The sequence below is a fragment of the Cricetulus griseus genome, chromosome 2, assembly GCF_003668045.3.
Source record: "Cricetulus griseus strain 17A/GY chromosome 2, alternate assembly CriGri-PICRH-1.0, whole genome shotgun sequence".
Lineage (NCBI taxonomy): Eukaryota > Metazoa > Chordata > Mammalia > Rodentia > Cricetidae > Cricetulus > Cricetulus griseus.
Window position 1 is genome coordinate 257444046 of NC_048595.1, and position 60948 is coordinate 257504993.

A 60948-nucleotide genomic window follows, 5' to 3' on the forward strand; every position below is an offset into this window, starting at 1 on the left:
TGAATTCTGAGTATGGTGAGAATGATTCATCTACTAGTTAGTCTCCGAAAGATGAAATTCAAAAACTCTTGTTGCCGTGGAGACTGAAAATTCTAGAGATTGAAGAGAATTTTGAATAAAATGGATGATGCATTTTGTATTTACTGACTGTGTTATTAGAAGGGATAAAACCTGCATGGCCTTCCACATTCTGTATTTACTAACTGGTATCAGAGGGGAACTAAAACCTGCATGGCTTACACAACATATGTCATCTTTGTTTTCAAAATTGCTTTTGCAACATTGTATCATTAATGAGTACCCAGTAGATAAAGCAGAGTTAGCTTTCCCAGGACCCCTGAAAGAAGCCACTCTTAACACTCTTTCAAAAGAATACCAGTAGATGTTTTTAGAGAACTCCAAAGATTCAACTTGGTGAAGAAGCAACACAAGTCTCTTATCATTCCAGAAAATTCTATAGACATTAATTAACCTGTATAACAAGAAGCATAAACATTTTATCAGGTTAGGAAGGGACTTCAACAGTTCATTTGGTTCACCCCCTTGCCTTCCAGAAGAAAGGGTAACATTATCCCGTCTTTATAAATGAGTTAGGCCCCCAGTGAGATGGTCAGACTTTGGTAAGGTTGATGGTGGTTGATAGTGAGGACAAAGCAGTCTCCTGACCTAGCACAGTGTTGTACTCAGTTAATTCTACTGGGGAAACTCCTGAAGAGGTTTTGTTTTCTCAAAAATTCTTTCTTACTTGCTTCTGTCAAGCCAAAGTACCCAGAATTTGACACAAAACATAATCCTCCATAATTGTACACAGAATTATTACTAAGAAATTGGTGGCATTTCAAATAACCCAGTTATATGATCTCCCTGAAAGTCAAGTTGACCATCAGCAGTTGGCTCTCTGGAATCTAATATCATTTGGCTAAAGAAGCGAATAAACAAAAACTTTCAGATCTCTCTGTGGTCCAATGAGCCATTCTTAATTGAACTCGGCAGAAATCAGGTTTGAGGCAAATCTAATCAAGGTCCATCAGAAGCTGTCAGATGTTAGAGGTTGTATTTAGCAAAGCCTGGCAGGGAAAAGCCAGTGCCCTCCCCCAGGGTTCTATTTCTCTATTTTTAAAAGTGTGGTGTGTGTGTGTGTGTGTGTGTGTGTGTGTGTGTGTGTGTGTGTGTGTGTGTGTGGCTATGGTCCTGTGACGAAGTTATGGAGGGCAGAGGCATTAAATACCTGAATCTGGAATTTCAGGCAGTGTGAGCCATCTGACACAGGTACAGAGAACCAAACTGAGGTCGTCGATGGAGCAGTATTTGCTCTTACCCAGCAAGCCATCTTTCCAGCTCCATCCCCACCCCCACAGCTTTGGGTTCTAGAAACAACTAGAAGTTGTACTTCATGCTTTAGTTCTTTAAATATATTTTGAGCATAAAGGGAAAATTTGACAAGGAAAGGGCGCACAGAAGGGAAGCTTCTAGGATAAACTTTGTAAGAAGTTGTCTTAAAGACACCCCGACTGTGATGTTGAGGACGTGATGACGTGATGATGTGTCATCTCCCCTGAACACGGGACGCCACTCAAAACCTCCCTCACCGCTACCACTTCAGAAACGCCATTTTATTCTGCCTTTCCCTCTAGTGGGCTACAGATTCAGACCTGAGGAAAGAGGAGAAGGTAATAAAAACGTGTCATTTAAATGAAGATGTGGAGAAAACCAAAAATGAGAATGAGGAATGACAATGACAGAAGACACAATTCGGAGAGAAAGGGGGAAAGTGATGCTGGTTTGCGTTCATTGAATGAAAAGCATAGTGGTAAGCATTCCTGACCTTCTCAACAGCTCTCTGAGGTAGCTAATATGGGCGAATGACAAAATAGCACTCAGAAATACTGATTTTCACACAGATACCCACTAACAGAACAATGCCAATTTGACATGGCTTAAAATTCTGTACCCATTTCAAATGGACCAACATGACACAATAGTCATTATGAACACAGGATGACACTTCGTAAGTATGGGGAGGTTGTCTGTCTACAAAATGATTTTGGAAATAAGATTTTGGATGGACTTCTGTAAATAAGTGTCAGAGTGATAGAAGGAGGAGAGATTGCAGGAAATCAAGCACCCTGAACTTGGAAAGGTACAGCTGTCAAGGTTTCAATTCAATACCTTCTTGTCTCTCTTCTTCATTTTCCTCAACCACCCTGTCTCCCAGGAAGCTATAGGGACCCTGTGAGGTGTCACCCACGCATAGAATATTGGGTATGGAAATATCTCTCCAGTCCTGGCATGAGGGAATACGAATGTGTTTGATGTCTTCACTCCCAGGAAGGAAGCCAAAGACTTTCTTGATGCGATGTCTGATGAGAAGTCGAGAGTGCTCCTCTGCAGCTTGTTCAAAGAGAGCTCTCTCACTCTGGAGGTGGTTGGTCCAGTAGTGATGCTGCATGGAGGTGAGGGGAGAGCAGCATCGTGCCAGACAGTTGGAGATCAGAAGAGCAATGGTTGCCAAAATGATCAAAATCCAGGCCAGCATCTACACATGTTAATAGGAATATAATTAGTAGGCACAGGCATCAATCAATACGGCAAATATTCAAGAAGCAGTTATGGTAAGAGGGAGTCCTTCAACCCTCAGAGCTAAGATGTGGGTCTTTGCTTCTGGTTCCTGATGTATAATATACCATGATGATCATTTGATGTGGAAATAGCTGCGATGGGAGGACAGGTCAAGCCATTTCAGTGCAGCCTTCATATTACAAAGGAATTTGACCTGTTCATGTGGGATGGAGTCTAAGTACTGTCCTTGAAGTGATAGACGCTATGAACCACCAATTAACCTTGTATAAAATGCTAAAACCTTGTCCTTTGCTTATAACCCAATTTTGCTTCTCAATCATTAGGTACAGACCCATGCGTTTGTTGGGGGCTTAATTAATATTTGATAATGATGCTGTCATAGACACTAATGGCAGCCTCCCAAGATGTCTTCAACGACCTGCTACCAAGTACTCATAGACATATCTTCCTGCATTCCTCTTATCTTTTGCAACCAAAGAAGTCAGCAAACAACTGCAGGGTATACCTTGAAGTTCCTTATTGTTTTCATTTTTTTTAAAGATAAATTAGCTTTATTTATGACTACTAGGTACCTGCTTTATAAACACTAACCCTCTCTCTCTCTCTCTCTCTCTCTCTCTCTCTCTCTCTCTCTCTCTCCCCCGTTCTTTCTGTCTTAGAATCTTTTTGTTCCCTTCTGTATCATTTTTTAAAAAACCTTTAGCAACTGGCAGGTAAAGTAAAGAAGACAAGCTTTTAGGAATGCTAACAGTAGATAGTCAGAGATGGGCATTGCAAATGTCCTCTGCATCTGGCCTTTCTCCTACAAACTTTCCCAAGCTCCTCTGACTGAGCTGGTTTTGTGACTGGTCAAAACAAATAACAACAACAAAGAAAACCTAAAAAAAAATTGTGACAAAATATATCTTAATAGAAAATTTCTGACTTTTCTTCAGTGGAGTATTATTGTAGCATTTCAGGATTCTGCTTCTTGATTGTAATTTTTCTAACAGAACAGTATCTAAATAACTGAAAGATAGCATTGAGTCAAAAGCCATGGAAAACATTGTAATTAGTATTTTAAGATCGAAGACGCTTTTATGATTCTTCAGTGCTTTGAAAGTATGTTTTAACTCACTCCTTAGAGAAAGTGATGGCTTTTTCTTGCCAAAGTGAAAAATTGCCCTTCTGCAATTTAACCTAAAAGCATTGCAGGCTCATGTCTTCCTCCTATCCCATCCCACTCTCTGCCATTCATTCATCCATAAACATTATATTTAGAGCCACCATTGGAGATTTTAAAACATAATTGAGCTTCCTGTAATTGCGAAGAGATTTTAATATAGAAGAACACAAATATGAAAACACAAAGAAAAAAAATGAGATTTGTTAATGTAGCACTATTCTGATAAACTTATGATAATATTTATAATAATACTAAAATTTATTATTTTAACAGAGTCTGGGCACAGAGCTGTTTAAATGTATTAGTTTTTTCATTCACAATCATTTAGGTGACAGTTTCTATTATTATCTTCCTTTCACAGCTGAGGAAAGTGAAGCATGAAGAATTGTACAACTTAATAAAACAACTTGTCAGTCACTAAGTGGTAAAGTAACAGGAGTGAACGAAGCCTAAGGACTCCCAGCATCCTAACTAAGTGCATGCAGCTGTCTAGTAGAATTCTTTTGGATGTATGGGATCTAACTTGTGCTCTGGAAGAAAATACTATGAGAAACAGCAGATGTATAATATACTCGTAGGAACCGTAGTACGTTTGGAATAGTACGACAGAGAAAAGGTCATGAACTTACTTGTGACTGGTATCTGTGTAGAAGAGCCACTTCATCTCTTACTGGAATGACATCAGAAGGAGCTGACGTGTAGCATGGAAATCCAGCTAGGATTTCTTCCCGTTTGCTGGCAGTGACATTAGCAAACATGGGGTACTGGTCCACAGAGGCAAACTCACTTGCTGCACATTCATAGTAGGTGCCCGTCATCAGGGTCACTGTCAGCCATGTCAACGGAGCAACCAGTGCCCTCCCAGTGATGTTGAAGAACATCAGGCAGGCTAGCCTTCTCTCCAGAGGGCTGCTTCTCCGGTAGGGAGGGGTGCAGCTGCAGCAGCAGTATTCGCTGACAGTGGTCCACATTTGGCCTCTTAAAGCATAGCCAGCAATCAGGAGGATCAAGGCAGGAACCACAAGAAAAGCTGAACCATAATAGAAATTTTTTCCGACTTGACATGGACAACTGAATGTATAAGAGGAGAACAGTTGCTGCCCACAAATAGTCAAAATCGCAATCAAAGAATTGGTGCAGGTTCCACTTCTCTGCAGAGATGAGAGAAGACAATTGAGAGTTGGGCTCATCGTGGAAGCTCTGACCCAGCCAGCTGGTGGCCCTTTCTGATCTCTAGACTCCACCAGGTCTGACCATTTTATAGGATTGCACTGGTTTAACTGGTCGTGTCAAGTGACCCAACATCCTTGCATGTTTAAAGGATCCTAGACTCGTCTCATGTGCTTTGTGAATCTTGAGCTAATAAATTCACACCAGGTAGTAGCTGGGAGAAAGGGAAGGGATCTTAGTTTTGTCTGAAAAGAGAACTTTTCAATGCCCCATCTTAGACAACCATAGCACACTTGCTAGGCAGACACCCTCCATCTTGCTATGCACCACTTTGTACAACATGGAATGTTAAGCACCAGCCATCATAGTCTCAGAAGCAAAACAGAGACACTCTCACCTCAGTGACAAACAGATTCTACAGCCAAAGCATTGAAAAACACAGAGAAATGGAAACTATCAAATATTAGAGGAATCCAAAATTTCTAGGAAGTCCCAAAATGTTTTCTAAAAGAGAGGGGGCCAGGAACATCAAAGCCACATCAAAACAAAGATGTTTGTCAACAGAATATTGCTATGTGTTGATTTAAAAATTAAATTGCAAATTTATTTTCATGATATTCCTCGGTTATATGAAAATGTGTTTATTTGTAATAGTTGTATAGTTTTAAATAAGAATGAAGTGATCAAACATGTAAGCTGTTTGTGCTATATAATTAGGAAATATTTACCATACAATTTCTATGCACAGGTATTATACAGGGGTTGGTTGGGTTTATAAATCTTTTTTCTAAGATTCTAGAGTGGGTGCAGTGAAGTACATCATTAGTGAATTGATACAGTGTACTGAGAAATTCATCCAAAGGGCAACACAAGAAAGACAAAAAATATAGTTCAAAAAGCACAGAGAACACAGAAGATAGACAAGGCCAATCCCAGTGTGTAACAGGAATTCCAAGGGGGGTGGGGGAAAGCTAGGCAGAGAAGTAATACTTGAAGAAAAAATAGGACCAAAGTTCTCACATAGAAGAAGGTTGGTATAAATTAGTATAAAGATAAACTCATTATCTGGACTCATCAGAGTGAAGTTATAGAACGTGAAGACAGACATATTCCTAAAAGGTACCAGACAGAAAAAGTAGACATTGCACAAAAATGACAATAAATCTAGAGCAGAATTCACATCAGTGCAATAGAGAGTAGAATACAATGTATCTTCAGGGGGATTAGTAGCCACAAGGCATGATTCTAGACAGAGCAAAACAGATAAAAATGAAGAGAATTTGTTCATTAAGAGGATTACAAAAGGGCGTATTTCAGCAAGAGGTAGATGAACTCTGAGAACAGACCTCAGATCATAGATAATGATGAGCCCAGAATACTCAACAATTCTCTGTTAGGTATTGAAGCTATTATTTTTATTTTAAAAATAGGACTATATGTTATTATATATTAATATTAGGTTACCATATAACAACATGTTATTATAACATGGTATCCCTACTTATCTACCAAAATACTGAAGATTAACCAGCCAGATGTTGCTGAGGGATGCACAGTAGCTGGAGTTCTCACACACTGGTGGCAGGAATGTCAAGTGAGACAACTCCTTTTGGAAAATTGTGGTTTTCTTAAAAGTGTATCTATCCCCACCATGTAATGGTCACATCTCCTAATTATTTGTAACAGATAAAGGAAAGCATATGTGTCTGTGAATATTTACACCTGAATATCCATAGAAACTTCCCTCATAAGAGCTGTAAACTAAAATAACTCAAATATCCATTACCATATGACTGAATTAACAAGCTGGCTTATAGCTGGTATCACTGCTCTCAGCAGAATCAAGATAAAAAAAAAAAGCTCATATGTATAACAACATGAATGAATGAAGACAAATTTTCTAGATGAAATAATTGAAAAATAAATATGTGTGATAATCTTTATACAAAACTCTAGAAATATAACCAGGTATGAGGCACAAGCCTTGAATTCCAGTACTCAGAAGGCAGAGGCAGGCAGATATCTTCGAGATCAAAGCCAGCCTGGTCTGTGTAGTGAGTTCCAGGACAGCCAGGGCTACATGGAGAGACCCTGTCTCAAAACAACAAGAAAATAAACTGTAGAAATATCAATGTATGCCGGGCATTGGTGGCACACACCTTTGATCCCAGCACTCGGGAGACAGAGGCAGGCGGATCGCTGTGAGTCCAAGGCCAGCCTGGTCTCCAGAGCGAGTGCCAGGATAGGCTCCAAAGCTACACAGAGAAACCCTGTCTCGAAAAACTATACACACACACACACACACACACACACACACACACACACACACACACACACATATATATATATATATATCAGAACAGATGTATAATAACAGAAAGTAGATCTGTGCTTGCTGAGAGAGTAGGGAAGGAGGGAGAGGAAGAGCTGTGAAGAGCCATGAGGAAACCTTTTGGAGTTATACATTTCAGCGCAAGTGGTTGGATTTGTGGAAAAAACGCCAACACTATGCAAAGATGTATTCTTTTTTTTTTCCCAGGAAACTAGGTCAGGGAATGCCAAGCAAGGTCACACCAGGAAGCATCAACCTGGGTCAGAAGGTGGGAGAAGGAAGAGAAAGCCTAGACCAGAACCTTTCCTGGGCTATCTGTGGGGAAGATAAGACAGGGCAAGGGAACCGTAAGATTGGCTTTAAACAAATCCAGTGGGTTTGGGGGCAAAGAGATTATCCCTATATGTCTGCAACTTGGTAAGGATTGATTTAACTCAGTGGGTGAGCATTCGATAAGGAGGTAGCTCCGGCATTTGACCTCTAGCTCACAGGGGAAATACAAATAGCTTATTATTTGGGCCTGTAATTAATGGCTACCAAGTAGATAAACATAGAACAGGGTGATAGCAAGGTTAATTACATTGATTAAAAGCTTGATCTATATACTTACCAAACTCTGTATCAAATATGTCTTGATAAACCATAAACATTTTAAGTATGATCTCTGAAAGACTAGATATGCCATCCATAGATCATTTAAAACATACCCAAGAATGATAAAGAGAAAAGACAAAACCACACCATAAATGAGACTAGACACATCAATAGTAACAGTAAGATATTTTAAATAACTACCGATGGCTGCTTACTATCCGCTAGCAATTGTGTTAAGAACATTGAATCTCCCCAATAAGCCAGTCTTGAGATTCGACAAGATTAAAGAACTTGCCTAGCCACACAGAGATGAATGGAGGAGTCAAGACAAGACCCAGGTAGCCTGGTACACATCTTTAACCCCATACCAGGGCTAGTTTAAACCTGCCCATGCAGCGCTTTAAAAACAGCCATGCTGCTTACAAGTGACACCCCCAAAAGTATACCACAAACAAAGTTTGAAACAAAGATGTGGAAGCATGGATCGGTGGGAATAATAGTATTAGGAGACTGGCTATGGGGAAAGAAGTAAAGGGCTAACTGCACACTCCATCTTAATAAAAACAACGCACTACAAAGACATGAAGGCGTCCATTTGTACATCCATGATCACATAACTTTAAAATATATAAAAGGAAGATCTGGCCAAATAATAAGGAAGAAGTCTTTCACAGAGAGATTTTTAATGTAACACTAACAAGTGAGTTGAACAAATGAACAAAAGTAGATAAAAGATTGAAAAGAATAAATTTAGCAAGTTTTGCCTAAGTCAGATTGCTAGTGATACATGACATTCTATGACCTAAAAATAGAGGATAAACAAATAATTTCCCACTAAATTGTGTGGGTGATACAGATGATCACCAAGGAAATCTCAGTAGCAGCATCCAACAACAAGGACATGGATTCAGAAGCCATGATAATGGTATACTATAGTAGTGGGGTCAGTAAAATATGATGTAGGAGCCAAATTGGCTTATTTATTTATTTATTTATTTATTTATTTATTTATTTATTTGTCTGCGTTAGGGGTTAAGAATGACTTTTTCATTTTAAAATTGTTGAAAAAATCTAATATGTGTCATGAAAATTAAATTAACTTCAAATGTCAGTGTTTATTAATAAAGTTTTATTGGAAAACAGCCATTTCTGTGTGAGGATGGTTGCTTTTCTGTTGACAGCAGGATGGAGTTATTATACAGAATCTGTATGGCTTCAAAACCTAACTTACTATCTGGTCATTTAAAGAAAGTTATCCTGACCCGATGTTAATCTGTATCAATACATTATCTACCTTGAGGGAAAAGTTCTGGCATGAGGTGTGAGCTGTATGGCACCACTGTAATAGAAAGTCACAAGTACTATTACATATTCTGTATGGGTAGTACCGTATGTGAAACTTTAAAACCCACAGAAAGAAGGAACATGCTTGTCCTTCTAAACCTGAGTGTCCTCCCTTATAATACATTCCAGTCCCATGTGTTCTTCTGTAAATTTCTTAATTGTAGTTTTCTATATTGTTTACTTCGATAAACTGAATCCCACAAATTAGTGTGCTTTGTCTGTCCCTCGTGTAGTTTTCACATGTAGACTACTCAGAGGGATCCGTTTCATAGTCTCTCTCATTGAGCACCATCAAGAGTGACAGGGAAAATCCTATCTGAGCATTATAGCTATCAGGGGGCGGGGGGGGGGCTCACAGAACAGATCGTACATTAATTTTTATATAAGGGAATTAGGTTAAAATAAACAAGAAGATCAGCTTAAAGCAGAAAGGAGTGGTGTGTGTGTGTGTGTGTGTGTGTGTGTGTGTGTGTGTGTGAGAGAGAGAGAGAGAGAGAGAGAGAGAGAGAGAGAGAGAGAGAGAGAGAGAGAGCACATGTGCATGTATTCGTGCACATACATGTGGAGGCCAGGCAAAGTCATTGGTGTCTTCCTTTATCATTTCTTACTTTTTTTAAAAAAATTTTATTTATTTATTTCTTATGTATACAATATTCTGCTTCCATGTATATCTGCACACCAGAAGAGGACACCAGATCTCATAACGGATAGTTGTGAACCACCATGTGGTTGCTGGGAATTGAACTCAGGACCTCTGGAAGAGCAGTCGTGTTCTTAACCTCCGAGCCATCTCTCCAGCCCTATCATTTCTTAGTTTTCCTGAGCCAGATTTCATTGGTTCAGCTGGGCTGACTGATGAGCTTGCAGAATCAGTCTCAGCCTGCCAATTTTGGGGTTATAGACATATGTAGCTACGCCTGCCTTTTTAGGGGATGCTGGGGATTTGAACTCAAGTCCTCTTGCTTTTACATGTTACCCACTGAACCAGGTCCCTAGATCCCAGTAAAGATGTATAAGAAGCGAGACTCTGTACAGTACTTTGGTAGCTGGGGGTCACTGTTGTCTTCTCTTAGGACCTTCCAAGTCTTCACTCAGTTGCCCAGGCTACCTCCCAAAGGACCGGGGAAGTGGTGGGTAGAGGTATGGTCCAAGGCACTATTAATTTGTGGTGGCTGACAGCTGGCAAATTTGACAAGACTGAAGAGTGTTTCTTTCCTCAATCCTGACTCCAGATTCTATTCTAGCCAGCTTAACAATCATTAGTAAAAGTAGAAACACAACCCTTGGGCATTATTTTGAACCAATTCTCCTCCCTGCTCTAGTTCCAGGGCAAACATTGGTCACTTACGTTTGGAAGTACCAAACTATGTTTTTTCCTGTTTAAAAGTGGGATGTTTTTACATAAAAAAGATGGGGCCTGGGAGGCACAAGGTGTACTCCAATGATAAAAAGTATTGAAGGATGCTGAGTTTCATAGTCTAAAAATGAGCAAACCAGTGTCCAAGTGACAATGGCCATGGCTGTGTTTGCCCATGATGTGTTCAGTGTAACTGTCAGGCACTTAGTTCCTTCCTCAGTCATGTCCTGGGGCTGATCTGGAAGGCTGATGGCAAGTAAACAACCTTGTCAATCTGGAGCAAAGAGTCAACTTTACAAAGGTACCTATGACATCTTGAAGCTGTGTATCGGCCTTGATATGACCATGACACAGCCGTGGCATTGTATCCGTTGATTATAGCCCCATCTTTCCCTCATTACAAGTACATAGACCTTTCCTGTTCCTCTTGGGGGTCTCTTACCTTGAAGCCCAAATTATCCCCTAAATTGGCAATATGCTGTCAATTGCACATTCATAGTTGTTTAGTGTCTACGTCTAAATTTTTTATCAACTATGTTAGAATGCATACAATAGATACGGGGGGGGGTATTTGGAATCTGAAAACAGTTTTTTTCCCTACTATTGAGATCAGATTGAAGGGCTTTGTTAGTCTTTTTATTTTTATATTCCTATCCTATAAAATGGCAACGAGTCATACTGACTACTTCAGTGACTATAGTTGAATTAAAATAATATAGACCCTGAAAACCATGTTGTAAGCTGTGAAGTTGTAAATATGTTATCAGTCCGCCCTTAAGAAAACTGTCAAATTCTCCAAAGAAAGTATTACCGATTTCCCTGAGACCATGGTATCACAGAACAAACAGAACTACTTCACATGGTATAGAATTCCATCCCATGTATCCACCTGTAAGAAGAGCCTGCAGTAATTAATTTTTATACAGTGCATTATAATGTGTTTTACAGTGCATATCATCTCTTTGATAGTCAAATTATTCTGTGAGGCAGGTATTACTATTGCCATTTCACAGATGTGGAAACTGAGCCACAGAGCAATAAAGTGGCTTGTCCAAGGCCACACAGCCAGTAATCAGGAGAATTGCAACTAATTCGGGGCCTTGCCAGACATCCTAGGCTCTTTCAACTGTGCCACACTGTGCTTCAAAGTGCTCGCCTGTCTTCACTTTGCAGGAAGAGTGTACCAGAACCAATAGGACTAATTGTCTCAAGATGTAAGAAGTGGAAGATTGCTCCTCCACCGAATCTTCCATGTCTATTTCTGGAACAGCTTTGCACTACTGCACCCTGCATTTGTCACGATGTGACTTCTTTGTTTGAACTTTAAATATATGTGCTTTTGCATAAATAAAGAGTGCCTCCAATAGCTCGGGAACCATCGAAAGAAAGCTAAGGGCTTCTTCCCTCTGCCAGAATCATTATACATTATTAAACTGTAGAGCATCCATTCTGAGCAACAGCTCTGTAAGGAAATTATGGCTCCTTAAAATTGCTGATTGTCATTGTGAAAAGTTCTCTTTCCAAAACAAGATGCTACATCTGTCCTGATACTGTAAAGACGCACGACAGGGGCAGGAAGTATTCTGCGGACAATGTGAAACTCATTTGTTGATCAGGTTTAAATGCAAGATTCAGTGGCCGAAGACTGCTGATTCCTTCTCTGTAATTCATAGAACAATCAATACGGGAGTGAATAATGCTAACATTTAGATCTGTCTTAGATTGCAAAGGTTTTCTGTTTGTGATTTTAAAACAATACCTTGGCATCTGAACAAAACACCACTCATCAACTCCCTAGGGCTAGAGAGGTTTTAGTGTCTTGGTGCTTTGGGTCTGACTTCACACACACTGTGAGCTTTTACAGGCCTGGATTACAAGGGAGGCTGTTCCTTGTTCAGTAGCAGGTTACAAAAGTACAAGACAGAGCTGCTGTTCATGTATTTTGGTGGGGTTTTGTTTGTTTGTTTTTTCCTCTTCCATTCAGCAAAGAGCAAAGGCAGCAGAGAACCCTCCTGCATCAAAGCAAGGAGGAACTTGCTAAGACAAAAGGCAAGAGGACTACTGACTGAAGAAAAGAACTGAAAATTGTGCTTCACCTATCAGGAGAGATGTCTCGCCCTGCACACAAAAGGCCAGAATATCACAAAATAGTAAGACCGTTTTTTTCAAATAGCCTTACTTCTACCTCCCTGAAGGCTGTTTTGTGTATTTGGGGAAATAATGCTACAAGTAGAAGGTTTCAGTGAAGCAAAGGTGATGTTGAGTGAATGACCCTTCTGGGAGTAGTTACAAGTATCTTTTAATAGTGTAGGGGAATAATCAATTCTTTATAGAGATTTTTAGGATGTCCTTTTCTAATGCATGACTTGAATACAGGTATCAATTATTCCTTTTGTCTCTAAGATAAAAGTATGAAAACATCAATCAATTCTTTGTATTTCATGTTATATTAAATAGCAAATGAAATGTGTAGTCAATTATGTATAAAATTAAATAGGAAAAGATCATCAAAACACTAGGAATAAAAATATTGTCATTAAAAATACATTCCCTAGTCGTAAATGTGTTTGTATTTGGTGTGTGCTATTGTCCTTACTACACACATCTTCCAAATTTGCTTATTTCTACAACATTTTGTTTTGGCTCATTTAATTTGAGGTAATACTCTTTTATAAAAAATTTCCTCATTATAGCTTTAGTAATTCAGATAGTACAGGCAGGAAAACTTGTTGTTGTGTTTAATGCTGTTTTAATTGTTTCAGGACTGGTGGGCCTTTGGTGTAATTAGGTCATTTCAACCCTGTGCTCTCAAGGCTGCATTGACTAACTGGTGTGCATCACAGACGGAAATGCCTACAAATACTTCATCTGGCATTTTGGAATCTTAAACCATTTGTCTGTTGAACTACCAAATGACAAAAATGTATAGCACTTGATCCAAATTGTGCCTAAATCACCACACACACACACACACACACACACACACACACACACACACACACATACACCAGTTTAAACCTTTGTATACTAGTGTACCCCAAACCACTGGGAAAAATTACTGGAGTTCTAATTTTCATATGAAAGTGGTTGATTTTATTGTTTTGAAAACCAGAAAGAAATTCCTGTTGATATTTTTGGGGGTCTGCAGTATGGAGTTGAGACCTACAAAGATAGGCTAGTTAAGCCATTCACAGCATAATCTCTGGTCATGAAACAAGATGAAGAAATGGACCTTTATGGACAATGTACTTGAAACTCAGGTGGAAGCTAACATGTTTCAGTATATCCTGTGGGGATGGAGAGAGGGGAGAGGAAGGGAGGAAGGGAGGAAGGGGGAGGGAATAAGGGGGGAGAGAAGGGGGAGAGGGAGGGAGAGAGCCTGAGATTCCAGGGAGGCTTCACCTTGGCTTTAATTCAAAACAGACACCATACTCAAGACACAGTTTCTTCTCTCTTCTCCATACAATTCTTATTTGTGTAGACTAGCAACAAACACATTCCTCTTTGTCCTCTCTACCACTTTCCTTCTCCCCTTCCCCTCTCATTCCTCCCCCCTCCCTCTTCCCTCTCTCCCTCTCTTTCCTGCTTCCCCTGCCACGTCCACATTTGTTTATTTCTATGCTGCAGCATTGGTACATAGCAATGCTTAGTTCTCTGCTGTGGCTTCTATGTTAGGCAGAAGCTTTGTACATAATATATTTTTGTGTTCTATGTTGAACCTCTTGGAGAGTTTATATCACAAGAACAGGAATAAAATTGAACATTTGTGTCCCTCAGTGTTATGTTAATATTATTTTTGTTCAAATCTCTTGCTTACATCCCTTATTTCCTGGAGAAAGCATTAACATATTATTTCCCTATACCTGAATTATATGTACTATTATAATATTAATTAACATGCCATATAAATTAATTTATAATGTCTATTCTACATATACTTATGACATTTTGTATCTAGTTTTTACAAAAACTGGTCCAGATGTACCAACTAATATTTAGATTCTTTTCTTTCAAAATTTGTCAATGACAAATATTTTCACTAGGCAGAGAGGCATGTCTATCATGATCTAAACCCACACATCTCATTCAAATGTTCCCCAGTGGGGACACTAAGACATTGGGTTAACTTTGGAATTATTTCATCAAAATCCATGGTGTTTTATAGAAGTTATTTGGTTGAATAAACAGTTATTTTTTAAAGACATTCACATCAATCTTTAAAATATAAACCCATACATGCTCAGGCTTCTGCTCTCCTACCTACGCAGTTAAGACACTTGATGGGAGAGGTAAGGATGGCCCTCCTAGCCTGAAATCCACATTGACCTCTCATGAAAGTCCAGTACTCTGTGAAACACCCTTATTTTCAAGTGTTCCCACTTCCACCTCCCTCTGTCATTTGCCTCTGCTCCCTCCACACGTGTTCGTCAGTGATTAATTCTGGGTTAGAGCTGGAGTCTGGAGTTAGGGTAGGGGGCGGCTTCTGGCTCCAGATGGCTGGGCAAGTATCTGTATTCTCTGTGTCCTCCTTTGGCTCTGTAGGATGGACAGTGCAGAGTACATTCTCCACAGGCCAATCTGGGACTCAGAAGAGCCTATGCAAACTCACAAGGAGCCAGTTTTTCCTTCCAACTGAAAACAGGCAGTGCAAAGCATGAGGCATTCCAGAATAATAGTAATTGTATAAGAAACCAGTAGTTTAAAAAACCTTCCTCCATGAAAATCCACATCAAGGTATGCAATAGATACTATAGAACATAGACTTCTCCCAGCCTGGCAATGTACACGAATAAATGTAAAAGATGACTCGAGAATGCAAACTGTTATAGTGTGGGAGAGTGGGAAAGGTGAAAAAAAATCTCTGAGTGTGATTCCAACCCATAGATGAAAATAAAGAACACAGTAATATATTGTCATAACTGCCTTAAAACCATGAACATTTCCCCCTACAGAACAAAGACCTTTTTGTACTTACCTATGGAGCACTGGTGGCCCAGCTATGCAAGGATTATGAAAAAGATGAAGATGTGAACAGATACTTGGATAAAATGTAAGTAGATGTCTCTGCTGTTAATAATCTATTGCTTGTTAACAGAACCCGTGTTTTCCAGCTCCTAATGGCTTGCTCCCCCTTCCCAGCTTCTCCTTGACTTCTACGAACCACATCTGAAAGCAGAACATAATTCCTTACAACTCAGCTTAAACTAATAGGAAGGAATTTTTCCTTCTTTCTATCAAATATAGAATTCTCTTTTTCCAGGTTGGAAATGAGTTATTTTAGTCACATATGAGCAGCTGACATTATGGAACAAATGTAACATTAGTAAGATGATGGAATTTCCAATTTGATTTTCAATTTTCACAATTCCCTACAATGAAAATGTTTGCTTATGTAAGCATGGGCCACCTATTAGGACCTATGCAATAAATAAGCAAAGAAACAGAAACTAACAGAAGTTCCCCAAGAAGACAGAAAAACTCAATTGAAAGGGGAGTGCCTTTTTCTTATATAATACTTCCACTGCTTGTGTCTTTTAAAAAAGATTTCTAATATAAAAGCCAATCTTTCCTTTTTAAATAAAGCCTTTCTTCCTTTTTGATTTCATTAGTGAAGATTCCTCCAGTTTATACTAAACCTTCTAGTTTCCCCAAAATAATTATATGATCACCAAATTATTATAATATTGTCACTATTTTTAACATTTTCTTTTTTAATGTTTTATGAGCATGTGTTTATTGCACATAATAATGGGTTTATCATGACACCTTCATACATGTTCACAGTGTGTTTTGATCATATTCACTCTCTTTACTCTCTCTTGTCCCCTCATCCCCGCTAACCCCCTTCCTCTTTCGCTTAGCTCCACTTCTTCCGTGCCTGTTTTATACCCAGTGAGTTTCAATGGGGTTGTTTACAGGATGATGGGCATCTTACCAGTGGCTACACCACTGAGCAAAATGTCTCTCCCTCCTCTATCAACCATTACCTGCATAAAACAGAAGGAAGGAACCCCTCCCCATTTCGTAACAGACTGTTGATTGGCCCACCTTTTATACAAATGGTATGTGGGTAATTGCAGCTGCTGAGTACAACAGTCACCCCATGCCCGGATGCCAGCATTCCATGTCTCTCTCCATCCTCCCAGCTCTTACATTGTCTCTGCATCTTCATCCTCAATGTTCTGTAAGCCTTGGAACGAGTGATACCACAGCCCCATTTTTGGCTGGATATTCAATCATTATTTATTTATTTTCAGTAGAGTATAAACGAGTCACGGGTGACAACTTAAAAAATGATGTGATTGGGACAATAGATGAGGCCACTGGCAGTGGGTCCAAGATCTAACTCTAATACACAAACTGAATTAGTGGACCTCATTCTATATGGAGAGATGCCTTGCCCAGCCTAGACACGGGGGTGTAGGGATGGAGAGGTGCCTTGGTCCTGCCTCAACTAGATGATGGAACAAACTTGGTAGACTTCCCATGGGAGGCCCTACCCTCTCCATGGAGCAGATGGGAGGAGAGGGGAGTGGAGGGAGTGTGAGGAAAGAAGGGAGGGGGAATTGGGATTGGAGTGTAAAAAATAAATTAATAAAAGTGAAAAAAAGCTTCTCTTAGCAAAGCTGGCAGCAGCACCATTATACAGATATAAACATAGTTATTTGTAAAGCAGTTATATGTTTATCATGACCACTTAACAAAGCAACAACAATAGGTTCCCTGCTTGGGTCTAGGATCTCTCCAGCCACAGGCTTTTGACTGGGTTTACAGTCTTAAACACGACTTCTTTCCCGTGGAGACATCATCAAATCCAGTCAGAAAGTGGTAACCACATAGCAGACTTGCTATTATTGCATCAGTGTGCTCACCTTGCCTGGCTGGTCAGTATTGTTGCACAGGGGACCCACAGCTGAGTAAGAATGCTAATGACACTTCTCTGCATTAACACCCAGTACTGTGAGAGTGGCCAGTATCAAGGAAGCTTCTAGCCCAGGTCCAGATTAATTTATCTATGTCTTGCAACTAAGATGTTTGCTGTTTTCACCAATAATTCCTGACTAGGATATGTTAGTTTTGATGAAAAACCAGCAGCAATTGCTTGTATTGATTTAAGACCTCAGAGACCTCTATGACCAACAACTAACAGGGAGGTAGCCCAACCTTAGCTATTTTTGTTTAATAACCTATGGCTTCTGAGAACACTTTCATGTGCTCACACAGGGTATAGTCCTTAAAACTTGCTTTTAAATTTATTTATTCAATTCAAGTGTGTGTGTGTGTGTGTGTGTGTGTGTGTGTGTGTGTGTGTGTACCTGCCACGGCATGACTGTGGAGGTCAGAGGACAACTCTGGGGAATTGTTTCAATTCTTCCACTGGGACTTGAACACACATCATCATCCCTTTGCTCAAGCACCTCTACCTGCTAAGCCATCTTTGCCAGTTCTCCAATTTATATATTTATGTATTTATTTACTTATGTATTTATTTTATACAGGTTCTCTTATTGAACACAGAGCTCACTGATTGTCAAAGATGGCTGACCAGGCAGCTCCTCCCATCACGAGTGTCAGAGTTTCAGAGTAACAGTGGTAGAGTTGCGTGCCACTATGTGGCGTTTACTCATGTGCTGGGGATCTGAGCTCCAGCCTTCATGCTTGCACAGCAGGCACTTTACTGACTGTGCCATCTCCCCTGCCATGCCACAATTTTATTATTTGACTAGTTTATCAACTATCAGATTTCAGTGTAGCTTTTTCAGGCACCAGGAGCTTGTTGACCCACCTGTATCAGCCATTCTCTCCCCATCTCCCCAACTGACTGTCCCACCTAAACTGCTGTAGCTCTAGAATTTTTCAACGTCTTCGTTATGGCCTCTAAAAAGAGATATAGCAGAGTAATGACTGGGAAATACAGGTTGATTATAAGATTTATTCAGGCGGGGTCAAGACAATATATTGAGCCTAGGTTTTAAGAGTATTAAAAAGGATCCATGTGTTTTTCCAAGAGGGAGTCAACATAAAGGAAAACTTGGGAGAACATTTAAATTTTATTTTCTTCCATTTCCATGTACTTATGATCTTCTTTGGGGGAAGTTCTTTCAGTTTGGTACACATAGTTTTGTTGCATTTCTTTCTCTTTTTTGCATTCTCTTTTTATTTGAATTAGAAACAAGATTGTTTTACATGTCAATCCCAGTTCCTCCCTCCTTCTCCCTTCCCTCCTCCCCTACCACCCTCCCAACTAAAACCCTACCTATCATGTACCCTTTCTGCTTCCCAGGGAGGGTAAGGCCTTCCATAGAGGGTCATCAGAGTCTATCGTATCCTTTGGGAAAGGGCCTAGGCCATGTATCTAGGCTCAGGGAGTATCCCTCTATGTAGAATGGGCTCCCAAAGTCCACACCTATGCTAGGGATAAATACTGATCTACTCTTGCTAGTTGTATTTGCACAAAGTTCCAGACAGCACCTGCAGCGTTGTCCCCTTCTTCCTCAGCTGAACTGATACCGTTGGCTAAGCTTAGGACACATACATCTGATGTTGCGTTTCCAGAAACTACTCCAATTTATTTGACTTATGTTGGTCATTTTGTGGAATAGCTGAAGAAGACAGAGAAACTCCCTTATTTGATTAAAAACACATTTGGTGAACTGGGTGCCCAGCTTACCAGACGTGAGTGTAACAGTGGGCAAAGAATGAAATTTGAGATGCTTTACCAAGGCCTTGCTTGAGAAAAAAATGTTTCCCATGTGCACATCTTGAATAGCTTCTGAGAGCATTTCACATTCTATATTTCACATATAAACATGTACTTTGTAGAAACATATCCTCTGGTGGAAGCCAAACACATACATACAAACATGTACATTCTACATATGTACAGTATGTACAGTGTGCACACTGCTCATTACATTCTCCTCATCCCTGTCCAGTGGCTGAGTCTATATATACATAAAGATTAATAACAAATATTTAAGACTACACTTAGCTGTCTTTTGGAGAAACCTCTTGTCTTTTTGGCATAGCCTTGAACAGCTGAGTCATTTCTCTCTCCCACACAGATGCCCTGGTCTTAATAAATAGAATATCTCAGTGGATTTGGTGAATTATTAAGAATTCTGTCCTCAGAGCCAATGTCCTCCCCATATGTCCCCCCCATAACTGCCAAGCTACCCAATATTTTTCCACTTCAGCTTCCAAGGCACAAATACTGCCCTGGGAAATTCCAGCACTGGTTTTCTTGGGGGTTTCTGTTACTCTGTCCAAATGGTTTCACTTGTCCATTTATATGTGGCTGTGCAAGTAAAGGCCATTTGTTTTGGCTGGTGGCAAGGAAAAACAATATTCCTTTTTGCTGGTAGTTTAAGGCCTTATATCTGTAACTGGATTATAAGTTCTTATAAGACAGAGACTCTGGAATCTCTTGGTGTCTTTCTTAGAAACTTAAGTTTCTCAGGCTATCTTGTTCAAGAAGCTGCTGGGCCATCTTAGCCACTTACTTGGTTATGTTATGGCACCTCTGTAAAGGGCTTTCTCAATCGTACTTCAACTAGTGCTACAGACAGTTGATTGGGAGGAGTTAGTAGGTAGCTATGTACTTTTCCTGGACCCATCATTCCAGTTTCTATGGAGTGAAAAATGTATCTTCTGAAGTTTCATGCCCACCTTTACACACACACACACACACACACACACACACACACACACACACACACACGGAGGAGGGGGTGCTTGGGAGAGAAAGGTGGAAAGGGGAGGGAGATAAACTTAAGAAACTTAAACACTGAAACGTTCACTGGCAGCAAAAGTGTATTTCTCTGTTCCCTTCCCATCTTCCTTACACAGCCCCTCTGGTAAAGCTGCTCCCTGCCATCACATGGATACCAAGAGAGGCCGCAGTATCCAGGTGCCACATTCTGGGCTGAAAAGTCAGCAACCATTTACCCTGTTTCACAACAGTTAACAATGAAAAATATTAGGATGCAGGCAACCACCCTTCTCCGAATTTACCGTCAAGTTTGGGCTGGCCTCAACAATAGTCAGACTCTTCTCCTTGCAGAGAATAATTAATTTTTCCTAGAAATGTTGACCTCTGCTCCTGTGGTCTGTGGAACACATACAAAACCCATTACCTAAGACAACTTGACCTGTTATGTTGGGCTTGGCTTGTTATCAACTGTGCAAATCACACTTCCCTTCATCCGCAGGGGTTACGGTATTGGAACACGGCTGGTAGAAGATTTTTTGGCTCGATCGTGTGTGAGAAGATGTCATAGTTATTCAGAAATCATAGACATAATTGCCCAGGTAAATGCATTTCTGGTTTTTCAATGTGTCTTGAGAACATGTCAAACATGAGGATGCACAGCTCTAGTCCCTACCATTTGGGAGGTTAAGGCAAGAGGACTGTGAGTTCCAGGTCAGACTGGGATCAATAGTAAGTTTCATGCCAGCCTAAGCTATGTTTGTGAGATTCTGTCTCAGAAACAAAACAAACAACAAAACAATTTGAATTCTGAGTTTCGTAGTTTCCATTTCTGACTACACAGGTTTCATCTACATGTGCTGTTAAGGGATTATGATTGAAAAGCTTTTGCTCTTCCTCCTCCTCCTCTTCTTTTGAGACTGGGTTTCTCTGTGTAGTTCTGGCAGTCCTAGAACTCACTTTGTAAACCAGATTGGCCTCTTAACTCAGAGATCCTCCTGCCACTGCCTCCCAAGTGTTGGGATTAAAGACAAGCACCACCACCGCCCGACTTAAGCTTTTTATTTTCCTACAGATATGTAACTACTATGAGCTGAAGACAAAGATTCTAAACTGACACATACATATATACATATATATTGAGGGCACTGGAAGTCTTTACAGGGCATTGGAAAGATGGCTTGGCTGGTGAAGTGTCTGTTCCACAAGCATAAGGATCCAAGTTCAGATCCTCAGCAGGGTTACAGTTGGAAAGTTCTTGGATGACCTCAGACCTCAGGGAGCCAATCAAGAGCAGTCCCTTGTAGAGCAAATCTGCAGAAAGAAGTTTCCAAGGGGAACAACGTCTCTGGCAGGTTTTGAAGTGTGGTAGTTTTGGAGGCTGGAAGCAGCTGCAGAGATACAGTCCTTTATGCAGTCAAAATGTAGTCTTGGAAACTGTGACAGGAAACAATCCTCTCAGCCTGCAATCACAGGTCAGGTACTGGAGTGTGGAGCCGTGGGAGCCTGAGCAGATGTTGTGCCTCTAAGGAGTAGTGAAGGAAGAGACAAGAAAGGCAAGCGGGGGTCAGATCCTGAAGTCTTCAGGCCGCTTCCTCTGAAGAGAGCAGGCCAGGCCTCCAGCCCAGCAACTTCCTGTCTGCCTCCTCCTGCAGGTGGTTCTGAGGTGGTTCAGGTTCTGAAACCCTGGAGGGCCTGAATTTCTAGGGGACAAGCTAGGCCCTGACAGGCTGATTGTAGGTATGAAAATAGGGTGGGAAAAATGAGACTAATCAAATTAAGGAAGGGTTGTCAAGACTGGCGGTGGGAGGGGGATTCTAGACCACCCAAGAGCTGCTGAAAGTTCCCAGTCAGGACTGCAGGCCTCTGCCTCTGCAGGAGGAGGGAAGCAGGCACAGGCATGTTGTCTAACGTTTTGTCAGTTCCCAGTTGCTATGGAAGTTTTTGCAGGCTGCTGCTTCTCAGCCTTGGGCTTTGGCTGTTGATTTCATCCAGCTTGGGGTTTTTGTCCATTGTTTGTGTTTCCTTTGCTTCCTTTTCACAAGTGCTTTGTGCTGGCAAATAGAGCATAACAGGCGACCTTACAGCAGGCAAGCTCCAAGCCAGTGCCAAATGCCATCATGAAGGGACTGGTGGTTTCTGGCATCAGAGATCACGGCTGGAGCAATATTTTCCCAAGAGAAAGTATTCTCAAGATCCTGCCGCAGTATTGTGTGTCTATGTTCGTTTGTACATGGGAGAACGTGTGCAGGTACACGTTTAAAAGGACATGATTAGCAAATTATTTTTTATTTTACGTGCTGTGTGTGACGTACTCGCTAGAGTCTTGCACAGTATGGATGTGTGGAGGATGGCTTGGCATCGTCCAAGAAGAGTTTTCTTTCTTAGAATAACACCTCTTTAGCCAGCGTCCTTTCATCTCAGACCTGTGGTTACCAGGCTGGTGTTGTTAGGTTGTTAGCTAGTAAGTCCTCGAGGACACAAGATACGTAGGAGGTCTTGGTATGCTGCCGAATCCAGTTCACACAACAGACCTACCGAGCTGGTTTCCTCCTCTTTTCTCTTGAGCCCTGATAGTTACATACATGGCAGAACTGACTTTTCACGTGAATGGCTGCCACCCAGCACTGGTTCTCTGATTCTGATTGTAGGTACTGCCTTTGGTCCTTCCGTCTGAAAGCATGCCTTTGAGAGCACAGAACAGGAGTTGCTGGCTGCCATATTTCAAATAACAGTTCTAGGAAGAATATGATAGAAATGAGTAATCTACATGAAGAAATAAATAAACTTTCAAAACCACAATCCAAAGGAAAGTTGTTTCCATATTATTATTATTATTATTAATGAACCTGACATTGGAAACCAGCTGTCTTTCAACTTCAGCACAGTGAATTTAACATACCACTGCATAGGTTCAAAAGAACAGAAAAAGAAAGAAATCCATTTCCATATGTATTGGCAGATTATAAGCAAGATCCTGCAGCAGTGCTGTGTGTGTATGTTCATTTGTATGTGGGAGCACATGTATATGTAGGTGCACATTTAAAAGGACATGATTAGCAGATTATTTTAAAAATCAGTTAAGAGCATTTGGGAACAGGGGTTTGTGTAACCTGTTATTGAGAACTGGAGGTTATTTTCCATCATGTAGTGAAATACTGGAGTGTATCAGATCTGTGCTCAATACTTGGGGGATTCCAGGGGATAGTGGGGAATACCGGCTGTTGGTCTGAGCAGTGCAGTAGCATAGGGGACCCTTCCATTTTCTCTGGGTGTTACTCTTAGCTCTGTGAACCTAGGTTGGTAATCTCACTTATTCATCTGAATCAGAAACAAAACAAAACAAAACAACAACTAGGTTTCTCTAGTAGGAAAAAGAAATCCATTTAAGACCTTTGAGATAGGTGTAACAATGTAAAATGTAATTCCAGGAGGTGGGAGGCTGAGGCAGGAGGATTAATTGTTCAAGACCAACCTAAGCTACACAGAAATCGAAGCCAGCTTGGGCTATAGAATGAGATCCTGACTCAAAACAAAACAAAACAAAACCAAACAGAAAGAAATAACTTTTCCTAATCAAAATTATCCTCCAAAGAAGCCGTAACAAATAATGTATGAAAGTTATTCTTGGAGATGGCTACGATGACAAAGTTTCACATGGAATAGTCTTGTTGTCTAAGTGCTGTTGACTGCAGGAAGATTACAAAGCCAAAACCCCAAATAACAATTCCAGTATGAACTATGATGTATTTTTAGTAGTTCATGTTTAGGGGCCTAAGCCAGAGCTTGGTACAGATAAAACTTAATATTAGTTGGAAAATGAGGGGAGAGATAGTGAAAAGGAAGACATCGAGAGATGAGGGAGAAGAAAGGAAAGCAAGTGTTTGTTTCAGAACCTTGGAAAGCTGCTCCAAATGAGATGACAGACTTTGAAGATCCCCATGGAAGGCCTCACCCTCCCTGGGGAGCAGAAAGGGGTTGAGATGGGGGACAGGGGAGGAGGGGGGGGGGAGACAGAACTGGGATTGGTATGTAAAAGAAGCTTGTTTCTAATTTAAAATTGGTCTAATTACAATTACAAAAATATTTTTAAAAGAACTTTGGGAAGAGTTTTTCTCTAACAGGGAAGGACATGGGAGCACTTCTCAGATGTCAGACTGTTAAGGGCTGCCTCAGTCCTTTCATGAGGATCTGTGCTGTGTTCCTACCTGCTAGTGAAGTTAAACAAGAACCATTTTAAAGTACCAGATTAGAGAGGTCTCTAGTGGGAAATGTTATATGGAGAGTGAGAAAGAAAGAAAGAAAGAAAGAAAGAAAGAAAGAAAGAAAGAAAGACAGACAGAAAGAGAGGGAGGGAGGGAGGAAGGGAGGAAGGGAAAGAAAGCAAACAAAACAGAAAAAGATTAGTAACTCAGCCAAAGAAAAAAAATATCCACAGGTAATGTCCCCACTGAGTAAGCTTGTTCTGTCATGAACAGAAATAAAGTGGCTTCTACAGATAGCAGCCTCCAAACTGCATTATATTCCACAGGCTAGACAAGAGATCATCAGGTTTAAAATTAAAAATGTGTAGGATGCCTGCTTTCCGTCGCTCTCTTCTCTATACGTTTCAGTGTCTTGTCAGTCATCCTGTCATGTGTAAATCCTTGTCTCCCATCGTCTGTTCTCAGTGAAGTTGCATTTCCACTCCTGTACAACTTTTCTTAGCAATAAAAAGAACATGTTGCCATTTTTGCAGATGGAGCAGCTGACTCCTGGATATTTCTTCATTCCAAGGCCTGGTTTTCACCTCTTAATCATTTTTATATCTCAAAAAAAAATGCTCTTACCTGTGGTGGTGATGTCACCTGCTTCAGGAGCATTTAGACACAGATGCAAGGTCAGGCTTTAGCTATGTGTACACCCACTGATGCTTTCTTTATAATTAGCAGCTTTCATTCAAAGATCTGGCCTTTGGCAGCATTATCTCATTAACCCTGTAAACTCTCTTCAGAGGAAGCAGGTGGTAGATGTAGCTGAGTCAGTCTTAGAGAACTAGGACAAATTCAGAGGACGTTTAATCATAGCTTATGCCCTGAGAGCATAGCAGAGTCAGGAAAGAGAGCAGTGCTTGTGTTTGCTTAGCTGATCTCTCAGACCAAGCACGGTGCGGAGTGCTCGGTCCTGCTAGAGTGCTGAACATCCGTATCCCTGGCCTTCACAGAACCCGCAGTAGCAGTTCTGGTTTCAGAGAAAGGGTACATTTCAAGCGAATTTGCTAGACAGAGAAATTTATGTCCAGGCAGGAAAGTAATTACTCTGGGTAAATTAGGAGAAGGTTGGGTGAGAACAGATTTCGTGACCTTGACAACCGCTCGGTACTGCTTTGATTTTCAGAAAGGAGGGCCGGGCAGCTTGCGTACTAGCAGGATTCTCTTCTCTTATTTTCTCACTTCGTACTTTTCATAGATCATCCATTACTACTCATCAGATGGTTCTTCCCACGTTTATAAGATCTCAAATTTTGCCATCTAGTGGCCTAAAGAAAAATCTCATGGGAGAAGAGCCCAACAACATGTTTACACTTTCTTCTTTTCTTTTTTTAAGGAGATGATAGACCAACTCTAAGTTTAACTTTCTGCTACACTAAAATAGACCCAGTTTTAAAATGTGACTACCATCTACAAGTTTAATTTTTGTAGTTGCATCTGAGCATAGCTACAGATATTAGCCTAGATGCTTTTATAGCCATGTGTCCTGGTTGGTTTTTTGTTTGTTTTTTTTTTGGGGGGGTTGCTTTTTTTTATGTCAAGTTGACAGGTCATAGCAGCAGTTCTCAACCTGTGGGTCTCGTCCTCTTTGAGGAGCGAGCGATCCTTTCACAGGGGTTGCCTAAAAATATAGGAAAACATAGATATTTACATTACAATTCATAACAACAAAATTACAGTTGCGAAGTAGCAATAAAAATGATTTTATGTTTGGGGGTCACCATAACATAAGGGACTGTACTAAAGGGTCGCAGCATTGGAAGGTTGAGAAGCACTGGTCTAGAGTTATCTGGGAAGAAGAACCTACATTGAGAAAATGTCTCCAAAATATTGCTTGTAGGTCTGTGAGTGCATTTTCTTATTAATGACTGATGTGAAATGGCCCAGTCCACAGCTGGCACTGCTATCCTTGGACAGGTGGTCCAGGAGTGAATTAAAAAGCGTGCCAAGCAAGCCTTGAGCAGCAAGCCAGAGCATGCTGAGCAAGCCCCTGGGTGTGTTCCTCCATGATCCCTGATCAGTTCTTGCCTCCAGGTTTCTTCCCTAACTTCCTTCTATGAGGGACTGTGATGTAGAAGTGTAAGCTAATATGCCCTCCCCTCTCCAAGTTGCTTTTGGTTGTGTGGTTTTATAACAACATTATGAACCCAATTAGGACACCATGGCTGCCACATCTGTAGATTTAACAAGCCACAGATGAAAAATCTTGAAAAACAAATTGTGACAGTCCTAGGGATGTATCTTTCACCCCCTTGTTATTATTTCCCAAATAACATAGGCTAACAGATATTTATGTAGCACTTACATTGTATGAGATCTTATAAGTGATCTAGAGATGATTTTAAGTAATCTAGGAGGGTATGCATAGGTGCACATACTATTTGCTGTTTTGTAAAGTGACCTGAGTATCCACTTGATATCCATGGGAACCCTGGATCCAGTCTTCTGCAGACACCATAGGACAGCTGTCACTCCCAGTGGGTGTCAGTAGCATTATAACATGGCATTGAATAAACTTCAATAATAAATAGATTTTCTTCATGGAAGTTCAAAATAGCTCTCATCTATTATTTATATATTCCATACAAGACCCTTGTAGAATTGTTACGAAAGAGCATGAATCATGTCCAAATGGATTGAGGGTGTAACTGAGATATATATTATACTATCAGACACATATAAGAAAAGGCCCCTGGGAATTTAATTTATTTGGTTCATTCTAATGCTGTTTTGTGTTTGTTTTGTTTTTGCTTTTACAAATTAATTGCTTCTTTAAAATATAGATTTGAAAGTTTTTCCAATTTTAATTGTTCTTAGACTATAAATACAAACATGCAAGTTGCAATAGAATGGTCAGAGCTTAACTCAGTTGTTGTAAAGAAACACTGGGGAATTAATCTGTTGCCTATAGATCACATATCTTCCAGGTTACTGTAAGAGAAAGTAGGAAATACAGCTGTGCTTGTCTCTGGTCTCATGACTAGAAACACTTCCTTAGTGACACAGTTTACATTGGGTCAACAAGCACATTTGTGCTAAGACATTCTAATTACTCCAAGAAGCTAATAGAAATTGACTTGGTTTTTGAAATAAAGATAATTATGTAGGCCAGGCTTGACCAGGACTAGCATCATATGCTAGAAAGTCCCTTAGTGCTGGGGATGCAGCTCCATCATAGTCCTTTTCCGGCATCTGTGAGGCTTAAGTTAGATTCACAGCGCAGGCGTCTGGGGGAGTAACAAACACAGGGGCCCTATGAGTGCTAACCTAACCGTGTCCAGTAATGTAGGGACTAGAATAGAGGTCCCATCCTGCTCCGCCATAAGCCTACTGTGTCATCTCTAAGTTACTCAGGCTGTTGGAGCCTGTTTACCTGATTGTTACCCGAGACTTCTCTCTGCTGATAGTCTAATGTCCAGATAATTTTTCCTTAGTTGACTCTGGATGCCAACTTCCAGTACATACCCGATGGATGCCGACGTCCGGTACATACCTGACTGTGCGAGGTGAGGCTTCTGAAGTGGTCCTCACAGTACCACATTGATTGGTTACTGACCTTATCTCTAACTGCTTGGCCTCACACCCATTCAGCTCATCAAAGTTAAGACAGTTTTTACTGTCTAGTCAAGGTCAAAGGGATGGTTTCTCTGGGATGTCACAGAGAGAAATTATCACTTGCTGGTATAGTTAACATACCCTTGTGTTGTCCCACTAACAGGTTTTCTTAATTAGAGAAAAAGTACAGTGGAAAAAGACTGGTTTAACTTGAGGCTTTGATCTCAGACTTAAAATAATAGACTGTAACATACCGTACTTGTTGAAAATGCCAGAAAGAAAAAAAAAAAAAAAAAAGACCATTTCCTTTTATAGTGTAATTTGAAATTTTACCTTAATTAAATAATGTGAGCAATGGTTTCTTTGGGGGAGAGTGATATAAAATCAATGAAATGATTGAAAAGGGATGGTCCCAGGAAACAAAAGAACTGGATGCCCCAGCCGGGGAGGAATCTACGTGGCGAATGCGGTAAGCACATGCGCCGGCAAAATGGTTCTCAACCTCCCTAAAGCCACTGTGACCCTTTAATGCCATTCTCACGTTGTGGTGACCCACCACCACCCTAAAATTATTTTCCTTGCTACTTCATAACTGTCATTTTGCCATTGTTATGAATCGTAATGTAAATATCTGTGTTTTCCGATGATCTTAGGCGACCCCTGTGAGAGGGTCAGTCAACCCCAAGAAGTCTCGACCAGAAGGTTGAGAAACCACTGCTCCAGGGCAAAAAAGATTTGGGGGACACACTCCAGAGAGGAATCTGCATAACATAAGAATGCATTGCCCAAGCCAAATTGTTTTTGTTTTTAAAAAGAAGTTTGCTTAAGACTACAGTTGAATGTGCGTAAGAATCGTAGTAAGCCGGGCATTAGTGGCTCATGCCTTTAATCCCAGCATTTGGGAGGCAGAGGCAGGTGGATCTCTGTGAGTTCAAGACCAGCCTTGTCTACAAGAGCTAGTTCTAGGACAGCCTCCAAAGCTACACAGAGAAACCCTGTCTCAAAGAAATAAAAATAAAAATAAAATATCATAGTAGTCATATTTTTGAAAGTCTTTCTGCCCCAAGTGCACAAATCTATGGTCAGAACCCAAGCATTTTGAAGTGTCTTATTCCCGTGATGCTTTAAGATGAGGCCAACACCATGGCCATAGACTGCCAAGCTGATCAAAGTGTGTAGATAGGGGCTACAGACCAGCAGTAGAGTGTTGACTGGCATGCATGATGCCCTGGGTTTAATCTCTACAGCCAGCAATAAATAAATAATAGAATACCTAGAAACTGTTATTTGCTGCTTTATCAGGAGCATTGAAGTCAGATATTATAAGGTATTTTGGATGGAAGAGCCATGGATTGGAAGGCATCCCTCTCGAAATGCTAGGAAAGAGGACACAAAACCATCCAATGATTCCACCAAGGAATGCTAAATATAAAAAAAAGAAGTTAAAACTGTCTACAGGGATTAGCTACCAAGGAAAGAACAACACATATCAAAGAACCTAGGGGTAAGAAAGCATATACAAACAAAAGACACAGTTTGAAGGAAGAAAGGCCGAAGCTCAAATTGGGTTGAAGGAAGATTGAGACCACAGACAGTAGAAAAGATTGCCGAGTGTCCAGGCTGAGGCTGATGGTGGCTATGGTGCACGACTTTTCTGGGGAGACTGCATGACTTTTCTGGGGAGACATGAACATATGTACACTATAGATATCATCCAAATGCAACTTTGTGAAGCAAGGTGTTTATTGGACTTACAGGGGCATGGGTAAGAGGTTTCACACAGGAGCATGGGTGACTTGGGCAGTTACATCACAAGAAGAGCCCAGCATGGATGATGACTCATAAAGGCTACATCAATGGAGCTCCTACAGACTTGCAGGCAACTATACCACTGAAAGATGCAGCCTCCAAACACAAGATTTGTGTGTGTGTGTGTGTGTGTGTGTGTGTGTGTGTGTGTGTGTGTGTGTGTTCGTGCGCGCGTGCACACATGTGTGTTCTTGGGAAGGACCCCTTGAGCTTACTATGTCAGAAGTTTCTTCTGAGTTCCATGAGCCTTTTGGCCCTCTTCCTCCCCCAGGAGGAAGTGTTTCAAATGCAGAGGAAACAGCTACTTACCAGGTAGGCAGGGAACTATGAGGCAAAACCAGCCTATAGGAACTCCTCCTTAAGAAGTTCTGAAGCTGGCATGTTAGAAAGGGTGGACATTCCATGTACTAGCAGTTACCAAGGTGGGTGCAAACCAAGAAAGGATCAGCCAGAGCAGATGCCTCTTCATCTGTTCCTATTGCATCTTCTACTTGTAATGGAGGGATGCTTACATGTTCTAGATGGAGCCTCCCAGAGCTATCTGTGGAGAGTAGCTTTTGAGACCAGAGACAGCTGAAAGCACAGAAAGCATGGGCCATTAATATTTCTATAGCCATTGCAATGGCACCTATTACTTTTGCAGCCTTACACTTGACCTCACTTCACCTGTTTGTTCACACACTGACTAGCTCATGACTCTCTGGCAACTCAAGCTAGGTGATGGGAGGAGCAAAGGAAGCCCCCCACACCCAACCCCTTCTTCCTTTTCCAGGAGCCTGCCCTGGAAGCAAGTAGACCTAGGAGTTATGGCCTCAATCAATAAACTTTTCTTCAGAAATAAGGAATTTTTACTAAACATTGTGGAATTTGTCAAATATAGCCACTGCCTCTGGTGTCTATGAATTTCTCAACTCTAATATCCAATTGTAAGCACCCATGCTTACTGACTGGGCCAGGGTCTCCAGATATAGCTTTGAGGAATGAAATTAGGCCAGGTTGGAGGAAGCCACAGCACAATTGAGCCTGTGACAATATTATTGAGAGCAATCATACTTTTAGACTTGTTTCAGAAACAGAATTTAATGGCAATTGCCAGGCTCAATACAGTTGTAGTTGCTAGGATATAATGAAGAGTGAAAGCTACACATGGTTACAAGATTAATGTCTAAGACCAATTGTCCTGTCAAGTCTCCATGTTTCCTTGACTACTAAGAGAACATACAGAAGAAACATAATGCAGCCTGTGGTGGTTTGAAATCAAATGGCCCCCAAAGGGCACTAATAAGGGATGTGGCCTTGTTGGAGGAAGTATGTCACTGTAGAGGTAGGCTTTGGGGCTTTATATATGCTCAAGCCATGCACAGTCTCTCAGATCATTTCCTCTTGCCTATGATGTAAGAACTCTCAGATTCTTTTATATCATCATGTCTGCCTGCATGCTGCCTTGCTTCCTACCATGACAATAATGGACTAAACAATTGTTTTCCTTTATAAGAGTTACTGTGGTCACAGTGTCTCTTCACAGCAATAGAAAACCTAAGACACAGCCTGAACACTCCATTGCCTGAGGAAGTGCCTCCATCTCTCAGGAACTGAAAGGTCCATTGTGCCACAGGAGCCATGGACTCTAACTTGAAAAGCCTATGACACATGCCTCTCAAGGCAGCTAGGCCAAGCAAACTTATGGTTCACCACAACCAATTATCTCTCTAAATCATTCTCATGGCTATTAATTCCAATGTCCATTTTATTATTGTTAGAGGTGTGACTACATGGTAGAATGGTCAAGAACCCCAGGATGTGTATTCTCTTTTCTGTAAGACCTAGGATGTGACTTGCAAGGCACAGTGGCAGATAGAGTCTATAGCAAGTGTGGTGTGAGCCCCGGGTTTAGACTTCATGATTGTGTGAGTGCATCATAGAGTTTTAAGCCAGATTTACCTTCTGAAGTATCTGTCAGTTTCATGGTGGCCAAAGGGTGAAACGGAGCTTGTAGGACAGGAGTTACAGTGTTGAGATAAGTAAGGAAAGATCCAGCTTACAGAGGAAAGGCAACCTGTGATTCCCTCCTTAAACATCTTCATTTTGAAAAGAAAGAGAGCAACAATAGTATACATTTTGGTATAAGGTTTTAACCAATCTGAGAAATGGTTAATTTGCCTTTGACATTCCAAAGTTTCTCTGTTGGTTAGTTTCTTTCCTATGTATTTCAGTTCTCCATCTTGCTACACAAAAATGTCTTGGGAAGAATGGGCATAGCTGGTGCAGTGGTCAGGTTAATAGTCCCAGCTCCTCAGCAGGTTGGTGTGGGAGGATGTCCTGAGCCAGTGAGGGTAGGCTAGGCATCAACATGAGAGTCTGGTTAAAGAAAATAGCTCTCCAAGTTATTATTATGGTGCATGTAAGCTTTGTTTCATTTGGCACATTATTGTATTGTCCAGTGAAATCTTTCATTTCTAGGCAATTTCATTTCTCTATTATATGAGTAAGCTTTTCAAAGGGAGGAAATCGCCCAGCATTGCTGGTGTTCAGCCTGCTATGCCACACATTATGTACTTCATTAAGTGTTATTAACGTGAACTCAGGAAAAAATTGAAAAGTCACACACCCATGCAGGGTATCTTTTTTTCTCTTTTGTTCAGACACAGAAGGAAAGGGAGTTGTGGTCCACATTAATCTATAGTTGAAGATTACCACTCTTGCCTGTTATACCCTAATTCCTACCTCTGATCCAAGCAATATTTACTATGTTGACATACCTGGTAGCTCGCAGGAACAAACTACAGTAGCAAGATTTAAACTGCAGCAGAATCCAGGAAAGGAAAGTATCTGTTCTCATTAAATAATGAATTCATCTTGATAATTTCATCAAAATGTTTATTTTTACCACTGCCATCTATATGACTATGGAAAATTACAGAAGACAGAGAGATTCATTCCTCCACTCTGAGGTCAACCACAATTACAAAATGTAAACATTAAATAGGTAATTAAGTAATTACTAATTATATTTCATGTTATGCAGGAAAACGTTTGACATGTATCCTAAAACTTATCATGGAGACAAAATGCGGTAGACAGACTCTTCCAGTTGATAGCCTTAGGGTTTGTCAAGTCATAGGATTTACTGAACTATGTCTTGGGATGTAAAAATTCAGGCCCCAAGAACAGAATTGGAGAACAGCTCCATCAGTTTTGTCAGGCCTTTGTGACTCTCTGCTTCAGTCCCTTTCTGTTTCAGTGACTCATCCATCAGCTGCTTGTCTCTTCTTGCAGGAGCCACTGGTATTTTTGTCTTTCTTCCTCTCTTTCTTTCTTTCTTTCTTTCTTTCTTTCTTCCTTCCTTCCTTCCTTCCTTCCTTCCTTCTTTCTTTTTTTTCTATGTTTCTGGTGCCACACAGATTTTCTACTTTGGAGCTTTTGCCCTCTCTTAAAATATGTATGCGTGCATATGTGGTATGTGTGTGTGTGTGTGTGTGTGTGTGTGTGTGTGTGTGTGTGTGTGTGTGTGTGCACATGATGTCAATGCCGAGACCCATGCGGAGTTTAGAGAACGACTTTGAAGAGTTGGCCCTCCCCTTTCCAGGCTTTGAATTCAGGCCACTTTGTTTGTGCAGCAAGAACCACTCTTTCTCCTGGGTATTGCTTGTCTCCTGTCCAGTCTGTCATCTGCTGTGATCGTCATTGTGTATCGCATGTTTGGAGGTCTGAAAAGAACATCTCTAATCTGCCCGCTCAATCATGGGACCCCTGGATAAAGTTTATGCTGGGTCATTCCCAGAGCCCTAGAGAAACAATAGACTGACTGCCAGGCTCTCAAATGTCCACAGCAGCCCATTTAGCATAACCACAATGGCAGGGTCATGAGGCAGAGCATGGCATCATGGGAATCCCTCAGAAAGAGTTCTTGGGTATTAAAATCATTCTGAGATTTACCAAATGAAGCAAAGCCATTGGTTCCTCTTGCCTAGGAAATAGTAAAATAAATCTCTTACTCCTCAGAGCCCCCTGTCCACTTTATTCATTTCAGGGATGGCTGTTTCCTTTATTTCAGGCTAGACTATGCAGGGAACCTTAGTGTAGCGGGCGACATTGGTGCTTACCCTGAGGTATTGCAGTGGAGAGAACTGCCCTCATTATGTGTTTTGCAGATAATGATCAAGTAAGTAAATCTTTTTTTTTTTAAATGCATCCCTTAGGAAGCAATCCAAGTGAAACCAAATTGTTTGTTGAAAGTAAGTATTTTAGACCATTAGTGGGAGTGGGGCAGACAGTTTTTAGAACAGTAAACTCCAAGGGATGCTTGAGAGCAGAGGGGCAGACAGTCTCCTAAGTGATGCTGCGATGCAGGGGACAGGCTGTGTTCTTAGGAGTTTACAAAGGAAGTAAGCATACAAACTTGCCTTGTTCCTCTAGTTCTATGGGATTCTTCTTTGTTTCTTTTTCTTTTTTCTCCTAAATGTTTTCCAGTCCTGTCTGTGGGCATTCTGTGTTCTTTTCAAATGATGTTGCCTGAGATGACCTGATTTTTTTTTTTTTTTATGTGACTAGGAAAACTGCCCAGATAAAAAGAATTTGAACCAGACTGCTCAAGTCAGAGACATTGGCATATTTGGGGTGGTTCTTTTTTTATTGTTTTTGTTTTTAAATTTCTCTTTTTCTTACACACACACACACACACACACACACACACACACACACACACACACACACCTTACAACTTACCTTAAGGGACATACTAAGGAATGTAGTCAGCAGGATGCAGAAGAGAACCTGGAACCTGGCAGTAAGGCACAGCAAAACCACCAAAATTAGACCACTCTGTGGGTAGAAAGAAAAGCTTATTGTGGAACCCAAACTGCCAGAGAATAGAAGATTGCACCCTGCAGGAAAAGCTTTGTCACTTCTATGGGGACAGGTAGCAGCAGGAGGAGGGAGGGGTACAGCCCAGGAGAGCCTGGGAGCTAGCATGGAGCTCTTTAAGTTCATCAGAAACTAGAGGTGCTTAGGGTGGTTGACCATTGGGGGCAGATACAGGCAGCAATAGACTTCCTGACACACAGGAACCTGTCTCATGAGATTCCTGAGGAATGTTGAGTTTAGGTTTCTGTTTACATGATAACAGCCCTTCTGTTTGCCAGCCAGGGTCCTGCCTCTGTTGGTCCCAAGCTGTCATTTAAGACACTTTCAGCAGCACTGCCATTTGGGATGGCTTGGACCCAAGAGGACCTCTTTGTTTCCATGCTGTTTCTGCTTCTCTGTTTGTTAAAATCTCTTACTGATGTATAGAACTGATTTTTGCTAATGATTTTCCCAAAACATGACCCATTGCTTCTGCTGTCATCTCATCAGAGCTGGGAGCACATCACTGTGGCCTAGCTGTCAGCTTCTCCAGGTGACAATGTGACCCCTGTCTTTTAGCGGGGACTCTCACTCCCCCTCATAACTAACTACCTAGGGCAGATATGAACATAAGACACAGAACATTTCCACACTGCTCAGACCTATCCATCTTGGGAACTCAATGGTCTATCCAGGACAACCTGTTAATGAGAAAGATGGAAAGAGGGTATGGAGGTTACCACTTATTTCATAGAGTTCACCCCAGATCTTAAATTATTTGGATGTCTTGCCACTATATCTTATACGAGAAAAACTTGTAGAAACCATACGCCATTCCATGTGCTTCTCCTGCAGCCCAAGATTGGAATAGAAAATGAGATGCTGGGGTAACACCAAGAGTTGAGAGTTTAAAGCCCAGGCAAGCCATACAATGCATGGAGCTGAGGACTTGGGGAGGGGCCAGGGAAGCAGGGAGCAGAAGTTCATTTGTTTATACAGAGAGTATACAGATGTGGAGAACACAGGGTCACAACTGGATGGAAACTGAAGGCCCAGTCAGAGAGAGCGCTTCTCAGCACAATGCAGACAAAGCAGGTCCAAGGGCTGAAGCATCATGTATACCACATTCTAACCCTGGGCTGGGTTCCCCACTTCCTCTAATTCTTCAACTGGAAAAACTGGATGCTAATCAGATTAAGTTAAGTTTAGCATCTTCTTTGGCAGTTGCTATTTGGCAAAGCCTAAGTCACATCCTAAATGAGCGGCTTGCCTTTCTTCTTCTTTTTTTTTTTTCCTAACATATATTAAAATAAGTGGGAGCCCTTGGTAAATGGGAATTGAATTCCGTAGAAGTCACGGCCCAACATAACACAGCATTCCAGAGGAGGTTGGCATCAGTGCTCGCTAAATGTCGGGCCGCTTTCCTACTTAACATTTTTGGGCAGAGAAGAAAGGGAGTAGAAATAAATTAAAAGGGAAGAAAAATTCTTTATGGTCATAAAGTTTTCAATATTTGAACATTGATAGTATTAACAACCAAACCGGCTCGTAAAATAGTTTAAGAATTTTTACTTTTTAGGCTAGGAATGTGGTAGATAGGCTACTAAAAAGAAGCAACTTAAAAAATATGTAGCCACTTAAAAGTTTCTCCTATTAAATAGGAAAAAAACCTGTTATATAATCTAGCATACACTTGATCTGTTCTGCTCTGCATGTAAGGGATGGGTAGAAGAGAAATGTGCGAAATTGTTTCTTGTGGGAAGTATGTGTGTGCAGCCACTGAGGGCTATGGGCTTGGGAATTCAGATTTGGGAGGAGCCTAGAGACTGTCTGAGCAGCTTTGTTAGGGTTCAAATTATCCTTAAACTGCAATGATTATACTTGAGGACAGTGTTTTTTCTTTGGTCACAGAAGTATCTGCTAAGGCTTGATTGTCAGTGAATTCTGAAAGACCCTAAACAAAAGCCCTGCTTCCTTTCACATTATTGACAAATATCTGTCCTCCCCTTCTGTTTGTGACCAGGTCTTGCACAGTAAGTCAGGCTTCCTCTGGGCACCTTCTCCTTGGCTCTATTACCAAGCATTCAGTAGAGGAAGTTTCAGATGGTCCATGTCAGCATCTGTAAACGAGGCTGCCTCATCTTGCATAGGGGCCTCTTAGTGTTATTCGTTTATTTAGTGTGCAGGCACTACCTGTGCATGACTGTGTGGATGCACATGTATTCAGTCATGTGTCTTTGTGTATGTGTGCACACCTCTGCGCATGTATGTGGAGGCCAGAGGACATTTCCATCATTGCTTAAGACTCATTAGCATTGTTTTTCCTGAAAGAGTCTCTCGTTGGCCCGAAGCTCACGGAGTAGCCTGGACTGACTGGCCAGCAAGCCCCATGACCTCCCTGTCTCCACCTCCCCAGCTCTGAAATTAAGTGTGCACCACGATGTCTGGCATTTTTATGTGGGTTCCAGGGCTCAAATTCAGGTCTTCATGCCACAGCAAGCCCGTTCTCAACTGAGATATCTCTCTAGCTCCAGGTTTTGTTGGTTTGTTTGGTTGGTTTTTGCTTATTTTTATAATGTTTAATTTCTCTCAATCCAACACATAAAATGAGCTACAGTGGCACACTTGGGAAATATGGCTTGGCCTCAAAATCTACTCCTGTGGATTGGAAATAGTAACATAAAATGAGACAAAAAAAATTTTCAGGGAAACCAAATCTTCACATCTAAGCCCTTAGGTTTTCTGGTTAGTTGTTTTACATTGAGCCTGAGTTATAATTGACATCATTACACAAAGCACCTGAACTTATTTAAGCAAAAGTCTTACAATGCATGGTAGCCTGCATTAAGTAATGGGGAACGAAAGGATTGAATGCTTACATACTAATTAGAAAAGACTAGTATGTTGCCAAAGAGCAAGTAAATGAGGCAATGAGGCTGGAGGGGGATAGTTAAAATAATGAAGTCTGGAGAGTTTCCTTAGCCTCTATCTTTTGTTTAGGAAGCCCATCTCCTGCTTTTAAAAACAACGTGGAAGGTCAAAGTGGCATTCTGTCCCTGATGTGCAGATACCCTTAACTCAAAAGACAACGAGCTACAGCGGCACACTTGGGAAATATGGCTTGGCCTCAAAATCTACTCCTGTGGATTGGAAATAGTAACAGCTTTGGAAGCATTTCAACAGCAGAGCTATTTATAATGAATTTCTTTATCAAGAAATGAAAACTAGGGAACAAATAGTTTGAGAAACAAAACTTTGCAGAGCTTTCTGTACATAAAGAAGCAGAGACACAGGGAAGACCAACTGAATTCTGGGCCATCCCTGCTGGTCTGGATTTATAATCATTTCAAAAGGAAAACTTGGTCCAGACTTGCCCCAAACTCCCCCGGAACTCCAGGCAGCGGTTCTCAGCTACAGCTGCCCTGGAAAACCCCCTGAGAATTACAGAAAGTCCAGGGCTCCAGGCTAACTTTTGACCAGTTAAGTAATGGTCTCTTGACAGGACAAATGCAATAGAACACTTTAAATGTTCCCTTGTGTTTCTAATGAGTATTCGTGTTCAGAGCAACTGTGTCCCATGCCACTGTGGAGCAACTGCTATAGAAGAGAGGTGAAACTCTTATGTCATGCCTTTTAGCCACTCCAAATACACTAATAAAATAAGATGCACTGGAGTAAAGAGAGAAAACATTCCAAAGATGTGGCACAGGACGAAGAGCTGGGCTGAAAGGAAGCATGTTGTCCCGTGCTCCTGGAGGTGGGTGGATCACAGAGCAGGAGGACGACAGCCACATGTTCTACACATCTGCTCCAAAGGTGATGGAATCTGTCCAAACACTAATTCAGAAACACATTTTTTTTAGGTGCTTTTCTTCACATGCATGGTCAGTGAAGGAAAAGTCAGCCAACTGTTTAAGGAATAAAACTTTTGTTAAGCCCTAATCACTGTGCCTTATGCTTCCTCCCACTGTGGAGATTCCAGTGAAGCCCTGGGGAGAAATAACCCTGTCCTGTTTAAACCATCAGAGCTTGCATTATTGAAGATCACATTTCTTTATGTTGACATCTAGGGTTCCAATGTTTTTACAATGCAACCTGTCACCAGGTTCCAGGACTTAGGTTACATACTCTACCAAGGATAAATACACGTGGAAGTTTTGTCCTTAGCACCAGGTTCTCATTTTGTCCTCTTCTTTGAAATGATCCACTGACTGTAATTAGGTGAATTAATCAATTTTCTCCATTGAATCTGTTGTCATTATAATGTATATAGCATTACGGTTTATAAATATTTCCTTCTGGTATTGAAACAGCTACAGATTTGGGAAATTATGAAAAATGAGCTGGTGAGACAGATAAAGGTAAGCATATAAAATTTAAGGTCTAGGGAGAATTCTAAACCTTTTATGAACTTCTTCCCAATGTAAATGTTACCAGTTGTCATTTCTAACTAAGGTAGCAAGAACAAACAGCCTCATTAATACAGTAGAAGCAGAGCTGAGCATAACTGTCCAAATGTCCAGACACCGGATGCAGAGGGCCCAGTGCTCCTGACACAGGCCAAGACACTTGAAGACAGACATTGATTCCAGGAACGTATCCGAACGTCGCTCACTGGGCACCCATGTGCTAACACACATAATTTAAGGTTGCAAATGGAAAGATGGTACTATGCAAGATCTCCACATTGCAAACGAGAACACATACTTTTAAGGTAGCAACATGAGAAAGCAGCATGTGAGTTATCCATCTGACAAATTCATTTCCTATACCTCAACAGGGGACTAACCATGTTAACCTTTTTGAGTTTTAATGCATTTTGTGAAAAGTGGAAATACCAATACTCATCCCCACAAGTATGCTTGAGGAATTTAGGTGGAACAAAATACAGCACTACAATATTAGCTAAGTTTTAAAAGTTAACAAAATACCAACAGGGACAGAGCGGCAGTTTGGTTATGAATGATACAAAGCAAGAGCATAAGGAGGGGAACTCACCAAGTCAATTCGCCTGAGATTAAAGGAAATGGCTTTCCATCATGAAAGAGTAGAACTTGTCCAGAAACTCTTACCTATCTGGAAGCCTATTTTACAGACATCAGATGTTAAATGCCTTTCAGAATATAGGCAAATACTGTGCTACTAACAAGAATATACCAGGTGTAGAGTCCTAATATCTCTTTCAAGCACATTCCTCAAAGAATCATTAGGAACTATTTCTTAAAGGTTCCACCACCTTCCAACAGCACCGTAAGCTGGCATCTTATGTACAGGCATCTTTGGAAAGCATTTCAGACCCAAATGCAAAGCAGAATCATCTAAATTGGAATGTGTCTGGTTAATTACTTATTATATTAACTACCTAGCCTTATTTTGCTACCATTCCCTATAAACTCAATTATTGATAGGTTTCATTTTTAGTGGTACTGTGTGCCTAATTCTTACCTTGCATGCCAAGATACCAAATGTCTGCTTGCTGGTTTTTGAGGATGCTACTGCAGATAAGTGGCTTTAAGTTGCACAGGATTTGGCTCTCTTGTTTTCACCTAATAGTTTAGAATTTAATATTTATTGTCTACATCCATTATGTCATTAGGAGTTGCAAAGGTTTCTTTTTCTAGTCCCGAAAGGCAATAAAAAGATCAATAAGGGGCATAAAATGGCACAAAATAATGGCTTTTGTGCACTCAAATAACAACCCCTTTGAAGATATAATGGAAAGAGACACAATTGAGAATAGCAACAAAGAACACTAACAAAGAAATCCTGCAAGAAACTTATGTGAGATAAGCTTTAAAACATTTCTAAAACACCAAGAGTATCCTTGGACAAATGAAAAGAACCCCAAGTTCTTGGACAGGTTGATATAACAAAACTGTGTGTGTGTGTGTGTGTGTGTGTGTGTGTGTGTGTGTGTGTGATCTAGGCAGAATCCTAATCTATAGATTCTATCTAGTCTCCTTCCCTAGAATGGTTGGCTCCATACTTTGGAGCTATCTTGAATTCTCAAAATGTGGTCACTGAACCAGTAACATCAGCACTGTCAGAGAACCTGCTAGAAACGCAGCTCATCTTGCTTCTCCCTAGACCTGTTGACTCCTACACTTGGAAAAGGATTCCATCAAGCTACATTTCACTAAGCCTTCCAGATGACTTCAGTGTCGGCTAAGTTTGAGAAACTCCTCTCTAAGCTCAAATTTAACTTGCATTGGAGTCACCCATGGGCTTTCAGAGCAGGCTTGATCCTGCAGGTGTGGAGTCTGGCTCTAACTGCTAACAAGCTCCCCCTGAAAGCTGGTGCTGAGATTTTGAGACAATGCATGGAGAAACAAGATAAAGGCTAGTCCATTTGTCTCCAACTCACTCAAAACCAACCTACCCTGTAACCCCCCCCCCCAGTGCCCATTTTTGACTCAGGTATTAATGACAAACAATAGTTTAGTGTGTGATTCTTCCCAATATTATGTTTAGTTTAAATGGAATTTAACCCTCAGCACTGTGTTCTTTTTAGACATAATTTAACCAAAAGTAATTTGAAAATGTGTTTCAAGCCTAGGTGGAGATTTTTTGGAGAGGCACTAATTTATGTTTATTCAATCGTGACTCATGGGTTATGGTACTTCTTGGAACCTAAGGAAGAGAATGTCAAGGGAAAAGTAGGAGAGGATATTTGTATAAATTAAATTTTTGTGGGTAGTTTTTTTTAGTTCATGCTATGTATTGTTTCATGTTGCCCTCAAATTTGGTCATTTAACACAGTAAGTATTTATTTGCTCATATGCTTTTCCTGGGTCAGAAATCTGAACAGGTAACAGCCCCATATGGGTTAACTCAAATGTGCAGGAATGGCTTGTACTGGTTTGGTGAGGGTCTTACATCGAGGACCTTTCAAAGCTTTCTGGTTCTTTTTCATGCCATGTCTGCTATATTAGGACCTGACTTTCCAAAAGGTCTCCACTCCCTGGCTTACCTGCTGATTTACAATGACTGGAACAAATGGGTCTGTTAGGTTCCTTCTCTCTTGCCCTCATCTAATCCACATTCTCCTCTCCCTCTGTTAATTTCTCTCTACTTGTCTAACTTGGACTTTGTACATGGTGGCTGATTTTAGCAGATCGTTGGAGACTGCAAAAGATCAAAAACAAGCTGCAACACCTTGTATTGATCCAGCTATCATATTCTCTTGTATTTTTGTTGTTGCTTGCTTGCTTAGGTCTGAGGAGGGACCTTAGTGTGAAGATCAAGGGGTTCCATCTTTCATCTGGAGTTATTAATACTATTTCATTTACCATGTGTGATGGTTAATTTTGGATGTCAACCTGAGTAGACTAATAGCCATTTGATAAATCCTTAATTTGGAGTACGTCTATGAACATGTTTCTGGATAGAACTAGCAGACTGGATATAGAAGTCCTCCCTCACCTAGTGCAAGTGAGCCCCATCCAATCCACTAATGGCTTGGAAAATACAAAAAAAGACAGATGAGTGATATATTTGCATTTTTCTCTAACTCTCCCCTTAATTAGCTTACTGTCAATACCTCCTCATTGCCTTCTGTCCTTGTCTTCATTACCCACTCTATTCTTTCCATTCTTCCTGAAGAGCTGGTACATCCATCTCCTGTCCTTTAACACCAGACCTCCGGGTTCTCTGTCCCTTGACCTCAAACTGAGTTTTAACATCAGCTTCTCTGTTTCCCAGGTCTTTTGGACTTGCACAAACCATATTACCCACTTCCCTAATTCTCTCGCTTGAAAATGGACTGCTGTGAGACTCTCCAGCCTCCATAACTGTGTAAACTAATTGCCACAGCAAATGCCTTCTCATACATCTATATGTATGCATACAGATGCTGTTGATTCTGTTTCACTGAAAAACCCTGGTTAACACGCAGATATTAGATTTTGTAAAACTGAGGCCCAAGTGTGCCAAAACCGGTCTAAAATTGAACTGGCTAGAACTATGTACCTCCAAGAAACAAAACAAAACTAGGTATGGTGGTATAGGTCTGCAACCCAGAACTCAGAAGGTGGAGGCAAGGAAATCAGAGGTTCAAGGTAAACTTTGGTTACCTGGTGACATAGTGAGTTCAATGCCATCTAGGCTACATGTCACAAACAAACAAACAAACAAACAAACAAACAAACACAGTTATTATTTCTTCTTACCTATTCATTTAATGGTATTACATTGGCAACTTAAAATTGCATCAATGGACATTGTCAAATATTTCTAATTAGGGCTTTTCCCCTATCTGGAGACACAAGGTCTGGTCATAAGTCACTATTCGAAAACTAGATAGTATTGCAAGTATCACAATTACATGTCCCAATCATTACCATGAGTTCCCTGGAAACAATTGTGTGGGTACTTTTCAAAACCCACATTCTTGGTCTTGTTCCAAGAATAAAAAATACATCAGGATATGTGGCATGGGCCAGACACTGAGATTTTCAAAGCCTCAGATTATTACAAAGTACGGGCAAAATTGAGTTACACTAACAAACAGGGCTTCAGATCCAGCCTTAATGCTTTTTCTTAATGACTTTGGAATTGTAAAAGAGGCAGATCCTAGTCTCACCCACAAAGAAACTAAATATCTTCTAGCCTGTATAACAGAAGACAAAGAGGGAAATTAAGAAACCTGTCTTAGAGAATTCAGGAACACAAAAATCTGAGTACGATAAGGCCACTATGTCATCATCTGTGTTTCATTCAAAGGTCCAGGAATGGTTTGATCTCCACTCTTTCACAGTTTGGAGGTGGTGTTGGCAACAGGTGAGGCATAGCAGAAGGACTTTAGGTTATATAAGGCACACCCTGAGTGGGAATGGGGGGCACAGCCCATTACTTTCATTCCCAATGCTTCCTGAGGTGAGTGGCTTTGTTATGCTTCACAAGCTACCCTGCCACATGCCTGAAGTGGGACAGGTCTGTCATGAATGCTAACTCGGAATACTATGAGCCAAGACATACCTTATCCTTTTGGAAGCTGTCTTAAGTATTCGTTGTAGTGACAAAAAGTTAATTACAGTTAGTAGTTGAAATATCTGAAATGACCCATGGGAGGAAAGGTATGATTTTTCTGCCATCTGGTGACTCCTAGAGTTTTAACCAGTATTTATGGTAAACCACTGATCATTGGGCTTTGAACTATTGTGCCACATTTCAAGTGGATAGCTTCATCAGTTTCCTACTAGATGCATACACACTAAGTAGTGCTTTACATGTATAAGAAGAAAATAGTGGCAGGGCGGTGGTGGCCCATGCCTTTAATCCCAGGACTCAGAAAGCAGAGGTAGCTCTGTGTGTTCGAAGCCAGCCTGGTCTACAGGGTGAGTTCCAGGACATCTCAAACAAACAAACAAAAATACAAAAAAGAGAAAAAATAGTGTATACTTTTAAAAACATAGTTTGAGAACATATAAAATATGCAAAATATTCAATCTAAGGGTGTAATATATGAAAATCTTTGTCTATCAAGACTTATTTAGTAATTTTTGCTAAGTAGTTTTTTCCATTTCCATTAGAAATAAATAATATGGGTACACCCTAAAACTATGAGGCTTATTAATTGAGTCTGAACAGAAAGCTAGGAATGCACCAGAAACCTTACATATTTGTGATTAGTTTTTCATGGGATAATTAAATTAGACAAAAGAAAGTCAAGCATCTTTGAATTGTCTTACATTGATCCCTTGTTTGGGAAGGCATCACATCCTTTCCCAGAGTGCCCTATCTAGAGCAGCTGTGGCAGGAGAGGCGACTTTCCACATTTGTTGCTGTGGCTTCAGGGAAATTAGAAGCTGGAAGAGGCAGTGAGCCTGGGCTTGGGTGGGTCCTGGGATGTCGTCTATCCGCATCATTTCTAAGTCTAAAGGAAAGCTTCACAGCAGACATAGGGGACACTGCTGCCACTTGCAGTACCTAATTACAGGGTGATGATCTCCCAGTTGTTCCTGTATAAACTTCCCTGGAAAGTCACCCTGGGCCATTGTTGGTTGCTCCTTGCTTGGGAATTTTTTTTCCTGGTACTGGAAAAGGGCTCTCTTACTTGAAGAGCTCACAGCCTCATCTGAAGCCTTTGGAGCCAAGGCAGAAGCCCCAGCATTTGCTAAAGGATTGGTAGGGCTGACCTGAAACCCCATCTACTTGCATCTATTGTGCTAGTGGCTCTTTCCTGAGCCGGTTCTTTTTGGAAAGTCATTCATACATGTTCCCTAAGTTTGCGGTTCTTTCTAGGGAACTTCATTTATGATACAAACTGCTCCCACTTCTGAAGTTCTCTACACCTCTAAGACCATTTTGTCTCCCCACCTCTGGAGACCCCCCACCCTCTGAACATTAAAGAGCAGATACCCGTTTGCTCTCCCTGTCTCCACCCACCCCCTCGAAGGCTGTTGAGGGAACAGATAAGGTGTCTTGAACTTGTTTACCTCCTGCACAAAATACCACTCTACAGGAATCAGACCTGGAGTTAGGAAAGAAGACCTGACTCATCTCACGGTGACTTGGTCAGAGTAGGAGGGTCAGCTCTTCTACTGACTAAGCAAAAAGTACAGGGTGCTGGCTTGTCGGCCTGCATATCCTTGAATGAGGCATCCATAATTCTGGATGTCTTGAATACAGGAATGCTCTGAGGTAGAGAGTGGCAGAGATGTGCCCCAGTGATTTCTCCTCACTAAGCTATTTTTGTACAACTGCTGCCTCCACCTTTGGCCCAAACCAAGAGACGCATGGCTATTGACTGAGTCCCATCTACTTTTGGAGTCTCAGTAGACACTTAGTAGTGGGCAAACACCTAGTCAAGAAGGGCTAAGGAGAGTCACTCATTTTTTTTTTAGTGGTTTATTTATCCTTATTTTGACACCTCTGCCTTATCTCATCCATAATCTCTGTATCCCCATATCCAACACACACTCCCAATGCAGCTCCCTTGAAAATGGAAGGACAGTGTTTTATATATATTTCTGTATTAACACTCCTGGCCAACAAAAGTGTGCGTTTCTCTCATACTGAGAAATTCTCCAATGAAAAGGGAGTGTCCTACAATTCAAATGATTTCTGACACTAATTGGAGTTAAGCACGTGCCCCATGCAGGTTTAGAGCTAATTTCCCAAGAATTTTCCCTGACTTTGCATGCCATTTGGATGAGTGACTTTGAATGCCATTCACTAGCTGCAGACTCCCATGCTACTTACAACTTTCGCTGGGGGCAGCTAGCAGTTAGAGGTGCTGTGATTCTTCACATTGGTTTATTCGCCAGAGTAGTCCACACGACTCAGGAAAGCACTGTACTCGTTACCTGTTTGGATTTTTCCATTATATTTGGTATGTGTGTGTATGTGTATGTGTATGTGTGTAAGTGTATATACATGTATGTTTGAGTGTTTATGAGTGTGTAGGTGGAGTGTTTATGTATGACTGTGTATGTATGTGTGTATATACACGTGTATATGTGTGGGGGTATGAGTTGTGTGTGTGGTGTGTGTGTCTGCATGAGTGTGTGTGGTGTGTTTGTATATGTGTGTGGGGGGTATGAGTGGTGTGGTGTGTGTGTGTTTGTGTGTGTGTGTCTATATGAGTGTGTGTAGCATGTGTGTATATGAGTGGCGTGTGTGTCCTCTGATTGTCCAGGCAGTTTTGGAACATAAACTTTGTAGATGACAGATTCATGTTGTGGTGATAAAAAGGCTGGATATTTCTGCCAGGATTCATTCAACAGCCCCTGTCTACTCTCTGGAGGTCAGAGGATGAGGCTGAAAGTTTCAAACTTGTTAGTCACATGGTTGTTTCTGGCAACCAGGCCCATCTTTAGCTGTTTAGGAGTCACCTCATTAGAAAAAGGACACATGGTAAGAATCCAAGGGTTCTCTCCTTTGTATCAAGGAGAGACATGACGGCAAAACCTATTTCTCATTATAAATCACAATCTTAAGGGTTTCTGGAGGTCTTGGACTTATACAATTCTCCTGCAGTCTCTCATCAATTTTAAGTTAGTGAAAACCTTAGATGAATTTTCTTAAATCTGGGGATACAGAGAGCTAGTGACCTAAGGTGTGAGCTAGCGACAAATGTAGATACTGTGCCTTACGCACTAATCCACCCAGAGATTTATGGGAATTTACACACATGTACACCAACAGACAGACACGGACACACACAATACTTGGTAAAAGGTACATAGTAGAGAGTAACACTCACATTATTTCTGATAAGTATACACTAACAACACAATTTTATGCTAGGACTACTGTGGACAGTCTCCAAATACCTAGATCAAGCCATTACCAACATTCTACGTTTTTCGTTTGATTTTTTGAGGTAGGGTTTCTCCCTAAAATAGTCCTGGATGTTCTGGAACTCACTCTGTAGACCGGGCTGGCCTCTTCATGTGCCACCACTGCCCAGCTAAAATTCTTATACTGAAACAAGACCTCAAAGGTAATGTCATTACGAGGGGGCCTTTTGAGGGTCATTCGATGAGAGTGCAGCTCCCTCAGAAAAGATGTCCTAGGGAGTTTATTTGCCCTTCTCCCCATGTGACTCACAATGGGACATCAACAGTCAGTGACCCAAAGAAAACACCTCACTAGGCCCTGCCTGTGCTGCTACCCTGACCTCAGAAGTTTCAGCCTCTCAAATTGTAAGAACTATTGTTTACAAGCCACATCATCTGTGGCATTTGGTTATAGTAGCCTAGAGAAACTAAGACATACCCAATATATAGATGGCACTATGCCTGGACCCGGCATTTTAGTAGGGAGTCCATGAAAGTGATTTTCTGCTTCAAAACCAGAAAAAAAGGAATTTTTAATTGAGAAACATGTTTTAACATACAATATTAATGTGTTTGTCTTTATATAAATGTAGGCTTGCATGTGGGTCTTGCATGATTGTTCTTTAGAATGTAGAAATTGGCCTGTGAAGGCATAAGCACCTTCAGCATATAGCAATCATGAGGCAGCCCTGTTCTCAGAAACAGACCTTCAGGATTTGGGGGAATGGGGGAACCCCTGATTTTTAGACGTGCTATTCTTTCAGTTGGCAATTTTTGAGAATGGAGTTCTTCCGAGTAAAGGAATGTTAAATGTTAGAATTCCTTCCATTTTGAAAGATGTTGGATATATTTGTGAACCGGTTTCCTGCCGGCCACTCTGTAGATGTCACTGTGCACAGACCCCTCCCCCAATACCACAGCAGATACTTGCAAAAAGTGGCAGACACCTCATCAGAGTCTGGGAACTGAGTCATAAAATCCTAGAGCTTAGAAGGAGTAACTCTTGGACCTCCTGGACCCAAGCCTCCAACAACTCAGAGTGTTTTTGTCCTCACTCAGCCTCAGTGTGGGCACATCTGAACACTGCACTCAAAGGCTTAAAACAGTTTCTCACTGTGTGATCGTCTTCTAAAGAGGCTATGATGGTGAGAAAACAGATGCTCAGGTTGTTGTGGAGACAGCAAGAAACTATCAGAATGAGTGTACCACTGAACACCTGAGCCCACTGTGATGTTGGTTGATTCACAGACTCTGGGCACTGCCCACAAGGATCATTTCTGTCTCTTCCTCTTGGGGGGTTTGTTCCAGACCATTGTCTATCACCTTGTGGAGAGCGCTGTAGTATTCACGGTCGTGGTAGAATGAATGTAGTTCAGAAGCAGCCTCCCAGGCAGCAAAAGATGGCATGGGAAAGGGATCCGGCTTCTTGTTTTCAAAAAAGCACTTCAGGTTCCTCTCACTCAGCTTGTTGGCACACTCCAGGAGTTTGTTTTCCAATTGTTCCTTCTCCCTTTGTGCATATGTCTTCCAAAAACTCAGCTGCAGATAGCTGACTTTAGATTTGCAGCGTGCGTAGCAAGTGGTCAGCAGAGAGAAAAAGGATGCTGAACAAATCAGGCACCACCCTAGAATCTTAGGGAAAAAGAGATATTGAGGACACAGAAATGCAAAATGGCATCTCAGAGAGCTGGGAAATATTACGAGAGAGTATATAACCACATTAATACCACAGTCATTACTACCATCTCATTTGAAATGGTTCATCTTAACTTTAAATAGTTTTTAACATCCAAAATAAAGTTGTCTCAATATCCACTCCCCCACTTAACATTGTTGCTATGCAAAGCAATAACCAGAAGGCTGACAAATGCAAAGAGTGACTATCCAACAACTTACTACAAAAGTACTTCCAATGGTATTACTAGAAGAAAGAATTCTTTCTCCCATCCAAGTACTGACCAGGCCTGACCCTGCTTAGCTTCAGAGATCAGACGAGATCAGGTGCATTCAAGGTAGTATGGCCATGGATGAGAGAATTCTTTCTAATGGATCATGGTGGTCATTTGAATGAATGAGTGGCTTGTTAGCCAGGTGTCCAGGCATTCAGCAGTGCACTCACAGGCTCCTGACCAAGCTTTCCCATGGGACTTTGTGTGTAGAGAGCTGTAGCCACTCTATGGATCCCCAAATTTATTGCTCACAGTAAAGAAAAAAAAAGACATAATACAGTAATGCACAGAAACGTTAAGAATTTAAAGCCTTTCTAAATGTTGAGAGAGAGAAAACAGGGAGAGGGTCATTTCCAACTTTGAGAATTATTTGTTCTTACTTTCTAAAATTAGGAAAAGCAAACTCTTTTCTACATATGAATGATCCTATTGGGGTTTAACTTTAAAAGCAAAAGTCTATAGTTAACACATCTAAATTTGTTGCTCTGATTTAACTTTTCATAATTTGAATTAATTTTAGATTTGAGCAACTAACAGATTTCTTGAAAGCATCTCTTCATTTCAGTTTAGAGGATCCTTAGCAGATGGGCCCCAGTGAGAACAAAAACAACAATCTGCAAATGGGTCCACTCAGATCCTAAGAGAGCCAAAATTAGCTTTAACTGAGTGGTTGCCAAACTCTGCATCAGAAGTGGGGTTACGGGAAGGGTCTCAGCCTACATAAGTGCCATTTCTGAGTTGGCATTCCTCAGGATGAACATCTACCTTTCTTCTTACCATGGGTGTTCTCTGTACCTCGGTCTCTATCGTGAAATTACAGTTACTCATCTCAGAAGATATTTGGAGAAACCCAAAGAAATGATGCTGGGCAAGAAGCTCATGCGTTCCACCTGTTATCCACCTGTTTGCAAGTGTCTCTTTCTGTTCTGGGATAAGAAGTGAGGCACAGTCACTACCGTGTCAGAGTCCTCCTGTTCTCCTTCAGTCACCGGTGGGCTTGTGGTTCACTCCCTCAGATCTTTCTTTCAGCATCCCTTCTTCTTCCTCGTGACTGGGCCTCCTGTGTAGAAGCTACCCACTCCAACCTGAGCTAATCCTGATGAGTTAAAAACTGTTTGATCAGCTTCAGATCCTCTGTTGTTTTATGTACAATCTCAGCATTGAGCCGTCTCTCACCCAACTACTGAGTCTTCCTCCCAGACTCACAGCACCTAGAACTCCAACTAGAATGTGGTGATTGTGTCCGGCTCAGCCCCTAGTTGTATCTTATCGGTCTCTTTCCCCGAATCCTGCCAGTCTTTTCCTTACCTTGGAATACTTAATAATGTTCTAGAAGCTTTAGGCCTCTTTATGTCCATTATCTCTAAATAACTTTCCACAGTAGGTGTCGCCATCTCCCACCGTGAGATCCTCCACTGTGAGAAAACTGGGGTTCAGTGTTCTATATCACAGAGCTTGGGGAGTGGCAGCATTCAAAACCAGCTGACTCCAGGGCTGAGCTCTTTCCACTAGTCCATTCCACCGTCCTTAAGAACAGAGAGTCACCCAGCTGTGTTTCTCATTGCTCTACCCCACCCATGAATGAAGGCACTTTTCCACCTCCACCCACATGCCCAATTATTGTTTTGGACCATGTGATGCCTGCTGCCATCTGAACCTCATGGTCAGCACCTGCTATTGCTACATCTCCCCTCATCCACGTCTCTCTGGCATCCTCCTGCAGGCCTCAACCCCAAGTCCTTATTCCGCTGAAAAGTCAAAAGGTCACAGTGGACAATCCAAGGTATAACCAGATGTGCCTATTTTCTTAGGGCTTATATTTAAAGAAGAGTTTACACAGTGATGAGTGTTTGGAGTTGGCACTGGCTGAATGGAGCCTGGAGCCTGCGGAGGTAACCATGTGTCATTCACACTATCATAACATCAGTAATTAATAGCTTCCTTCAACAAAAGATGGAAGGCACTCAGGAGCCTGACATGTCCTGTCTAACCTATGCTTTGTGCATTAAACAAAGGAGTTTATTTAGACGCATTCTTTGGCTTATTAGTTTACAAAGAATATGATTTTATTACCAATAATTTTAGACTGTAGGAGCTGACTTTGCTTTGTTGTGTTTGTTGTAAAGGAAGTCCTTGCTAAAAAGGTAAAATTACAGTGCGCATGTGTCTTCATCCAGAAACCAACAGTCTTCCTGAGAAATGATGACTCTGGTTATCTACTCCTACTGCTTTTTTTTTTGCCTCAGAAATAAGAAACCAACTTCATCTCAAGGCCAGGCCAAGGCTATGCATGAAGACCTATGTAAGATGCCTCCTTGTATTGGTTAGTTGAAGCTGTAAATTACTTCTCTCAAGAAAAACAATGCCCCAGATTCTGAGCTTCTAAAGTGTGGTGAAAACTTCTTTAGTTGTACAGCACAGAGAGTAAAAGAGTAAAAGTCATAATCTCTCTAGGGAAGATGGTCACTCTTCACCAAGGGCCATTTAAATACTTCTCAGTTCCACTGCATTTGGGAAACTCTCGATCCCGACAGCATGTATGCACACAAGTACTAACGGCCACAGCGGTCCCTCAAGGAAATCCCACACTCATTGCACCACATGCTACTTTGAAAAGTAGTAGCTGATTTGGTTCATCTGTATTTTGGTGGATGAAGAAGATGTATCTGTGTTTTGTGAGAAGCCAGCTTGAAACTAAACAATCGATAGAAGGGCAGTGATGCTTAATTACAGCTCAGGGTTAGCATACAGTGTTTGGTTTTGGTGGCTTTGCGTTCTGCATTATTTACAAAGTCAACCCAGGGAGATGGTTTTGAGCACTTAAGTATTTACATATGCATAACCCAGTGGGTATTTTCTTTTTGGAAATGGAGACTACACGATCCAATCAGCAATTTTACTGAGCCATCCTGTCCCTAAAAAGCTTTTCCTGAGATTGTCTTAATGCTACATCGTGTTCCAATTTCCACTTAGTGTCAAAATATTCTGGCAAGACTCAGACTCTGGCCTGGCTGACAGGAAGACAGAGAGGAATTTCCAAGCTCACACTGGGAGGGGAGAATCACATTTGTCCTTACCTGAGACTGGGCCTGCAGGGACAGCTTCACCTCCTCATTGTCGGTGGGTGCCATGCTACTTCTGCCACAGGAGACTTTGTACAGCTCTTCCCAGCACTCTTTGGGCTTGCCCCTGCAAATCAGCTCCAAAAGCCTGGTGCTTCTTGTCCCACTCATAGCACATTCATAAAACGTCCCATTAAGCAAAGCCACAGAGAGCCACATCACTGGAGCCACCAATGAACTCAGTGTGATGTGGCCCAGGACGTAGAAGAAGCGGCAGCAGCGTCTCCTACGGAAGATTTTCCTGGGGTTTATACAGCAGCCAGTGAAGAGTCTCCATGCCTTGTTATTCAGAAAGAATCCAAGGATCAGTAACACCCAGGCAGGGGCGAAGAGAAAAACCAGCCCATAGGCTGTATTCTCAGCGCTGCAAGGGCACTTAAAGGCCACGAGTGAGAAGAGACGTTCACTTCCCACGGTCAGCAAAGCCATGAAGCTGTAGCCAATAGCAGTTCTTTGGTTAAGAAAGAATTTTAAAATGCTCTGAAAAGCATCCATGATGGAGACACACGAAGAGGGAGAAACGTTTGCCTTGGTTGCCACACAGCAACTGTGGCTGTGGCTGTAGAGGGTGGAGCTCTCTTGAAACAACAGTCCTCCTCTGTCTGCATCCAGCCAGATAAGGAAACAATGTCATTCCCCAGGAATGCTTATTTCCCAACAACGTTCAGATAATGCCTCCTACTGGTGAATGCTGACACTTGTGGGTAGCCAAAACACCGACGATTAAATGCAAAGTGCACAGGTTCCTTTTCATACTCTTCCCAAGTGCTTTTGATTACAAATTGAAAGTTCTCACACAAATTATTGTATAGAAAACTTTCAGTGGGGTAGGGGGCTCAGCTCTAACAGACATGGATTTCAGCCACTGAGTGGTAGCCAAATCCAGTTTCCAAATCCAGCATTTCATGAGAAGTTTCTTCGCTTACTCTATGCCCTAAGATTTGGAAGACGAGATTCTGGCTTCCTAAAAGGGCATGCATAAAGACTTGAAACACCGTTTAGGATGGGGATCATTGGAATATATAAGAGAAGTACAGAAACTTCTCTTTGAGAGAAAACTTTTAGAGAAAAAGAAGAGCCCTCATTTCTCTTCATGTAACTTCTTGATTCCTATCGCAGGTGTGGAGTCTGCATCAGGATGTCTTCTGGCCTCCCAACTGCCCACCAGTGGGTAGATCTAGACCTTCCTGCACCTCAGCATCGTGTTTCATGCCAAGACACGTTTCTGTCTAAAGTGTCTCTGCCCCTTCTTCACCCCACTTTCTCCACTTGCCAAATGCTAGCTCACTCCATGCTCTTGTATTTTAGGTCTAAGCACGGTGTCAAATGTAAATTGGAAACTCATTCAGTAGTTTGAATGCAGTGGCTACTGAATTTGGAAGGCACTTGAGAGACAGGCAGTCCTCCATGAGAGCCTATTAATTGAACCAATGAACAACTGAATGGACATTTTTGTACTTCAAATTATAAATAATTTAAGAAAATTGTTTCCATTTCTCTTACACTGTTCTTAATTTTAAAATTAGGTTAATTAAGGCCTTTGAATGATGGCAACACATCAAGCTAACAAATTTCCATTAATAAGCTTCGAAAGCTGGTCCTAGGTGTTTCGTGAAAAGAAATTGCCTTGGGTTAGGAGCCAAGGACATAAAAAGCTACAGTCTTTGCTGTCCGTTTTGCTTCTCTAAATAACAGATGACACATTTGTGAAACTTAAGCTTCAAAAGAAATAGCGGGGCCAGTGAGATGGCCGGTGAAGTAAAGGTGATTTCCGGTAAGCCTGAGAATCTGAATTGTATCCTTCGAACCTGCAATGGTGGGACAGGGTAACCAGCTCTTCCTTGTCCTTTGACTGTGTGTGTTGCGCATACATGTACATAAACAAACAGATAAATGTAGAATAATGTTTCAAAAAGAAGTGAGCCCTTGGATGCTTAAGATCTGCTTAAAAACAAGGACAGAAACAAAAGGCAGGAGTGAAAGAGAGAGTCTAAGGGTTTCTTCCATATCTATGTTTCGGGGTTCTTGGAGTCCTATGCCACCGCAGACGCTTTTGACAATTGTGTTATCATGTATTTATGTTGCTCCCACCACCACCCCTTCTCCTCCCTGAAGACTTGGTATGTACAGCATGATAATTCTGTATGTCCAAAAATGCATTCTTGTGTCTAATCTGCCCCATAGCACCCTCTTCTCAGACCAGTGCCTTACTATCATGGAACATACGCCCCAGACCCCTTGTAACTCTGAATTGTATGCTTTGCCATGATCGGTGTGGTATATACCATGATGCTGTGTTGATTGATAATCTTTTTGTTTTTGCCATCCTAAAAGCCTATGTGTTTTCTCCAAGGGTTTTTGGAAATAGTGTTTTTTATAAACCATATTCTTCCACAGAGCCTAGCACTTTAGGATATTCTATAAGAATAAGAGACAATTTAAGAGTCTCCCATGGCATAAGACCAGTTAATTGCAAGGAGAAGTGTGGCTGCAAGCGTCCTGGCTGCAGACTGGACTTGGCGAGTTGATGATGTGATACCTGGGGTCGGGTCATCTGAATAGACTTCTGTTTCAGACTAAGGCTGTCACACTCTCTGTCTTTATCAGGTTGCCTTCAAGATGTACTTGGGAATCACACCGAGCGTGGTCTGTCACAATTCAAGCAGAAACGAGTTTTCCCTAATTCTAGACAAGAATCCTCTGGCAGAGTTCGTAGAAGAGCTCCCTGCTGGACGATCTGCACTGTGCTACTGCAACTTACTCTGCGGAGTCATCAGAGGGGCCTTGGAAATGGTAACGCACATGTTCCATCTTCTTATGCATGATAGCCATCAGTGCTGGCCTCAAAGTGTAAGAGCCTCTAAGCAATGTACGGTCTTTAAAGATGGGACCTCTGGGATGTCCTGTTACCTCTAAGCCTGTCATTCGGCTCCTTGGGAGGTAAGGTAGGAGGATCAGGATTGTACATCTAAGGCCAAGTTTGTGCTGTATAAAGCAGATTCAGCACCATGCTGGACAATTCAGTATGGTCCCATATTAAAATTTTTAAATGAAATGGAAGGCTGAGGATTTTTGCCCAAGAGAAAGAAATCTGGGAGATGGCTCAGCTTGTGCTGTTAAGCCTGACAGGCTGGATTCAGTCTGTAGAGCCCCCATTGTGTGTAGAACCTGAATTCAGTGTGTAACCTTCATTGTGTGTAGAGCCCACATGGCATAAGGACTGAGATGACTCCTAGAAGCTGTAACTTTCATTCACACTCTGTGGTACATGTGTCTGTGGGAGCACATGCACACCAAATTAACTAATTAAAAAAAAAAAAAGAAAGAAAGAGCTCCAGGAGTATGTCATGTACATGTGGCTGGTGATGATCTCTCATGGCTTCATTCCATGCAGCCTCAGCTGTAGCCTCTGCAGGCTTGCTGGTGCTAGACAAACTGCACGCATGCTCACACAGTCTTAGTACCTTGCAGGCCACTGTGTGGAAGCTTCAGAAAGTTCCTTGCCCCACAGATCTCTTAGTAGATTTAATCACAGCATGGCAGTCTGAGCTGCCAACTGTGCTGCTGTGTGGGAAGGAAATAGCTGAGGGCATGTGTTACAGGAGGTGCAGGTCAATGTGGGTCATTTTTGAGGCTGACTTCCACACCCTAAGTTATTCCGTGACTTAACTGAGACAGTTATTAGCATCTGTAAGGTGTCCGGGACTGAGCTGCAAAGATGGACAAGATACAGTTGCTGCCACAGAGAATCTGTCTGGTTCCAGAAGTCATGTACAAAGAAGTGTGATAAAGGCCTAGAGGAGGGCCTGGAGTAAGAGAGAATCCATGCAGCCTTGAGGAAACTCTGAGCTGGCTTTTTGAAGGGACAGTGGGAGTTAGATGAAGGCCTTTGTAAAGAAAGCAGGGTAAAAAAAAAAATCACATTTCAGGTAGAGGATCAGAATGCTCAAAGGCCCCTCAAAATGAGAGAACAGAAACTCAAATTAGTTCAGAAGGACTGGCATGAAGACAGGGAGAGGGCTTGCCATGATAGTCTTACATGCTTTAATGATAAAAGAGGGGATGTGCATGACAGGCCTGGACATCCAGTCTTTTACGTTGAAAGGTCAAACTAGATGCAGGTTCATACTCAAGGAGATGAGAGTCTGAAGTTTATGTTCTAGAAATTCCATTTCCTTGTCAGTCAGATGAGGCTATACCTGGAAGGGAGAATGCTGAGGGAGAGAGGAGAACCAGTGTGAAGCTGATGCTGGTGACCTCAACTAAAAACAGAAGACACTGGGCGTTGGTGATGCATGCCTTTAATCCCAGCACTCAGGAGGCTGAGGCAGGCGGATCTCTGTGAGTCCGAGGCCAGCCTGGTCTCCAGAGCAAGTGCCAGGAGAAGCTCCAAAGCTACACAGAGAAACCCTGTCTCGAAAAACAAAAACAAACAAACAACAAACAAACAAACAAACAAACAAAATACAGAAGACATCTCTGACAATAGTCATCAAAAGGTGACTCACTGGGCCAGTACTTGCCAGGGCCTGACAGGTAAAACTCAGATGTCAGCTGGCTGAAAGGGACAAAATTTAAAAACAACCTTCAGGTTCTGAACAACCTGTAGGGAAAGTTACAAAATTAACCCATGGAACAAGACTAAAAGGGTTGGAATTGACGAGGGGAGGAGCTCAGTTTTGAACCTGCCGATGTTGAGATGTTTAATAAACACACAGTAAGGATTTCAAAAAAGAAGTTGTTTGGTTTTTAGTCATTTATTTATGGACAAGGTCTCATTATGTAGCACAGACTGGCCTCAAATTCATGATCCTCCTGCCTCAGTCTGGGATTATAGGTATTTGCCCAAGGTGTTTATGTGTGCCTGCAGAATATGACTGAGGAGGTGTCAGAATTGACAGAAATACCTAAGGAGATTCTATATAACAGGAAGAAAGGGAACATGATTAGAACTCTAGGAAACAGCACAAAAATATGAAGTCAAACTGAGCACCCAAAGACTATAGAGGATAATGACATGGAGTAGTCAGAAGTAGGAAACTGATAGAGAATTATGGCATTCCAGAAGCAAAGAAACAGAGTATTTAAGAAGACTAAGGAACCACTCAACAACATAGTAAAGTGGGGTGCAAATAATTCGTACCTCAAAGGAGTTAGATCAAGTTTGACGAACAGGTGTTTTAATAGGAAAGTAGTCATGCAACGAATAAGTCCTCTAAACCAGACAAAACATGGAACAGAGAGAGCCGCCTGCGTGTGACCCTCATATTTAAGGTTTTGCTATGTCACTGACCGTGCTCTAGTGTGGGTGGTCTGCGTCACCTGTGCCAGCCCCCAAGAGGGTGTGGCTAACATTTCCCCTACAACATATTAATCCTGTAGACAGAGTCTTTCATTGGGACCACCATCTCTCAAATAACCACACAGAGACATATTAATTGTAAATGCTTGGGTGATAGCTTTGGCTTGTTCCTAACTAGCTCTTTCATCTTAAATTAACCTGTATTCCTTATCTGTGCTCTATCTACCACGTGGCAGTACCTTTTTTCAGCATGGCATGTTCACCTCCTGCTTCCTCTGCATGTAGCTGGTGACTCCTTTGACTCTCCTCTTCTTCTTCTCAGCATCCTCTCTGCCCCCAAAATCCTGCCTAGCTATTGTCCAGTCAGCTCTTTATTAAACCAATCAGAAGGCTCCTTAGAAAAGACACATCTTCACAGTGCACAAAAAGATTATTCCATAACTTAACCCCATTTACCAGCACTTTGGAGAGGGTCTTGGTAGAGGCTGTGATGAAGGAAAGATGAGGGAAAAAAGAACCTGTCAGACTGGTGAGACTACAGCCGCTGACAAAGAGGCCAATAGCCAGCAGCCAACAGTCTTGTTTTTCTAGAATCTTCACTATTAGGATGGTGAAGCCAGCTCTTAACCTTTCTAAACCTGTGCGTGTTGACCTTCTCAATAAAAATCCATGCATATAATTTTATTTGTGGAAGTTAAGGAAGGGATAAAGTAACCGATACCCCTAAAGTATAAAACAATGGAGATATTTGCATGTATCTTCTTTGCAGATCCTTCATGATGTAGTACCCTAGATTGTGTTATATTTGATCTGCATGAGTAGGCATTATATCAAGGGAAGGGGAGAATTGTAGGTTACACTGAAAAGGGTACCCATATAACTAAAACAAAAATAGGATAAAGAAGTCTCTAGCTTTCATAGGTAATTCTTGATCATATGTGCTGACAAGTGTCAGAAGTCATGTGATCTCAAATGTCCAAAGAGCTGTGGCAAAGTCTGTATGTTTCTTTAGTGGATTTTCTGTTATATTTTCTAAGACATAAAAGATACAGAGAAGAAAATTCAGAGATTAACTATAGACCCTGTATTTCACAGTACAGTCCACTCTCTTTCATTGGATGGTGGGTGTGGTAGTTTGAAAGTAAGCCTATAAGGAGTGACACTATTAGGAGGTGTGACTTGTTGGAGGAAGTGTGTAACTGTGAGGGCAGGCTTTGAGGTCTCCTTTGCTCAAGCATCATTCAGTGTGACACAGTCTACTTCTTGTTGCCTGCAAGATATAGGACTCTCAGTTACTTCTCCAGCACCATGTCTGCCTGCATGCCACCATGTTCCACCATTATGATAATAGACTGAACCTCTGAACTGTAAGCCATCACCTCAACTAAATGTTTCCCTTTATAAGAATTGCCATGGTCACGATGTCTCTTCACAGCAATAGAAACCCTAACTAAGGTTTAAGTTTAAACTAAGACAGTGGGTATCACAAAGCAAGGACTTTATACTCTCTATGAACTAGACAATCTGACACTTGGAGGCCTGTGGTTTAGAAAATCCATGCTCATTGCCTAGGAGTTCTTTATCTGGGAGGGGTAACTCAGTAACGTTCAATAAATATTAATTAATTGCCCGATAGACCCAAGAGTTTTTCACTTACTACTATGTTCTACCAGCTACCTTCACTTATTTATCTTCTTTATCCCAATGACTAAAAATAACTCTCATCAGATACTCTATTGAAAATAGGTCAGCGATATTGTTCCACTCTTACATGAACACATTTTAATGAATAGAGAGTAAGCCCTTGGGCTTACTTCATTGTCTGGGAAATGGGAAATGCTTTCAAGTTGAAAAGAAGGCCTAGCCATCAAATATTCATGTTTGTAATTCAATAGCTAATCTTATATTTATAATGTATTTAGTCAGTATTTTTCAAAGCTCTCAAAGCCATAGGCAATAGCTAAATGTCGTTAGAATAAGTGATTATATTGTTTAGCTAATGACAGAATGCTTTATGGCAAGTCAGCTTGAGAAGAATCCTATAAGGGCCCATTTCTCCTCTGAAGTTCCACTTGGCCAAGCACCCAGAGTGAGGACTATCTGTGAGTCAGGAACTTGCATCCTTCCTGAGACGGGTAGACAAGTCTGGGCCACTCCTAGACCACTTGCCCTCCCTTCCTCCAGCGCTCACACCACACTGGTGACATGTGGCCAAGATATCTCTGGAAAACACAGTCCAAGGTTCTTTATTGGTAAGACAGATGTTACTTATCAAAAAGGAAAGACGGAAAAATGAATGTGAAAAAATTATTATTTTTTTAATGACACAAGTCTGTTTTTTTCTTTTTTCTCTCCTAGGTTCATTTGGCTGCTGATGTTACATTCTTGCAAGACAGACTAAAAGGCGACAGTGTGACAGAAATTGGAATAACATTTCTAAAAAAGCTGGATGAGAAAAAATATAGACGGAAAAAATGAAGACTAGCATGCAGAGTGCCATGCGTGGTTAGCTGACCAGCGAGTATTAGCTAGACACACAGCCACAGAAAGCTTTGCATTGCCTGATGGCATGGGCTTTGACAGGCTTATAAAGCTTGCTTGTGTATCACACATTTTTAGGATTTCAGATACACATAACTCCTTATAAAACAGCAAGCATGAATTCCACATATTACTCAATCCAGCTTCAGCCAGTCTACCCATCCAATTACCTGTGGATATAGAGGAGAAAAAAAGAGTCACCACTGTTGCATCATTATCTCTTTTCAATAGAAAAAAAATGGATGAAATGATACAGCATTAGAGAGAGACAAATTCAGCCAGGTGATGGTGGCACATGCCTTTAATTCCAGCACTTGGGAAACAGAGGCAGGTGCCTCTGTGAGTTCAAGGCCAGTCTGGTCCACAGAGGGAGTTCTAGGACAGCCAGGACCTCACAGAGAAACCTCCTCAAAAAACAAAAAGAAAAGAAAAAGTTGTATACATACATATATTCATATATTTGCAACAGTTCTTTTTTTCTATTTTTAAATTTAAATTAGAAACAAGCTTGTTTTACATGTCAATCGAAGTTCCCTCTCTCTCCTCACTTCCCCTGTACCTCACTAATCTCCTGTCCCATACCCTTTCTGCTCCCCAGTCTGTAACAGTTCTTGTAGTTCTTATAAATGGTGACTATGGTTTTTCTTCATATACTGTCTTGGCTTATGGCTTCAACCACTCTCTAGTTATAACCACCCAAGCCAGCTATTTATCTGGATGCCAATTCTGAAGCATTTAAAACCTTAGTTAACTTTAATTCATTTAGCTTTTAATTTTACTTTCTCTAATTTGGAAATAGTTGGTATTGACCAAATATCATCAGTGTCTCATGACATTTGACTGATAGAACCCATGGATTTCAAATCTGAAAGCCTTGCACTTGAACCAGCACACTCTAGTTCTTTTGAATATGTCTGGGCCCTGGAGTATGTCCCTATTTGATTATGGATTCTCTCTTGTTCAGCCAACTTAGCCATCAAACCTACCACCCTGAAGGCAGATTTACCTGTTATTCTCAGTGACACTTCATACAGAACTGCTGATGG

At 41.3% G+C, this 60948-nt stretch overlaps 3 protein-coding genes across 3 annotated transcripts; 1 reads left to right on the plus strand and 2 right to left on the minus strand.

Annotated features, from left to right (window-relative positions):
- Positions 1 to 2149: 2149 nt before the first annotated feature.
- Positions 2150 to 4935, minus strand: Calhm4 (calcium homeostasis modulator family member 4). The gene is made up of 2 exons (XM_027402080.1): positions 4375 to 4935; positions 2150 to 2536 (listed from the first exon to the last, which is right to left on the minus strand). The coding sequence occupies exons 1-2, from the start codon at positions 4933 to 4935 to the stop codon at positions 2150 to 2152; spliced, it is 948 nt and encodes a 315-aa protein (XP_027257881.1).
- A 7715-nt stretch (positions 4936 to 12650) lies between these two features.
- Positions 12651 to 59839, plus strand: LOC100771719 (trafficking protein particle complex subunit 3-like protein). Its single transcript, XM_027402121.2, has 5 exons — positions 12651 to 12692; positions 15495 to 15592; positions 20754 to 20853; positions 54667 to 54852; positions 59720 to 59839. The coding sequence occupies exons 1-5, from the start codon at positions 12651 to 12653 to the stop codon at positions 59837 to 59839; spliced, it is 546 nt and encodes a 181-aa protein (XP_027257922.1).
- Calhm5 (calcium homeostasis modulator family member 5) lies at positions 46248 to 52657 on the minus strand. The gene is made up of 2 exons (XM_027402120.2): positions 52015 to 52657; positions 46248 to 48620 (listed from the first exon to the last, which is right to left on the minus strand). Exons 1-2 carry the CDS (start codon positions 52552 to 52554, stop codon positions 48231 to 48233), a joined length of 930 nt encoding a protein of 309 aa, XP_027257921.1. The 5' UTR covers positions 52555 to 52657; the 3' UTR covers positions 46248 to 48230.
- Positions 59840 to 60948: the final 1109 nt, after the last annotated feature.

Bases quoted from the DNA above. Each gene is read 5' to 3' on its own strand.
- Calhm5 (XM_027402120.2), bottom strand. From the start codon at position 52,554: ATGGATGCTTTTCAGAGCATTTTAAAATTCTTTCTTAACCAAAGAACT. The intron at 48,621-52,014 runs GTAAGGACAAAT...TTTTTCCCTAAG, and splicing joins CCCTGCAGGCCCAGTCTCAG to ATTCTAGGGTGGTGCCTGAT.
- Calhm4 (XM_027402080.1), bottom strand. From the start codon at position 4,935: ATGAGCCCAACTCTCAATTGTCTTCTCTCATCTCTGCAGAGAAGTGGA. The intron at 2,537-4,374 runs GTAAGTTCATGA...TAACATGTGTAG, and splicing joins TACACAGATACCAGTCACAA to ATGCTGGCCTGGATTTTGAT.
- LOC100771719 (XM_027402121.2), top strand. From the start codon at position 12,651: ATGTCTCGCCCTGCACACAAAAGGCCAGAATATCACAAAATA. The intron at 12,693-15,494 runs GTAAGACCGTTT...TTCCCCCTACAG, and splicing joins GGCCAGAATATCACAAAATA to AACAAAGACCTTTTTGTACT. The intron at 54,853-59,719 runs GTAACGCACATG...TTTCTCTCCTAG, and splicing joins TCAGAGGGGCCTTGGAAATG to GTTCATTTGGCTGCTGATGT.